This window comes from Ammospiza caudacuta, chromosome 2 (genome assembly GCF_027887145.1).
Source record: "Ammospiza caudacuta isolate bAmmCau1 chromosome 2, bAmmCau1.pri, whole genome shotgun sequence".
NCBI lineage: Eukaryota > Metazoa > Chordata > Aves > Passeriformes > Passerellidae > Ammospiza > Ammospiza caudacuta.
The window spans coordinates 26,044,231-26,116,319 of record NC_080594.1 but is presented as its reverse complement, the minus strand read 5'-3'; the positions used below and the strand labels follow the sequence as shown (position 1 = coordinate 26,116,319).

General features: G+C 41.0%; 1 protein-coding gene across 1 annotated transcript; it reads left to right on the top strand.

The window, feature by feature from the left end:
• The first annotated feature begins 12,020 nt into the window (after window positions 1-12,020).
• DPT (dermatopontin) lies at window positions 12,021-39,983 on the top strand. The gene is made up of 4 exons (XM_058825324.1): window positions 12,021-12,339; window positions 23,182-23,307; window positions 32,939-33,046; window positions 38,613-39,983. Exons 1-4 carry the CDS (start codon window positions 12,041-12,043, stop codon window positions 38,677-38,679), a joined length of 600 nt encoding a protein of 199 aa, XP_058681307.1. The 5' UTR covers window positions 12,021-12,040; the 3' UTR covers window positions 38,680-39,983.
• The last annotated feature ends 32,106 nt before the right edge of the window (window positions 39,984-72,089 follow it).

The following is a 72,089-nucleotide window of genomic DNA, read 5'->3' as shown; positions in this document are numbered from 1 at the left end:
TGTGATAGTGATTGATGAAGGAAGATCAAGATCTCATTGCGTTCAGCACTGTGGGCACCTAATAACCTTACTTGAGAGCCTCGAATTCAGACTGGAAGGAAAAGACAGGAAAGGATGGAGTAAGCTGGTAAGAGATGTAGATACAGCAATGAAATTGCTTTTTCTGGTTGGGTTTCATCTTGGTGAAGAGATAAGTGATCTCATCATCCTGGTCTCATGTTCATAGGAATCTGGATCTGTGTGTTGTGTATGAAAGCAGCCAGCAGTGCTCTGGTGTGGAGGGCAGAGGCCATATCAGGGAATTCGATGAGCAGTAACTATATGCAAATTATTACCTCTGCAGTGGATGACAGCAAAGTAATTTTGGCAACATTCTCTCCAGGATTTTTTTCTTCCTCAGGGAATCTTCTGACTAACTGAAGGGCACTTATGAGTTACATTATTTCATTATTTCTGCAGCTTGGGCACTCTTTTGCCTGCAGTGCTGCAGGGATCTTGCATGCTGTTTCGGATTTTGCCAGTCAGCTCACTGGAGTACTGAAGCAAAGCAATGAAGCCAATGCAGCAAAAATGCTGATTGTACTACAGTCTGGGAGAAATTCTTTTCGTATTCAACTCACGGCAAAGCCTGTTACAATGTCATAAATCCTCTGTAGCAGGGAGAGAGGGAGAAGAGAGAGAAGCCTGCTGTCTCTGCTTTTCCTGCACTGTCTATTCTCAGCACTGTGCGTCACGCTCTCCTTCATTATTCTCCATCACTTCTGCACAGCTCAGGAAGATACTGACATCTGGGTCTGCAGCGTTAGGAGTTAGCAAAAGCCTTTTCCACCACAATCCAAAGATCACAAAAGCCAGAGAGAGAGTTTCTTGCTGTCACACCACATGTTTTTGCTCTGAGTAAACTTGACAGAATAAATAGAGACCCCCATAGTGCCAATATTAAAAACAATTTTCAGAGTACAACAGCACTTTAAATGGGGAAAAATGACACAGGGCTCTTGGAAGAAATAAAAGCAAATGTAAATGTCAAATTCAGTTAATGTCAGGAAACTGTATATTAGGAGAGATTGGTTCATAGCAGTTATTATAACCACTGGCTAAGAAATAGCTTTTTGTTTTCTGCTGAATACTTGGTAGTTTTTTTCCCCATCTTCTCCCACAATAGCACAAAACTGTGAGTTCACCTGTGAAAAGACAGAGAGCAAGAAGCAAGCAATAATAGTTAATAGCTGGAGAACATGGGTATTTGCTTGGAGTTGCAAGACATCAATTGTCAAATCCATAACGAGACAGTAACTTAACAACTGAGTTTAGAGCATTAGGCCAGAAATACCAAAAATGAGCAGAAGGCCAAACAGGAATATGAAGAGACAAAGTAATTTGTTTAAGGATTCAGAACACTAGAGTGGCAGAGCTATCTTGAGCTATGAATAAACCCCATGTGTCAAGATTTATTAACCCAGGATTCCAGGATTTACTAAACAGCAACTCCGGCTGAACTGTTGATATTCTGAAGACTAGGCTTAAATACACAATAATATTGTTGGAAGGGTGATACAAAAAGGGTTTTAGGCAATTCACACAGTTCTTTTACTGGGTGCAAGGTTGCCATCTGGAGAGCTTGAGCACAACTGGGCTAGGGACACGGATCGTTTCAAAGGCAATTAGTCTAACCCATTCCTGACATAAAAGAACACTGGTGCACTCCTTTTAATTGATGAGTTTTGGATTCATCATAAAAATAATGCGGTGAGAGCTGGGAAATGTGCCTAATATAGGCTGAGAAACAGCCTGACTTTCATTGCATGTGTGGCATGCATCTGCATCCATGTTGCTAAGCATTCTAATGGCACAGAGACAGGACATGCCTCCTAAAGTGAAAAATACACTTTTTTCAATATCATGCTTTGAAGGGTGGAGTGATAAAGAGAGCTACAGAGCAAGGAGTGCTCAAGTAGCAGAGTAACAGCAGCTTTGATTCTGTTACCAGGTTCCTCTGGTCAGAAAGATATTACATTACACTTGTATAACTCATGCTTTCTGTCTGCAGGTGGAAAATTGACAAGGTGTGCATTCTCCATCCCTGAAGATATTCAAGACTGGATAAAGCAATCTGGTCAGATCTTCAGCCAACCCTGATTTGAACAAGGAGTTGCTCCAGAAACCTCCAGAGGTGTCTTCCAACCTGAAGTATGCTGTACCCATTGCAACTTAAGGATGGTGTGGTGTTGCCTCCCATGCTTAGCAGAATAGCAACTTCTGGCCTTTATTTCCTGGCCAGAGCCAAGTATCTGATCTCTGCTGAAGAAAACATTTCCATTTTTCATGCTTCACCAGAAAGAGTCGTTGGGTATCGCTACAGAAGCAGCTCAATCCCATAGGGCAAGACTTATCCACAAGCATTTCCAGTTAGCTTAAATCGTGAGCTCCTAAACCAATGAGTGCTGACACTTCACATTGTGCTGTGTGGACATAAAATGTAGTGCAGTATTTAAGTGATGAGCAGAAATTTCTCTTAATCTTGTCATATTCCCTTGAAGGCAGTCATGAAGTACAACACAAACTATTCCCTACTGCCTGTCATGCCTTACCTTATGAATAACCCAAACATACAACTTTGCTTCCAGAGATTTTTAGAGTTCTGCTGCTTCTTTTTTGTTCTTTCCATGTCTATCTTTCCATTTACTGGCAAGTATTTTCTCTTCATTTATGCATATAAACCACATAACACCAAGGTTATGCACCCTCAAGGCTCCTCCTCCACGCAATTTTTTCTCATGATAAACAGCAGTTGTAAATGTACTAAAGCTGAGAAGAGACACAGGGAACATGCTGCCCTAATACATTTGCTGGAGCTCTCAATGCAATAAATAAACTAGAATGTAGCACAAAGAAAAGGATGTATTATTCTGTGTATGTAGTTGGCAAATCATGGGAATTTGATGTTATTAGAAAAGCTTAAGGCAGTAACAGCTTTGTGGGCACTTTCCTGCTTCTCGGTGAGCACAGTTACTGCTGGTATCTAGTGTGGTGTCAGACACAACAAAAAAATACAAGAATGCTCACACAAACATGTCCTATCATGTGGGTTGGCATAAAGCTCAGTAAACTGTGTGGTGCAAAGCCAAATGTTTGAAGGTTGAGAGCAGGCTCAGAAACTTCATCGCTCACACAAATATAACCTAGATAGCAAAATCATGTTTCAGGGGCTCTCAGTTATGCTTCTTGTGTCAATGAGCAGAAGCTGTTCTGGCCCAGTCTCCCAGAGAGGTTAAATTAATAGTAGACAACTACTTGCAAGAGCAAGGTGATGGAGCAAAGTACACCGTGGATGAGGATTGATCATGGCAGTGCAGAACTACTGCAAAAAAAAGGGGCATCACCTTATTCTTAAGGACTAGGGGGGCCAACTTTTGTGAACACCAGAGTAAAAAAAAAGCTGTGTCTTGCCAGAATGGTGCAGAATAGGTTAAGCAATTACATTTTTGATTATATGCAAACTCTATCAGAATGGTATCTGAGCCTGGGCCATGTCAAACCTGCCTGTCACACTTACTGACAGTTCATCACCCAGTTGAACTGCAGGACTATCAGGACCTTTATTACCTGACTCTGTTCTATTTGTTTGAATGGATAGAATGACCACAGAGACTGGGCATCAGATATTGTCACACTCTCCATATCTCAATTTTTTATCTGCAACCCCAGATATTTCCCAGGGGAAGACAACCTTCCAGTGAGCTGTCAGTGCTGTCACCTCTGTACAGTAGCAGAGCAGGAGCTGCACCTAATTAGCTGAAGAAAGTAACAACAAGGGTGACCTCCAGCCACCCCCTGCTTAAAAGACGATGAAGCAAGATCTGTAAATGCCATGTAAAGAGGGCCTGGCAACAGCAGCTGCCAATCACACTTGGAGAACGTTTATAAGTGAAGGTGAGGAACTTGTAGCATGAGAAGGCAGATCTGACCTAGCTTTCATCCACCTGGCTGAGATACCACCAGCAACAAAGACAGGGAGTCGTAGCAGCACAAAACAAAGGCCACTCAAACAGACAGGGACCCTGGTGGCTCTCTACTTGGGAGTGCTGGCACAGGGGGATAAGCCCCAAAAGGAGGGTAAAAACAGAGACAGAACAGCAGGGTCTTTTCTGAGGCTGAGCAGACAGTCCTCAATTGGCACAACTACAGAAAGCTGAATTTATCATCCACCCACAGACTGGGATTGCCAGCCTGAGCACCCTCATTGGTAGCTTCAGTTCTCATAGGCAGCAAAGAGGGGTGGCACGTAGGAAGGAAGAAGGGTGAAGCAGCCTAGGAGCTGGGAGGGCACAAGGACAACAAAGCAGGGGGAGTCAAGGAACTGGATACCATCACAGGACCACGCTATTATCTCAGCAATTGCCAATAAGCTACTTCTGGAGCAGAGCAATCTGTCTTGTAATGACAGGGTTAAGTTTAAATTGGTAGAGAGCTTCTGGGACTTTTTCACTTCCACTGTCAAATCTCTGGGGCTGGCAGTTGCTAATTACAATAATATGAGGTGACAGTCACATGAGGAGTGATGGATGGCTGAGCAGGGCTGAAAATCCAGACGGTCAGATCACAATGAATTATAGTGGTAGGGTGCAGAAGCCCCTTCTTCAGATTTTCTCTTCCTCTCTCCTCACTTCTTCCCCCCACCATCTCCAGCATCTCAAAAGCAAAACAGTAAAGAGAAATCATTCTCATGAATAGAATGCAAAATAAATGGATGGTGCTGGGAGCTGGGTTTCAGTGTCACTCCAGCTATCCAAATTCACAAAGCACACAGCCAAAAGGAACCAAATAGGCATCTCATTTCATTTTCCACATAACATGGGCTGCCAGACAGCACCTGACTTCAGTGACTGTTACAGCAAAATCATTATGAACTCTTAAGATTTTATTTTGACACAAAGAAGCCTACACAAAGAAAGTATAAAACTGAAATAAAACACCATGAGCTCTGAGTATTCCTACTCAGCATTCACTTTGCATGGGCCTGAAAGATCACGCAGAGATAGGGTCCTTTGCATGTAAAACTGAGATACTTCTAAGTCACATTGTCAGCTCTTTTCCCCCTTACCTACCTCAGAAAAAAACTGGCTTTGGTTCAGCCCATTCCCATGACCAGCAAGTGAATTACAGCTACTGCCATTCTCACATAAAAGATCAGTTCAGTCCTGACCTCAAACTTACCCCATGGGTCTGTGCAGAGTTATTATTAGTTCAGATTTTCCCCTCCAGCATTTCATGGTGCTGCTATGAGCTGCTGGTCACAGACTATGGGAAAAAGGCATGTGAGAATTTTCTAAATATACCAAAATTCTCTGAAGGTGAAACCCACTCTCCATCCACAACAGATGGCTTGCATGACAAGCATCACAGCTGATCTCTTAACACTGCTCAGTCGGACACTGACAGTCACACCCCTGGAAAACATCACCCATATTAAGCCCCAGGTCAGTAGTCCATGGATTTTGAAAATGCTACATCTGTCTGCTGTGGCCATTCCTAAAAGGTGTCCCATGAATTAAATTGAAACAGAAGTAACCGATCCTTACATGGAAACAAGCATTGTGTTGGACTTTCAAAATTTAAAAAAAAATGGGGCTGGTGCCTCTGTTGTATCTCTTCTCAGATTATGAAGAGTACCTCAATAATACTTTGATTGCTTTTTGTAACTTCTACTTCTAAATGTAACATTTTTCCTCCCTGTTTTATCTCAACAGATTTTCTCAATGCTTCAAGAATCAGCTGAAGCTACACATTCTGAGGCCAAACTTAAAACAAGTTGAAAGACAGAAAGGGCAATTTATCATATACAAAATTCCTTACGTATTAAGTTTAGTAGCAATTGCACTCAAATGTTTAATGAGACCACTGGAGAAAAAAGTCATAAAGTTTTAGAACATTTCTGTCTGTGCTGATCTGGTGATGACTGCTCTTCCAAGAAAGGTCTCCTGCTGTATCAAGTGGGAAACAACAAAAGCACAGAGATAGACAAGTGTGAATTCAGCTCAAAGACTAAATATAACTGCTATATTATTATTTAATATAAATTTTTATATTAAAGTCCACAGACACATGTGTGTGCAAGAAGGCTAAATGATGAAAAGAGGATTACTCAGCTCAATTTATAAAAAGGTTGTGGCAAAATGCTGCCTGTAAATCTACAAAGAGGTTCAGCACTGATTCAGCCTGAAGCATCTGGCTCTTTCCTGAATCAATGCCCACTGAATTTCCTGTATCCTCAAGGCTTTTTAAATTTCTTTTGCCAGCTTCACCTTCAGACTCTGTACTCTGACTGTCTAGGCTTAATACAGGACTGGACCTAAGATTTGGTATGGATCTCAAGCTTATCTGCTAAAAGAGATAGTGGTTACAGCAATAAGAACAGATTTTGTTGGCAAGAAGTGCTCAGAAAAATCTCCTTGCTTTTAGCAGTAACATGACTTGAAAGGTACCATGCTCTGTCTTGTCATGTGAAACTGTAATGGCAAACACTTCTCAACTTGGCTTTTCCTTATTGTAAGGATCCTGGAAGGGTCACTGTAATCACAGCTTCGGGGATTGAGTATTTTAACATAAATGGTAAGAGGTACTACGACAGGGCAGCATTTACAGTATGTGGAACAGGCTAGGGAGGAGCAGTTACACCTCTGCTCTGACGAAAGCCTGATTTCGATTAGGATTAAACCATAGAGGGGGTTGTTCAGTTTTAGTGGGTCTGAAGAACAACAATGAAAAAAGCATCAATTTCTGTTCATAAATTGTGCATGACTTCTTACAATATGTATATAATAGTCAGGTTACCAGGCTCCTCATGCCCATATTTGACAAATGCCTGTACCAGAACTGGTTAAATGACCCTTAGCAAATCTATGTGAAATTATTTCTGTGGAGAGATCTGTGGAAGTCTGTAATGATGGCAATTGGTTCTTGGGTTATTTAACACCAGAATATTCTGGGTAGCCATTCTAGGATGTTTGTACAAACTCTACTGTTGATGAAGATGCCTTCCATTGCAAAACTCAGCTCTTTTCCAGTATCCAACTTTTCCCTACTCAAAGGGAAGATGGGGAAGGTTTGTCAAAAAGGTCTGTCACTGTTGCTTTTGAGCAGTTTTTGGGGGTTATTTGATCTAGCAATGATGATTAATCTATGATGCAGTTGTTTGCTGATTAGCTGAAAATTAAGTTTTCAAAATAATAGATCTCAGACTCACAGAAGGAAAATAGTTATCATGGCATCCAGATAGTTTCCCAAACTGAAAAAATTTGTTTCAGTTGTTTCTTTACTAATGTTTCGGTGCAGCTTTCTTATCATTTTCTCAGAGACTTTGTGATTTAAGTTTTGCTTTTCCTGTTTGCTTCTATTTTTTAATCCATAATTTAATAATACATATGCTGGAAGGAAGCTATTACAAAAGCAATTCAAAGGCTTATGTTAACTTGGAAAAATAGCACTGCAGCAAGCACTTTTTTTCTCCACAGCAACATTCCAGGTGGTATCATATCAGAATTTTCTACAGCTATTTCCGAAGAGAACACAGCTCTGCAATATCCTCCAGTATCACAATATCTTAAGTAGTGGCTTCCCTTTCACACAAAAGGAGCTACACAAAGTAGAAGCTGAACCAACATCTCTGTAGGGAAGGAGCAGGAAGAAAAAGTTGGGAAAATGTGTGCTTTCCCAGGACTGGAGTAGGATTTTAAATTCCAGCCCAGATGCTGAAGTTTAAAATCTCTTTCTAGCCCTGAAGTACTGGTGAACATTGAGCAGATCACTGGACCCACTGTGGAAAGGGTTTTAATCTTTCCTGTTTTTCAAAAAGATGATTCAAAAGGCTTAATCAAAATATTTTGAGAACATCAAGTGAATGGAGCTACACAAAATATCATTAATAGCTGGAAAATGTAACAAATTAACTCCAGCCTTCACCATATACATTATTCTGAAAGAAGGTAGTATCTCTGAGCTAAAAAGTTGACTAGGATATATCTTTACCCCTTATGAAGCAGTCTTTCAGCAGCTTTGTCCTCCACAATACGAAGATCTCTGTAATCTCATTTCAAAAATATAATACAAGCACCTCAAATCCTCAAACTTTTATGATAACTGACAATGTAGGAAACTTACTTTTATGTATATATATATATATATATATATATATATATATATATATAATTTCCTGCATTTCAAAGTTTGAGGATATGGGGTGCCTTTGTTGTGTTTCTGAACATATATATATAAATATATAAGCCATGCTACAAAGATGACAGGAAAAGTAATCTGTAATTGAATTCAATTTACAACTCCTAGATCATTCAGCCTCCCTGACTCATCCAAGCCACTCTGCTTTATCAGAACTGCCAGCATCACACTGAGACAGCATGCAATAAAATATGGAAAATATGTTCACAGTGCGTGACCTCAGGGATGATATGAGCTGTCATGAAAACCACTTTCTTCTTATGGTGAAATGCCACAATGCAGTTCATTAGCTTGGAAGCAGACATATATTGCTGCTGCTAGTGGTACTGCTTCTGCCATACCTGTTTTGTGTACAGAGGATTTCAGGGATCAGCATTACACGCTCAGCCTCCTTCACCAGCCCAAAATGCAAAGCTTCACTTCTGGCCATAGTCCTGAGTAATAAATATGAGATGAAATCTCTCCTATGCATCTAAATGGTGAAGTGCTGTGAGATAACACCCTCATACGCTCCTTCTGCCCTCAAAGTGGGGTAAAAACTGGCTGCCCTTGAGCCAGTCCTTTGCAGACACAGGAACTTAAACAGCACAGATATTCCAATAAAACCACATGATACTACTTTCATGCAACTCAGTTTTGTAGACACAGATTTAGTTGTACCTGTCACTGACCCAGCCTGAACCCTCACTTTTCTCATTTCAGCTCTAGCATCTTTATGTATGCCAAATAACAAATAGAGCTTTACCATTCTTTCTCCTATTTTAGTATAGAGCTTGGGCTGGCTACTGTTATGCATTCAAATAATACTTCTGCATCTGTGATTTTAGTTCAAAGCACTGAAATCTTTCTGCATTTCATGCCTGTGTCATGGCATGGCAAGAAAATCATGCAGCATTTCTTCTAATGCTCCAAAGCACTAATAACACCTGCATCACTGGAGTAATGGTGCATCTACTACCCTTAGCAGGAGAGAAACACAGAATAATTCAAGTTGGAAAGAAGATTCTTCTTTAGTCCAAGCTGTGTTAAAAATTGAGCTAACTCCAAAGTTAGGCCAGGGAGGCAGGGTATCAAGAATAATCCTTTTTATCTGTCACCAGTGGGCAGGACAGAAATTAATTTTTTTATGTGATTTAAATGCAACGTTTCTTAGAGCTGATGGGGAAAACAATTACCATACAATATAGATTCTACAGCAAGGAACTAATAATGAAAGATTGATCTTAGCACCTCATATTTACTACTTCATTGACACTTTCTGCTATTCCAAACATTGGATATGAAAGGCTGATATTTTTAAAGTCAAATTAAAGGGTAGGTAATTTCTGAGAGGGACTGATTTTTAAATATCAGGGTTTTTTTGCAGTGCAAACTGTAGCAGAAGACAGATTCAAAAGTACTGCTGCAGATTCAAAAGTACTGGCTCTTGAACTGTTGTGCTTGATTCAGTGGCCAGAACAGAATAAGGCTTGCCATGTCTAAACTGCCACAACTGCTACAGGGAGTTGTTGTTCCACAGCTGCTGTGTTCACTGTCTTCCCTGCGTAGCAGCCAAGCCACTTCTTGATCACAGTGCAGCATGGAAGTGCTGCTCTGCCCACTAACTGGGATCAGGCAGGGTAGACTGTATGTCAGAGGGGAAAACAGACACCTCAAACTTCACATGCATGTCAAAGGTAGGCAAAGACTGCCTACTCTCCATAGATCCTTCCTTCCACCTTCTCTTTCCCTCTTGCCTGTAATCTTGTGGGTTGTGTAAGAACTTTGTTACCAGCAATGGTGCTTATAAAGGGTTATGTGAGGTGAGGATCATATGTATATGAGAATGTGGTTCTTCCTGCTAAAATTTCTTCCAGAATGCCTCTTAGGCATCTACAGCAGTGTGCAGCATTCCCTGATGTGACTGTGTGTTTAAGGAAGTAAGAGGGGGAAAAATACACTATTGAGTTATCTGAAAAACTCATGTGAGATTGTGCAGCTCATGCACTCTAGTGCTCATCACATAACTACAAGGGGTTTTAATCTTAAAATCTTAAATTTCCACTCTCTTAAGACATTGGGTACTCATGTCCCCCACTGGTACCTAGGATCTAGAGGAGGGCAGCTGAAGGAAAGGGCTCTTCTCTGCTGTCGCCATAGTCCCCTTCCCCAGACATCTAGGGATGCTGCAGCTGGAAGTGAGGCACTGAGCCACACCAGCAGCTCTCACCATGCCTTGTGCATGTGGATCTGCACTGGCTGTAAGCACAGACAACCGAGATGTTGCTGCACTGCTCAGGAAAAGAGCCAACCACCGCCTACAGTTTTGGTGAACAAGGATCTACTACAAGAAAAGCTATTAGCTAAAGACACAAAAGCATCTGGCCGATGAGGCAGTTCTGAGACCTGAGGTTTGTTAGTAAATGTATCTGCCTCCTGCGATGCTTATAGTCCTGCAAAAAAATGACCAGGCAGCAGGATGGATTTGGAGATCCCTAGAGAGGAACAAGTCCAGTTACTATCACAGGCCTTTCTGTCAGTACCAGCAACAGAATAAAAGCTCATAATTTTTTTTTTTTTTGTTTCTTTTCCTTTTTTCTGTGCATGGTCCAAATGTGGAAGAGAGGTAGTAAAAAGATTTGAGAAGAACCTTACTGCAAGAAACAGCCTTTGGATTTCACTAAAAGAGACAGAACCTGAATCTGGAACTGTTCCAAGGGTTATACATTTTATTAGTAACACAGCAGAGGCAACATAGGCATGGACTGTCTTATTAAAAAATGCTCAAGTTCCAGAGTTTTCTATGGGTCAAGTACACAGTTAAGTAATGAACACTATCCCAGACTTCTCTGAAAAGAGTAGGTTCCTGATAAAGAAATCGCCTAAGGATGTTGCGTATAAACACTTTCCAAGTGGCAAGTCTGTTTTTGAATTTGCAACACAGCAGTTCCTCAGCAAAAGCCTTGTGTTCCTAGCCCATGATAAAATCAAGGTAGCTTTAAGGCCCTCGCTCAAAGATTTCAGTAGGCTCTGATCACGCATGAAGTTTTTCTCATTGTAACTTGCTTATGTGCTTTATTCTCAAATTAAAATATCTGCTGAGTCCACAGTTTCCCAGAGCTCACATACAGTCATAGCAAAATCAGTTCTGCTTGGAGGAAGCCAATGCCCTACTTCTCAGGGTGGGCTGTTTCCATGCCAAGACAGATTCTCAAGTAATTTGTGCTCCACCTTGCCTCCAACCAAACCAGCTCAAAATTTCTAAAGGAGTTTTTTCAACAGGAACATTGAATTCCCTCACCTTGCCCAATTCCCTTCTTTCTAGGCACTGGCAGAATTATGACACACACATTTAGGAAAAGGATGATGGCCACACACATTTAGGAAAAGGATGATGGCCACACACACAGAGGATCACATTTGATTGCATGTTGGAAATGATGGAAAATGGCAGATTCAAATAGAGCTTTAATTTCAAATAAAGTAGTTTCCAAATGTAACCGCTGTCTGGAGGATGAAAGTGGCATGTCTGTGACAGTTGTACTGTGACATGTAGCTTGCTGAGCTCAGTAGCTCTGCAGTGAAGGATCACAGATGGTTTGCAGTGCTGGGAAGACCCTGCTCTTAGGGACTGAAGTCTTACTGTACTTGCAGAATTCCACCTTAAAAGTAATTGGACATCTCTGTAGCTCAGAGGTTTGCTAAGCAATGACACACTGCACTTGGATTTGGAAACATAACATCTGGAAGCCAAATGTTAGAGGCAATATAAAAGGGCCAGCCCCACAAACCAGAGGGGCACTTCTAAGCCAGGAACATCTTCAGGATGGACATTTTCCTTCTCTGTGTGTTCCTGCCTCTGGTGACTGTGGCATGGGGCCAGTACAGTGACTATTATTATGGTCCCTATAATTATGGAGATAATGATGAATGGGTCAATGTGTACCGGCAAGGTTTCAACTTTCAGTGCCCGCATGGGCAGGTGATCGTGGCCGTCAGAAGTGTCTTCAGCAAGAAGGAAGGCTCTGACAGACTGTGGAACTATGCCTGCATGCCAGCATCCCAGAGCCTCGGTGAGCCGACAGAGTGCTGGTGGGAAGAGATCAACAGGGCGGGAACCGAATGGTAGGATAACCCCAGCCATCCCTGAGGGGCACAGCCCTGACAACCCCTGTCGAATGTGGGTCCTAATACTGTGGTCAGAGCAATGCAAATGCATATGAATGCCATGATAACCTGCAGGTTTTGCTGCCTTAAGACTCTTTAATCACATGCATTGGAGCTGATCAGCATCACATTTGTCTTCTCGGTAGCAGTTTCTTGCTGGAGGGTGTCAGTGTCCTTCGGTCACTCACAACCTCAGCTGTGAAGTGGTTTGGTGTTGCTATTGTTTCAATGATGAGGAAAATGAGGCAAGCACCTACGGTGAGGAGAGCATAAAGTCCCTCTTGAAAAGACACATTGAATCAGTGACTAAACTGGGAAACAAATTGCAAAACTCCTCACTTCATCCTCACGCTCTGATCACTCTGATTAGGAAAAATAATCTCTGTATTGCACTGGCTCTTTGCTTTGTGTTTTTGTTGCTAAGCTTTTTGGCTTAAGCATAAACAAATGCTGTTTTCTAGTTGTGCTATTATTACAGGAGCCAAAAATCCACACTAACAAGTGATGACGGTGGCACATATATCTGCCTGGTGATCGCAGAAGATCATGTTAATTCCCCAATAGCATCAGTTTGCTTAGCTAGATGTTACATTTTCCATTAACCTTGGAGGCACAGGTGATCACATTATGTGGAGACAATAATTTCTGGAAATATGTATAGCATTTCATATTTTTCATATTTGGGCAGAATACCCAGTATTTAATTATTTTCTGGGGTTTTTAATGAAATGGGAAACAGAGTATTGGACAATTCTGGGATTGAAATATTCTTTGGACAGAATGAAATGCATGCAGTAATGAGTATTTTCAAATACTTGATATGGTTTTGTCCTAAAAATTGCAATGTGATTTTTGATTTTTTTTTTACATGGGAATACGTTAGCTATGAAATGTGAAGTTTCTGCTTTTTAAATGATTCAAAATTTTGTTCTGAATTAATCATATTCTTTCATTTACCATGTGACACATGCCTATGGCTGATGCAATTGCTAAGGGAAAAAACAATTGACTCTATGTTTAACTTTGGAATAAGAACTGAAAAAAAGGGGGAGAGCTGCAAAACAGGCAGAAAGAATACATTGTGATAATCCTGGACAACTTCTTCATTTTTCATATACTTATGCAATTTCTATGTATTGCATAATAATTTTGAATTAGACATTTCTTTTTGTTCAAAATAAACTTATTTTTTCACTCTCTAGAACTCCGTGGCAGCAATTGCTCAAGTTCACTTCTCACAAACAGGATAGTGTATAAGTCTATACAGAACATTTTCTTCTGCTATGTATCCATTCATCACTGTGCTCGGTATGTCAGCATGACTACATCCACAGTGTATTATCTGAATCTGGTTTCCTTCATCTCTTAAAAAAATATCTTTTCACTTTGTCCTCTTTGTTGCCTACTTTTTTCCTATAGCAAACCCTTTATTTTCTCTCTTTCATAAAAAAACCTTATTTCTTTTTCAACCCCTTTTTAATTGTTTATCTCAGTTTCTCTCCCTTTACTAGTTTTTGGAGTTATTTTAGTAATTCTTCACTAGCTTACCTTTGCAGTCCAGCAGTCCAACATCCTTACATCTCTCTGCCTACTCTGCATAGACCTTCCTTCCTTCCTTCCTTCCTTCCTTCCTTCCTTCCTTCCTTCCTTCCTTCCTTCCTTCCTTCCTTCCTTCCTTCCTTCCTTCCTTCCTTCCTTCCTTCCTTCCTTCCTTCCTTCCTTCCTTCCTTCCTTCCTTCCTTCCTTCCTTCCTTCCTTCCTTCCTTCCTTCCTTCCTTCCTTCCTTCCTTCCTTCCTTCCTTCCTTCCTTCCTTCCTTCCTTCCTTCCTTCCTTCCTTCCTTCCTTCCTTCCTTCCTTCCTTCCTTTTGCACCCCCAGGGCTGAGCTAGTTCTCTCAACAGTGCTTCATGGAGAGAGGCTTGCAGCATGCAAGCACACCCCTGGTAATGCCAACACTGCTGCCCAAGAGCCCAGTGACTGGAGTGAAAGTGTAGGCCAGTGTAGCCTCAAATTAATGTGGTGGCACAGATATATCCTGGGGAAGCTTTGAGAATCCTGCCTTCTCTCTTGGCATTCTTACTTCTCATAGGTGCCCCTCTTCTCTCTCTCTTCCCCATCCACCTCAGTGCTATTTGGAGCCATCCCCAATTCTAAAAAGATTCATGCAATAATCAAGTGGGACCTCAAATATGAGTCACCATATGTACCAATGGCTCCTGTTTGGCCAACTCTCTTCCCTGCTATCTCCCAACAAACCAATCTGTTGGTGAGCAATATGTCATTCTCAGGTCAGCTGACACAGCACTCTGCTGGACTTGCTAGTACATTTTCCCATCCTTGTAGGATGGACTAAAATATTCCTTCTTCAGCTCTGTCTCACAGAGTATTTTGTGTCACCTTGCACACCACATCCAGTGATGCTCAACTGCTTGTACCACCAGTAACTACAAGTCTGCCAAGCTTTTGCTAAAATTTTGCAGAATCAATTAGGTCTGAAAAGACTTGAAATCATTGAGTCCAACCTATGACTGAATACTACCAGGTCAACTGAGTGTCACATCTGGTCTGTCCTTATACACTTCCAGGGATGGGTGAACTCCACCATCCATCCAAGCTGTGGGCTGCCAGCTTTTGCAGGAGTACGCTGTGGGAGCCAGTGTCAAAGGCTGCTACTCCGCTGCAATTGAGGCTTTTTATTCTTTTCCCTACCTTCACTGAGCAATGAGAACAAGCTTGCTGAATCTTTTGTAAAATCCTTTTTACTTAATAATAGGTAGCAGCTATGCCTTTCCCTCACCCACACACCTTCATCCATGCTTTTGCTTTCAGGCTGAATATGTCTCCGTTCTTCTAGTTCTCCTCTGGAGGTTTTGTATTCCAACAGTCCTAAGCAAGCACTGATCATACCTGCAGCTCTTCTCTGAGTTCCCTCTGGTTTTTCACCCAGAACCCTAATCAGGAAATCTAGTCTGACAGAAACACCAAATTTAAATAACCTTTGACATATTGTGCTTATGGCATTTCAAATTTCAAATGGTGATTTTCAAATTACCATTCCTGACTGCTGCAAAGCTGCACAATAGAGACAAACTCAAGAGAGGTTTCTTTAGAAAATGCAGTAAACAAAAACAAGCTTAGGAGAGAAAATGAAGAGGGAATATAAAAGAGAAGAAAGAGTTTCCCACTCATTATTTTCTTTGGCCTTCAGTATTTGGGACAAAATGACAGAAAGGGATGGTGGGACCATAAGGATAAGAGAGTTGGGGGGAAGAGGGAACCACTGGCAGAGCTTCCTGGTACATTTATTTCTTTCACTAACACTAGGGATTATACAGATTTAGATAATCAAAACATAAAACTTACAATCTTTCAGATATGAAAAAACAATCCAACAGAAAGAGGACAATGGCACAGATCCACATTAGGCATCTAATGCCTAATAATGCTTAGCTTATGGCCTTTGCCTCCTTCCAGGGTCAATGGAGAGAACAGGTACTCTAAAAACTACTCTCTGGACACCCCATCTCTTTCACAAGCAGACTCATGAAGACCAATCCCTTCTAACCACTACCTAGAATTACCTAGTGGCTTTTCAGAATATATCTACCTACGGTGCTTCACTGCATCCCTGAAGTTAATCATAAATATTCATGCCCTTCTGAAGAGATTATGTGCATTTATGCTTTGCTGAAAGGACATAAGAAGTCTGTGAACCTGTTAGAAGACTCAAAGGGGAAATTGTGACAATAAATTGGATCAGATGATCAGGAATGCCTTCTCAGCCTCATTAATCTTTGAATATTTTTAAAGTTAAGTACATGTGCAAAGACTTTGTTGAATCTGTTTCAACACCTTACTTCTTCAGACTAAGGTTAACTGTCTGCTAACCAAGTTGATATTCAAAAGAGAGACAGCAACTGGGAGCAAGAACCAGTTCTTGGATAATTTGGAAATCCTCATGTCTGGAGTAGGGAAAAGTCTCAGAGCATGCCCTGATTCTGCAGTCTTTCTACTGCAGAAGTCCTCGAGTCCTTCTACTCCTTCTAATTTTTAATGCTGCAGCTTCTCAAAGAATCCTATCTTTTCAGGGTGCACAAATTTTATGTTCTTATCTCCATTTGTACTGTAGAAATTTTGACCTTGTTTAAATATTTCACCACCTAAGGTCTGAATGATTGAGGGTGAGACTGTTCTTCACTGCTTTGTTGAATACTACAGAGTTGTCTCTACGGACAAGTCTCTGAGCAAGGGTTTTAATAAAAGCTATTTTTCTTGCCGAAAACTATCATACCAAAAGACAGGGTTCACACAAACAAAGGAACAAAACCTTGCAAGTGAAGACAAACAGCTCTTCCTTCCAGTAAAATAAGTTTGGTTTACACCACATGATACAAATGAAACCATGCCATATCCTCATACTCCCAGTCATCTGTAAGGCAAAAAGGAGAAGGATTTCCAGCCAAGAGCTATTTACTCCACGTTTATTGCCTCTTTTCCTTGTTTAGATATCTGAGAAAGTGTTTAGATGGGACTTGGAAAAACCAGATATATAGATTCTCCCTCTCCACTCCCTTTCTCTCCTTCCTTTGCCCACAAACTAGGTGCAAAGACAGACTACTGAGCAAAGGATCCTCCTGTTCAGGTTCTGGCAGCACACCTTGGTATATCAGTAGGAACTATTTTTGTTCCCAATCTGCAACCAGTCCCCAATTTCAGATCTGAGGCTGTATGATATCACCCAAACCCAATAATCCAGCTGCTCTTTGAAAATGTTCCCATTTGTGCTATCTACACAAGCAAGTTAATTTTCTTCAGAGCCCTAAGTTTATGTTAAAGGACTAGTGCTACCAGTCCATTTAGCACAGCTGCAATGGACTGAGTCCAGAGGGAGCATCTGAGGAGAAGAGGAATGTTTCTGTAGAAAAGGAGGCCTCATCAGCTACTGTCAAGAAGAAATCACCAGAGTGAAAAGGGCCTTGCCTTCTATTGGAATTAAATACATCACACTGCCTTCCCTTGGTCAGGGAGAAAACAATCAGTCATAAATGCCCCTGGAATGAAAAAAAATATTGCTGAAGATATTATTACAGAGGCTGCCTTTGGCATGTGGCATAACAACATGTCTCAGCACCCCACAACAGATAGGGAACACTCCTTGAAAAATTGGCTTTTGGAGACTGATGTGGCCTAATCAAACACACAAAAGTTGTTCCCTCTGTCTGGGTGCCAGAGTTGCAGGTGTCCTGAGCTTGCCCTCAACCTCTTATGTCTGCCCATTCACCTGTAGCAGACTGACCATTGAATTAGCTCTCATTACACAATTAATCCAATTACACAGAGGGAGGACATACCACAAAGATAACTCAGGAGAGCAGTATAGGGCCTCTCCTCCACAGGGACATGGAATGGCACTCTCATGTTACCCTGTTAATAGGAACAAATCACCCTCAATGCTGCACGACCTGGTGCCCACTGAGCTGTTTGTCAGCCCCTGCATGGCTCTAGAGAGCTTCAGGGAGCATAATCCCAGTCAGTGCAGCAGGAATTCAGTGCATTCTCTAACAGCACTACTCCCTGCAGCCTAACGTGGGCTTCCCTGAGCAGATTTGTAATGAACAGCCTTCCTCTTTGGGTTCTCATCCTCAGGATATGATGTATCTGAGGAACAGGGGGCCTCAGAGGGAGGTTTCCCACACAGCACCAGCATTAGGTGGGGCACAACACTCTGGGGCTTTACTTAGAAAAGAGCAAAATTAATGTGCAGGCATAAGTCTGAAGTGTCACCAAAACTGATTCCATTGCTCAAAACAATTCTATTGTTGCAAGCAAGGTTTGTATTCAGTCTGGCAGACACCTGTTGAGCAATGAGGAACACCTGTTGAGCAATGAGGAACACGCTTGGCTGCCGAGGTTATTACTGATGTTCACAAAAAATGTGGCACAGTTTAAGAGGAACTATAGGGTAAAACAGGTCATGCACAGATCCAAAATTCACATATGCATTTTGGGTGGGTTTGTTTCACACCAGCTCTTTTTTGGTCTCACAGATGAAAGCTCACTAGTGAAGAACAAAAGCAGTTCTGACCTGAACTAAATCTGTAACATGGATGCATGCTTTGACTGCATGCCATGACAGAGCTCAGCTGTACAACACTCATTAACCAGTTCAGAAGAAAATTTGGCAGAGGAGAGGTTTTTCACAGGAATCACAGCAGGCCAGGAAGGTCTCAGATACCATATCCCTGTTGCTACACAGAAGTCCTTCCAGAATAAGACTTTCTATGGAACACTGCAGTCATTTCCCACACCTGTACCCAAGGCAAGGGCAACTTCCCATCCAAGAGCACCTGATCTTCACCACCAATCTTCTCACTCCCCCCACCAACCAGTTTGCCGCTTCTTCTCCCAGTATCAGATCCAAAAGACAACTCTTCACACTTGGCAACTTGAGCCAGCTAGAAAAAGAAAACCTACCCACTGCCAAGTTTAATCCCACACAGTCCCAGCCAGTTTCTCACGTTCTTCTGCATTCACCTTGTAAGAGGCATTTTCCTCTCTTCTTAGCAATGTCAGGATTTCAGGAGTGAGGAGAACCTGGTAACATTAATATGAATACTAAACTAGCCTTTATAGTAAAAGTGCTGAAGAGTGGGTCTTGTGAAAAAAATATTGTTTTGACGTGGCTATAAATCCAAGTTCCTGAATCACTAGTTTTTACTCACCATACTTACTTCAGGATTTGCTGTGATTCAAGAGTAGTGAATTCAACAGAGAAGGAAAAAATCTGATATATTAAGTGTTGTTTTCAGATTAGTGCATAGAGCAACTGACTGAAAAGGCGTGTGAGGAAGGTTGTTTGTTTCCCTTGAAGAATTACTTTCTGCTTGTAGGAAAGTGGTCAGCTGGGAAAAAGAAAGGGAAGGAAATATTTTATATGACCTCACAAATAAGCACTCCAAGTTCTGAGAGCATCTCTTCATTTTTGAAGGAGTGTCTGGATTTTACTTGAAAACTAGAAAGATTACAGCAAATAATCTTACATTATCTCAAAGCTAAAGAAAAGTACTTCAACATCACTATTATTTTTGTTTTTGCTAAACCAAATACTGAGCTTGAATAAAAGATTACAGGACCTTGTGTATGAGACAGAAGCAAAGAGAAAGAATTGAACATGGCCTTTAATACGTATTTCAAATTTTACTTTGAATTACACTAAAACAAAAATGCAATTTAATTATAAAACATTACTTACATCCAGGTACACTTTCTATCTAAGAAATTAATTTTTAAGGCAACACCAATTATATTTTTTAATCAAACTTATTATGAGAAGACAGAATCAGAATAAAAAATAACCACACTTCCTAAAATCCGGTACTCAAATGTGAGTGCATGTAATCATATGAGTGTTTTGCTAGCTAGGTTTGTTTCTCAATTTACTATAGAGAGAAGTGTCCATGAGTGACATCTCTTTCAAAATGAATGTTTCCATCACAACCGAACTATATTAGTAGAAAATAATGTGTCCTGTGAGAAACAACTGCTCACTTCGAAAATTTAAAAAGGTTTATTAAATGTTAACAAAAATACAACAAAGGACTACAGAAGGAAAAAGCTGCAGCACTGGGAACTGCCATCATAGACACCACATGGCCAGCGCATCTTCAAGATGGCTGCTCAGTGTTTTATACCCCTGGGGGTTGCATCAGCCAGCCCTGGCCCCTCCCAAAGTCTGTCAGTCAGTTCTTCTTTGCCATTTATCGGTGGAGACTGCTGTCTTGTGACTCGATTGGAGGTGAGGTGTTGCCATGCTGCCCCCTAAGCGCCAAGCTTTTCCATTCCCAGCTGCCCATGCAAGGGGCACATGGCACAGCTTCTGTCCTAGACAGCCCTGGCTGTCTGATGGTCACAACACGGGGGGGGGCGGGGGAAAGGGAACCGTGCGGAGAAGAGAGGACATCTAAACTATAAAAACATAACTGTACATCACTAAAGCTTTTCTTAATATTCACACAATAGTTATCTTTTAATTATGAGAGACAATCATCTTATTATCCATCTATAATGAGAAAAACCGGGCAGGAGATCTTTTCTCTTTTTTAGTGTCTTTATTAAAAGAGATCAGCTCTTGGTTGGGAGGTTCAACGGGGCTGCAGTCTCGCCGTCATCGCCTCCCAGGAGTGGCTCGCAGGAGGAGGACAGTGCAGCTTTGTCCCCTGGGGAGCAGAGCTGGAGGTCCCGTCCTCCCCAGAGCAGTGCGGGGGAACCCCGAGTCACAACTTTACGGTTGCCTCCCAGGGTCTTGCCTCTAGCTGGGGTCCTTCTGTGGCTAGGGCGAGGGGCAAAAAAAGGTCTCAGCATCTCTGCAGGCTCTGTACTTTGTTCCTCATATCCAGACATCACTTTGATCTCTTAATTCTGTGTTGGCTCGTTGTTTTTGGGGTCTTTTGGTAAATTTGTTGGGAGTCCTCTCTCGTTGCATTCTGGGTCTGAGGTTATCTGCATGGACTCCGATGTCTCTTCTTGCACTGTCCGAGAAGGGCCATCAACCTGGCTTTAGGCAGGGCGGTACTGATACAAAAGGAGTAGTTAACGAAAATGACTGGTGATTACAATAACAAACAGTTAGAACTCCACCCTGGCAGCAACTGGTCCAACCTGTTCACTCTGCAACCTTTTTTAAAAAAATTGGCAGCTTTTTCTACTTATAACATATAACATGTCAGGAAAATAAAAACTGTAGTAGGACAAAGGCAAAGAGGACAGGGCTTCCCAGACTGAATGTCAACAGGTGGGAAGAGAAAAGAAGGAAGAACCTCCCACAAAGACAAGTGAGCAGGAACATGAGACGTTGATCTGATCAGTGAGGATGGAAAGTTGCAGGGCAGTGTTGAGCTTCGGAGAGGAAAGGCCAAGGAAACGGAGAAATAAAGGGCTCCCAATATTGCACCTATGCAAAAGAGCTAGAAAATCTCCCAGGGGCATGAGGACTTGAGCAGTGCAAACACAGATAGGAAGGGAGAGAGATGGAGGATGAGGCACAAATTTGTTGCTATTTTACACAGCTCATCGTGCAACAGGTAGAACCAATCCCTATCCTGCTGTGTATCAACCATTCTTCCATCAGGATAACACCAATCATCTGCAGCTATCCACTGTGTTTACTCAGAGTCTTAGCCATATGTTCCTATGGCCTATGAGCCAAAAATCAGAACAACTTCCTATCAAAGCCCTGCTGAAATCCTCTGAGTGAAAGCCAGACTGCCATACTTGGTGTGATACCATGGCAACTCAGAGTCCCCATCACAACTGGATTCTGAAGGTCCTTCAAAGAGTCTCACAAAGCACAACAAGTACTGTGGCCCCATCACCTTGGGAGATACAGGGACAAAAACAAATGTAAATACTTTTGTCTGAACAACAGAACGAAGGGGAAGAGACAGAAAACAGACCCTTCGGTTCAAAAATGGACGCTGAAAACTAAGCAGGGAAATTCATCACTGCACTGGTCAAAATTGATCAGTTTTTCAGCTTTTGCATAATTCAGCCTCACGCTGTCTTTGCAAGCGCTAACACTCCTGTGCACAAGTGAATGACTTTCCAAACACCAAACTCCACTAGATGATGTGTGTTCTCTTCTGGGTACTTCAGGTCTTTAGAATAAATTATGAGGTAATTGAATGAAACTAAAGGAGATTTTTGGTAATTGTTATACATACAGTTACTTCTGAAAGTGTCTTTCAGATAGATCATTGTAATTGATTTTATGAAATCGCAGAGAATGTTTGCTACAGGTTTTCCTTGATGAAAGGAAAAGAAAGAAAAGGAAAAGTGATGGAAGAAACAGCATTCCTATAATTTTCAGGATAGGGAAACAGTGAGGCCAGGAGGGTGCTTGAGAGAATGAGCACCGGATAGCTGAACCAATGACCTATCTGTTTTCATGGGCTCCTTGTCTTGAGTCTCCAAGAAGCAAGGTATTCAAACTGATTGCCACTTGAATGACTTTGGGTATCAGTGTTAAAGTGTTGAAGGGTGTGCAGACAGAGGCATGCATGCTTTGAGACCATGTCTATTCTGCCTGGAGGCAGTGATTCACAGGTATGCTAGAATTATCGAGCACACAGAAAACACGGAGCAGCCGATTTTAAAAATCCAGTCACAAACTTTATGTGACTCTTAAAATTACATAACATCCGAATCACAGTTTTCCTTATGTGATTGCTATCAAATAATGATTTCATCATAAGCCTAAATGCTTTTAATAAAGAATCCCTTCTCCTCGAAACACATAGTTATGAGAGCAAGCAATTAAAAAAGTTAATGAACTTCTTTTAAAAAATAGCTTCTCGAGCTTTTTTTTTTTTTATTGTGGTAGAGAAGTAGTTGAAAAGATTAGTTCAATAAAGCCCAAATCCTCAAATACCAACAGTCATAGACAAAAATATTAATGGACTATTTTGAACTCAGTCTTATGATTTGTAAACAGTTGAGAATAATAACACCAGAACAATCTTCTTTCGTGGTAAGCATACTAGAATGATTAAATACTTTAGCCTGATTAAATAGTTTTAAGTGCAACATAAATGCTAAGACATTGGTTAACTACTGCTGGTTTCTTATAGAAAATTGTTACTCTATACACAGCAAGTGCAAACAGTGCTTCTCAGCACAAAGTCAAACCCTCAACTTGCACTCTATATCAAAAATGCTGATGCTGTTTTGAGAAATGCTTGAAACTATCAAGGAATCTAATACCATGTTTTCCTTGTGTGTTCTCCTCTTTACCCTCATTATTAGGTATCAAACCTGCTCAAACAATGGGCTGGTGGCTGGTTTCCAGAGTCAGTATTTTCCTTCGGTGCTGGACCGTGAATGGCAATTTTACTGCTGCCGCTATAGCCGGAGGTGCCCATATTCCTGCTGGTGAGTTCAAGCAGACACCAAACCCGTGATCTTCATTCTCCCAACAATCCCTATCAATGTCTTTGGCTGCTTGACCTGTCAGAAATCTTGTCTGAAAAAGAGTTAACTGTGTTTTATAGAGCTAAGCATGTTATTTCCAGTCTGCCGCAGGATTATTAAGGATCCAAGGCTAAGGGAAAGAATAAGGGTGCAGTTACACTGAACAGCACAACACAGTAGCTGGCCTTCAGTGAAAGGTCTAGGGATCAGCATCAGCCTAGCTGTGCTGGAAACCATGACAGAAGTCTCCAAAGTGGAGTGATATTTTCCTACTATAAATCCAGCATATTTTCTGGAGTAGGAGCATCTCTGTGCTACACATTTGTGCAACAATGACTTACAAGACTGAACTTTTACCACTTACCTCAGAAAAAATATTAGTAGTGCATATGACTATGCTTTTTCTCTCAAAACTGTTTAAAGATCAAAGTCAAAATGAGCTACTGATCATAAACCCAGAAGAAAAATGTGGTCTCAGCAGAGTATCACAACTAGTGCTGGCGACTTATTGGAGACTGTGAAAAAATGAGCTGCAAATCCCAAGCTTCCCAGTTTCTCTAAAATGCACCACAGGTGTGGTTTCTCTAAATTAAAACCAAAGACAGCCGCAGATTTTGTAGAGGCAGCTTGTATTTTTCCTGTCCATTCTGTTCAAGAGAAGTCATCATTTTATGCTCCAGGGTTACATTCAGCTTAAATTTAGCTATTTTCAGTGATACAAAGAATAACCTGCCTGCATTTAAGAAAAAAGTAAACCTGTGCTTGAACCCTTTTTCCACACCTCAGTTTTGAAGGAGGCTTCCCACTGAGATGCATACAAACTGTTTATGTGCCTGTTGGTCTTACTTGGCTGGCTGGCTACTGGCCAAACACAACAGCACTGCCTTGCTTTTCATCCTTCAGTCTCCTTCCAGCCAGGTGGAAAATAAATGTTTTTATTATTATTATTTTTAATGCCTTTAAATTACAGGAACTGTGTAACAAAGTCTTTTAACATTCTTCTGAACATTCTTCTGACTCCCTTCCAGCAGACATATTGCCTGTGTATGTTCGGGTTTATTTACATACCTGCCCACGCTCTTCCCTCTGAGGGAAACTCAGACTTTTAAGCAGTTCTTCCAATCTCTTGTACTCCTCTAATATTGCATACATTTTGAGAGAGACAACAGAAATCTCATATTTTTGTTATTGTTGACAGTTCTACTTCCCTCAGATGTTGTCTTGACAACTGGGAACAGCTTTGTCTCTGCTTTGCAAGTTGGCATTCAGAGTAAGGCAAATCCTAATGTAAATGTTTGAGGTTACTGGAGTCTTTAGTTTTCATCTCAGCTGTATACAGACTCCTATACTGCCCTTCTATTTCCAACAGTGGCAACACTCCATTTTTGTGCTTAGAAAGAAAGCCTTATGTAGTTCACCTGCAGTTCCATGCAGAAAAGGCAGCATTTCAAAAGCAGGTGAAGTGTTTTTCCCTCTAAGGAGGGTAGAAATCCCAGATACTCACATTCTTCTGGGAAGGGAGAGCTGTAAAACTGGTAGGAAACTGTGTCACTGGCTGATGGCAAACTGTGTCACTGGCTTGTGAAAAGCTTCTGGTGCATAGTTTGTGATTATGGGTTCATTAAAAAAACATTCTGCCTCTGTAGTTAGCAAGGCGTATGTATATAAGCTATTTCCACATACAGTTATCCAAATTAGGATGTTAGGGTCTGGAAGGACAGACAACTGGATGGGTTAAAATATAACGGTTTAACAGGCTCAGAGGTCAGTGGTTAAAGGTTGATACCCTGCCTGGGTGCCTGTCCTGCTTAATATCTCTATCAATGATCTTGAGGAGGCAACAGAGCACATGCTGGCCAAGTTTGCATATGACACCAAACTTGGGGGGTGCAGCTGACATGCTTAAGGCCAGGACTGCCAGTTCAGTGGGATGTAAAGTAAACTGCTTCTTCTATAAGGATAGATTGCCTATTGAGGCTCCTTGGAGGCTTTCAAGACTGAACCAAATAAAAGCTGAGCAGCCTGGTCTGACCCTGTGATTGACCCTGTTTGGAGCAGAGGGCTGTCGCAGAGACTTTTTGAAGTCCTTTTCCACCAGAGCTATCCTGCAGTCCCACACAGAAGGACTTTTTTACTGGAGGACCCTCCCCACACAGGTAAAGTCTCTCCTCCAAAACAGCAGTCTCTTTTCTGTCATCTGCTAGGAATGGTTTCTTTTCTGGTTTACTCTCTTTCCCTGCCTAGATGGTGTAGTAGTACTCCGGGCAAGTACTGGTTGTTATAGTAACATACAGCCAACACAAACTTCACCAGGGTAGTGTGAAACCCCATACTTTGGACTCACTTTTACTCATAAAGTCACAGATGTGACTTGTCTGAGTTATTAAATTTCAGTGTACCAAAACCAAACTTCCTGTCCCCTAAGCTCAGGAGATCTCATTCACAACATAACTTTCATTGGCATTTCTAAGTTTTTGTCACAAGACTTTGTTCACACATCACACTTCTGGTCTGTATCTTGCACTAGTTAACATGCACTTGACAGGAAGAATATGTTTTCCAAACAAACTGCAAATTAGTTCTGGGCTACCATGAGTAAGACCTCACATTGTATATGCATGTGAGACACAACAAAGATGTGTGTGTATAGTGTATCATTATTTATTGCAGCTTCTGCCCCACACGATAATAGTATTTGTTCTGTTCCAGGAACTAGTTGTAAATAAAGTAACGGTGGAGAACTGGCAATCAACATGCTGCTGACTCCTATTTTTTGGTTGGAGAGGCTTATTTTCATGCAAAGGCATGAAACACACTACTTTATTATATATACTTCATTAGTATATGACTATTACTCGAAAAGTAGTACCAGGAAAGTATGCAATGATGGTGGTACTTTGTGGATCATTACACAGGAAAATCTATATTCAAAGAAAATCCACGCTGCAGAATTTCTCAGCAGCCTTGACTTTTAATGTGTAATGTACCCTTAAGTATGAAACCAGATGTGGACAGAAATGCATTTTAAAGAAAACTGACAATATTGAGGTGTGACAAAACTGTTTCAAATTATCTCTCACCTTGAGTATTTGATTCCTTCCTCTTCCATTTGTCTCCATACAGGCCTCTCTGGCACATATAAAAGCAGTAAACCAGCTGATTCTTATGTATGGTTTCTCTTGTCTCTTCTGCTTCAGGACTACATTCTGCCTGAAGTGAGATGACCCTGCATTGAATAAAGACAGGTTTTCCTTATGTGCATGAGCCATGCAACAGATTTGTTAGAATTTGCCCTATTTTTCACACCTAGAATATCCCTGTGTTTTTTGACAACTGCTAGTATTTGTTGGAATACAAATCTATAACATCATCATGCTGACTGAAACCAACGCTTTGCCTTCACTTTGCTTAATAAAATGACTGAAGTCAAATACATGCGGAAGGACTTTATTTGTTAGCATTTATATTCTTACTCTTTGAACCCACTAGTTCTGTTTCAGCTAGTCCTCTCACCATTAATTCCCAGCTTTCCTCTGCAGTAAGCTCATATTGAAAATAAATTTACTAATCTTTTCCAGTCTCATAGTTTTGCACTTGCTTTGTAATTTTTTTTGCAAGTACTTAGTTTCCCTCTTCATTATGCCAAGACTTGCAATTCTGCACATTTTTAACATACTGAAAATAATTAACATTCCTCACAGGAGGCAGAAAAACTCCCTTTACTTTACCTGGCTAGGGAATGCTACCACAGTAAAATAAACTATGTGCTGATTTGCACCATAAAGGAAGCAAATCTATCACAGATTCAGAGACAGTGGCACTAAGTGGTCCCATTAGAGCTCTGATTTTACTTTTTGCCAGGAAATGAAAGCTTGACTCCATACTCTGAAAAGCAAACACATGTCACACACAGAGCACCTCAAGTCTGCAGAGTGTTTATGACTGTTTCCCTTCTTGCAACAGTGAGCAGTTTAAACGCCAGAAGGTCTGTCTGGAGCTGTGGCTGTTCTCTGTCATGGTGACACTGTCCAGGCAACAATTACATTTTCCAAGAGTTACGGTGTTTAAAGCACTTATTTGTTTTCCTGACTCAACCTGCCACACAAGACACATTGAAAATGATGTGATCCTATGCAGGTTTCTCAAAGATAGCCAGTAGCAGAGGTACAAATCCAAGAGGTGAACTCAGAATAGATGTCATGGAAACATGCAGTTCTGGACAACCCAATTCCCCACTCCTCCTTTTCCATTGTTAAAAAGGTATTTTACTGCTGGGGGAGGTTGATCTTTTTTTTAATTATTATTATTTTTTAAAACTATTACCCGTCAAATAGAACCTTGCTGTTCAATTAGCAGGACCATCTTCCAGAGACATTTTAGGAGAAACACATTTGATCTGACATTGGAAATCCGGGCAAGTTATTTTGGTCATATATTTCTTGAGGAGCAAGCACAAGTTGCCTTGAGCTCTCTGCTGCTGCTTGTACCTGCATTGCACAAACTCGTGCAGGCCTGGAAGAGCTCTGGTACCTCTGTGCCAGCCTCCAGCTTTGTGGCTTCTCAGCCCTGGAAGGGCGTGTGGCTTTCAGTGCAACACAGTGGGAACACAGCAGCAGTGATGTGTCTGTGTGAATCTATGGGCTCAGAGCCTGGAGCCTGAGCTCAATCCCAAAACACATGACATGGCCACACAAGAGAACCTCTCATCTCTAGAGGAGCTCCAGGACACCTCTAGTTCCCCAGCAGCTTGGCAATCTGGGATCTGTACTCAGAGCAGTTGCTGGAATTTCTGGTGACAGCTTACTAAGACCTTCTTTGGCTTTTCAGCTTAGGATGCATATTTTAAAGCAGATGACCTCTGTCTTCCACCTAGAGGAAGAGTTGAAATTGATTAAAGAGGCATATAATTCCCATGTTCATTGAATATAACTTGCAGGTTTGTGGCTCTTGAACAAAATTTTTCCTTTAGGAAAGACATACTCTTGAAGCACTTGTAAACAACATATGAATGTAAGCCCATAAAGTAAGGAGTGTCAGGAGACACTCCTTGTCCTCAAATGTCAGACAGTTAATGTTAAAGCTTATGTCTTCCTCTTAAAATGAAACAGCTCTTTCTTTTGGCTGTGGTATTGCTTGAGGAAGAGTTCAGCCACAAAGAGGGGAATGAAGGTTAAAGAGAAGCCATTCATCTTGTTAGCATTGTAGTTGCACAAGAAGTGAACGGCGTAATACATTCCAAAATCATGTACTTATGATCAGGGAATAAGTATATTCCACAATATACTTATATATATATTGAGTATATATATTTATAACAATATACTTATATATATAAAAGTATATATTATATATATACTTATAAGTATATTCCACAATATACAATATACAGACAGAAACTGTTCTACCACCGACTATCTCTCATACTTTAAAAGACTCATTTCTTTTGTCTGCTTGGCATCTGAAAGCAAGGCATACCCATGGTTCGCATTTATTTCTTTAATCAGCAGGTTGTACATATTAAGGCTACCAGTGTGACTTGATCTTCTTATTGGTAAATAATGGACTCATGATAACTATTTCTGAAGTCAATTGTGAGAAGAGTGCAAATGATCACTGTAGATTAGTACAAAACATTCTTCTCAGTGCTAAATGAGTAACTCTGTGTTTTCTATTAATCTCTACCATAGCAATTCTTCAACATGGAAAATAAACAACACAGCTGTTTTCAGATTAAAATAAAAACAACAGTAACCCTGGTAAAGAATTAATCCCTTTTTTGAGAACATATCCTAACCTGAGCAAGATTTATATGATTATAGTGAAATACATTAGGAAAATGTGGGGATGGTTGGAGCAATGTAAACCACTGAAAAGATAAACCATTCCACATCAACCCTATTCTAGGTAAAAATGCCATTATGAAAATACCTTTTTCTGTCAACTTTTCCCGCTCACAGACCAAACTACATACACCCCTTATCATAAGATTTCCTTACCCAGTCCTGAACACTGAATTCCCTTCTTTCTCCTCTTTCAACAATGTCACTGGTGCTTCAAGTCTCTTGTGCCCAAACATCATACACCTGGTACTATCCAGAAGTAGATTTGAAAAGCTGAACCAGAGTTCCTGTTTTCTGTATTTTCTTGCAAACAGATCATACAGACTGGAAAGACTACCACTTATAAAGGTCTCACATTACTCTTTTCTCCCCACAAGTCCTTCCCCAAACTTAACACCTATGTGTGTATCTAGGTTTGACAAACAATTCCACTAGATGCACCCTGCTGGCCCTTACCCCTCAGCCTTACAAATTACTCAGTGCCTAGAGCCCACAATTGCTATAACACACATCTTCTCACAGCTGCTTTGCCAGCCTCTTTCCAAGGGCCCCCTGTCACCTACCGCCTCAGGAACCACAGGCATCCTGGCTTGGTCATACAACACCCCAAACAGCAGCAGCAACTTTGTGCACTTGGCAATTCCCAGGTTTCTCACTTCTCCTCTAGCCCAGTTCTGTTTGCTATGAGTTCAATGCCAGAAGTGCTTACAGGGCACTGTAAAGGTCACTATGGATGGCTATTCCCACCTGAAAAGCCCATGGGCAGGCAAATCCTCACTAACTAAGGGAAAAAGTGTCTCACACTCGTTTTGTGACTCCTCTTGAGTACAAACCATACATTGCCACACGTGGCTCACAAATGCTACCATGTCAGAAAATAAATTATGTGTCTGTAGGACCATGGTAGGCTGCTCACAAGTTGATATATACTTTGTATTCATTGGTGAGTAAAACATTTAATATTTTCAGTGAAGTACTTGATAATAAGGGTACAGACCAAGCTACAACAAAACCTGACAGAACCACTGTCCTGTGTCAGGCAGACCACTTTGGGAAGGCCCTCAATAGGTTCTTAAATGATCTTTCTCCCCTTCATGATGAGAAAACCACATACTGACTATCCCTATGCATTAAATACAAGGGCATCTCTAAGTGCAGACACATTTTGTGTAAATTACCCTCAGGATTCTAAAAATAGAGAGATAATAGAAAAGGGACACACCACAGAGCCCTGCTACATGGACGATCAATTGCATTTCCTTCTAAAGAACACAGTGCAAGCCAGACAACCTTGAAATGCAGGGGCTTAGGGGAACGGTTTCAGAAATGAGTACAGCAATCATCAAAGAGAAATGAATTAGACAGACCACACAGACTCATGTGAACTTGAACGATGCTGTCATAGCACTATTTATAATTCTTCTCTCCAGAACAAAAGTAGCCCCTAGGCACCTGCCTATGAAACAAGACACACTTCAGAGCAGCTCAAGTCCCCAAATAATTTATTTTTGGTGATTGCATAGATTTGCTTTTTGAACATTTCTTAGTGGAGGAGCCTTAAGAGGCTGCATGGTAACGTGGAGAAGTTAATACAGAGGGAGGGGAAGATGACAGCAGTCAGAAAGAAAAAGACAGGGAAGCTAAATGAAGACTCCCACTGCACTTCAGAATAACACTGCATGCCTCTGCAAAACGTCTGTGAGACCACAGCAATTCAGAAGTTTGCCATCAGATTTATTTTTTCAACTGAGAGGCCCATGAAAGAAGTTTAAAGAACTGACTCTCAGTTCTGTTTCTGAGTAGAGAAAAAAGCAGCTTTTTAACATTGTGTGGTGCACAGTCTCATCTGCCCAGCACATACCACTGGTCAAGACTACAGAACATTTTCCTTGCTAAGTGCCAAAAACAGATGTTCTGAAACACATTTGGTAGAACATATATAAACACATGTCTTAGTGGTTTCTCATAATAATAGCTAAACAAAGTGTCAAAACCTGGAGTTGATGGGAGAATGCAAAATTAAATGCTGGTCCATAGCTGGTCTTCATTTTTAAAACCTTCTATAACCCTGGATTTTCTGAACATGCACAATCAGACACTCAGGCTTCAAATTAGTAAACTAAATATGGGCACTCTCCTTTGGCTGAGTGGGCAGTGTTCATGGTTTCTTCTCTTTCTCCTAGTCTGCATGACCTGTGAAATACTGGTGTCATTTCTTAGCAATGGCAGAGCACCGCAAGGGCTTTGCACATCCGTGTGTCCTTGGTCAGAACTCAGAGAACAGACACTGTGACCACGCCTGACTTTCTGCTTTCCAAACACACTCTGAGATGGGTGTCCTTGTACTTTAAGTCAGAATCTGTGTGATGATTTTCATGACCAAAGGAAAGGAAGCATGAGAACAAGATACATTCAAAGAAGTTGAGTGATTAGACTTGAGGCTCTTTTAAGGTCATGCTTGAGTTTCATATGCAGACACATTTTTCATTTGTTAAGGAAAAATTATTTGTTAGAATGATGTTCTAACTGAATGATCTTTCCCATTCAAAAGCTGAGTATGACTTGGAAAGCAACCTAATAGCCCAGAGTACCTCAGTTTTCAGGTAAACTTTCTGCTTCTGAGTTCTCCAGCTGTTATAAGTTTGAGCTCCAAATACACCCAAAGCACCTCATAAAAGGTCAAACCCATCCCAAAAACTATATTTCTAGTGAGTAAAGTATTTAAGCCTGGGCTTAGACTTCACTGATTTAACAAAATGTAAACATGCATGAGTGCTGGCTGGAATGGGCTTCAATCATGTTCAAGCATCATTCAAGTACTGCAGCTGGGCTGGATTAAGTCAGAAAAAGGTTGCCAGGATTTCTGTAAATGTGTCTTAACCCTGCTAGTCTCAACAGGAGCTGGGCAGTGTACTTCCACAGGTTCAGCATCTCCCTCATGGGGAGCCTGATGCTTCTCTTTGCTGTTTCACAGTGAGGCTGACAACTCCAGTAGGAGCACCCATGTAAAATGGTGTAATACAAGGAGCGCCAGGCTTCCATTCAGACTTCAAATATAATGTTGACAGGAAGTACTGGTCAAGCTTCCAGCCCCTTCCAGAATCTGCTCATTATTTGTAAAATGAATTGCAGTATTACTTGCCTATTTCCCGGGGAAGCAGCAATCATAATTTGGTTAATAACTGAAGAAGCACTTTGAGGTCCTCAGGTCAAATACACTGCACAAATACTGTTCAGGCCCATATTTTTACATTATAAATTGGGCAGAGAGAGGAAAGAACAAAGAGTAATGGATTAATTGTTACATTCACTGAATACAATTCATACATGGATAAATGCTTAGTGTTGTCTTACTTGGCAACATTTACTGTGGTCTACAGCTACAAACCAAAGAGTTTCACAAGAGGAAAATTTGCTGGAGCAAATCCCTGCAATAAAGACATAAGTAGTAGACAAATTTTATCTTCTTGTTCAGATTGCTTTTATCCCAGAGCTGCAGATGTATATACATATATTTCAATACTGCAGTTTGCTCTTAACTGTTGTAAAGTTGCTGAATTTTATTCAAATAGCTACCTGAATTAGTTGCATAGAGGAGAAAGGCAGTCTTGTGAGACTGCATCTTGTAGTGCTGTTAAGAAACGAGAACTTTCAAAGACGCAGGAGAAATCTACTAATTGAGTTGTAGTCATTCAACTGGACACTTCTATAAGATGGCAAATTATATTATCTTCTTTTTCTTTAATGTAAAGGTTAACAACAGAATATCCAGGACACTATGGAGAAGATATGGACATGATGATGTACACTTATGACTATTACATCCGTGGGGCAACCACAACTTTCTCTGCTGTGCACAGGTTTGCTTTTCACATGTTTCATTAGAAACTTTAAAATGCCTGTCTTTTCTATTTCCCCCCAACAGAGCATGGCTACACACCATCTGCTGTGGTACTTAGCAAAGCACTAGGAATTCTGAGGACCAAAGTTCACAGTCCATATGATTCATTGTCCAGAGTCGTGCATCAGGAGCAGAGCATGCTAATGGGGATCATTTGCCATGTCCATCTGAGCAGTGAAAAATACAGCAGTGGTAGCTTGGGCTGAATCTGACCTTTACCAAATGCAACAGATCTTCTGTATGCTTTCTCACCTACCTCTAGTTGGAGCATATTTCATTGAGCTCAGTAAAAACACCCTGTGCCTTCAGGGAATCAGGGACCTATTTTGGTCCACTTTCCTGTGCAGAGAAGCAGGAAATCTGCCAGCATGCAAAGTTAATACCATATAAAATGCAATGTGAATGCTTTAAACTGCCCGATCTATTTCAACACAATTCTAACAGATTCAAGCCACTCCAGGAATTCAGGCAGTGCCATGCACCTTGATCCCTTTCCAGAAAATGAGTTAACTACGTTTTATTGATCAGTTCTGGTCATTTCTTGGCATTTGCTAGTCCTCTTGGGAGAGGCCCTATGGCTAGTGAAGTTTTAGTCATGCAAATGGATTCACAATTTTTCTGTTCAGTTAAAAAGGAATGTTTCTCCCTTTTTTACTATGCACAACTGCAAAGTTTTAAACTTTGGGCTTAACATAAATCCCACACTGTAGTCTGCCTAGGGCTACAGAGATCCTAACAGAGCAGGTTTAAGAAGGGTATAAGCAGTCACTGAAACCTGATTGTGGGAGAGGGATCTTAATTCTTTTAAGCTGCCCTCTAATACATCAATAGTGAGCTATTTCTTTGCTGATGTCTTTTGTTAGGCACCTCAGCCCAATATATTAAAGCATTTGTTATCAAGCAAAATACAGACAGCAAGGCAAGGAGTGCTGCAATGCTCTGCCAAGATGGGCTACATGAGAAGGGGGGGAGAAGAGAGAAGTGGGAGTTTAATGACATCAATGTTTCAAGCACTCTCTAATAACACTCAAAGCAGCCAAAGTGCTTTTGTCACTGTAATGTTCTCAGCTTGCCAAAGTTCACCATAGGGATCCCTCAACCTAAAATAAGGAGGCTTTTCCAGAATGACAACATGTTTTAAGACCGCTACAGGTCCATAACTATAATTTCCTGGCTAAAATACATTATCCTGTTTATTACCAAATGGAAGCCATGTCTGCAAATTCTTCCTGCAAGTGGAAAAATAACTCATAGATACTTGACTCAAGGGTATCTGTTTATCGCTTTAGATTAAAGAAATTACAAGGTCATAAGGGACAGCCCCATTCTGGGCTTTTCATCTTAAATATTTCCCAGTGCTATCCTTAATCCTTGTTCCTCATGGTTGTGGCAGAGAGTAGGGGAAATAATGCAGACAGTGCATTCTTCTGCAGCTGGAATCCGGACTCCATCGCATGTGGATGTCTGGAATCCACAAGGACAGGCCTGGAAAGCAAAGCAGCCAAGGTAGCCTATGCCTCTAAGCAGATTGCTATCTCTGGCTGCTAAAGGCAGCCTTCAGAAGAGGGTGGCAGTGGGGTGACTGGAGCAAAGGCAGCATCATGGAAATGTACATTGGGAGTACAGGTCCTCACAGGACCACAGTGCCTGGAAGAGGAAGAAGCCACCAGCACACTTTTGTCCTATCTCTGCTCTGGCGGCGGTCATACACCTGCAACAGTAGCAGGTTGAAACTACAGAGAAAATATTTCACAAATTTCAAACTAGAAAAGATTTCTGTACCAATGAACTTTCTGGTCCTCAGCTTTCAGAACAACCAGAAACCATTTGTGTTGCCAAGAGAATGAAGTGAAAAAAAAAAAAAAATCTTGCTATACCACTTCAGAATTCAGATTCAGGCCTGTAACACTCCTGAGCAGGATGAATCACAAAAGTCAGCAAATTTGTCATCCTTAATGATTCTTTACAGCTCATGAAGCAGAATAGGAGCAAGAAAAGGTCTTCTGATCTCAGCCTGCCTGGAGCATGCACATTTCCACTTACTTCTGTGAACATTTTGTAATTCCTCTTTTCAAGCACATTAAACTTGTGTCCCTAGTATTTAGTTCATATGGACAATGTTCTTGAGCTAACAAGAGTCAAGAAAAAGCCTCTGAAGGTATTTCAGTTAAAACTTTCCCAATCACTTCAAACAGGTAGGTATTTTTAGACTTCTTCAATAAACTTGCAGAAATCATATCTTCCCTTCCTACTCTCTAAGACATTGCATCAGTGAGGCCACTGTTTATACAAGGATATTTGAGACAGCATGTGATGCTTGTGGCAAAGGACATAGAAAGTTTATAATGATGCTATCCCCACCAACACTTCTGTAACCACTGCCTGTGAGTTTCCATGCCTGTGTAGCAGGAGAGAGAATGAAAGAGTTATTTTTGTAGTTATTATCAAAAGTTTTAACTGCTTGTTTGGGAAGAACAGACTTCAGAACTGGTTACTATTTACATTTTCCAGTCTCATTTTAAATAGGTCAAAAGGAGAAAACAACTGTCTATAAAGCAAGACAAAAGCAGCTGGAAAGAATTAGAAAAGGCCTGAAGTATCTCCGGGAGCCCATTCAGGAGTGTGGTGATAACGTTGATGCAGACAGGATGACCTAAAGACATAAATAAGGGAAAATTTGCAGGAAAGGGCAGTATCTGTATCAGACAGACTGATACAGTCAAATTTCAGAGAAGGACATGGGCTATCTGAAGAAGGCTGTAAACAACTGAAGTTGCCCACAAACACATGCACATTGCAAACCCTTGGCAAAATAGCTTCCAAAATTAAACCCACAAACTGAACAACGTAATACCTTCAGCCTGAGCTCTGAAACATGCTAAGTGATGATGGTATGACTTTCTGGTGGGGCATTGTTAGGTGGCTGTCATCTGGTTGGAACAGTCTCCTGGTCCAGAGAGCACTACTGGAACACTCACAACCCAACCTGCAGCAAGTACGTTGGACAGGGAGGTGGGAATTACCAGGTGTTCTTGGAAAGAGCCACAGCTTGTCCTTTGCTTCGTAGTATTAAAATAGCACATGAAGGCTGTCATAAGCTCATTTCTTCTACAAAAGAAGAAATGTTCTCTGCTCCATTTGTTTGGGTCATCTGGATAGCCAGTTACTTAACTGCTTGGACATCATCACCGAAAAATAAATCGACAGCCAGATACCCCAACAGTAAAGTATGTTTGAAATGCCCAGACTAGCTGGACATCCACCAAGCTCAGCTGAGCTAAATTATAGGGTATTTAAGGTCCCTAATATGTTTCATATGACCAATGAAAGAGGATTTTGTCAAACTCAATCTGAATAGGAATTCACAGAATGTTTTAACTTGATTGGAAACAGATTATTCAAAAATATTTGGAGATAAAAGAAATTTCTCTATACATCAAAAATCCAAATCTGACAGGACATGACAGTTGGAAAGCAAAAGAGACAGTTCAATATTGATTCCCAATGCCAAGGAAAATGCATTAATTTAGCAACTGGGAGGGGATGACACCTACTAACTGGTGTCAAGATCTGCAAAGGTGAGTTCAGATATATTCTAGTGTACGCCTCATAAGGCAATTCCTGATGGCATCTGCATCCCCACTGGTAAACTTTTAAGAGATAAACAAATTGAAACAGGCTGATAACTACTGAATTAAGCACACAACAGCAATAGTACAAAGTAATTGCCTGCATCCTGAGAAGCTGGGCATGTATGCTTGAGTTCAAACACAAGTAACCGTGGAAAAAATGTACATATATGCTAGTGTCAGCAAATCCAAGCTGAAATGACAGCTTCAGAAATAATTCTGTTCCAGTATTTTAAAGCATAATATTAATTCAGGTGACTAAAATACATTTCTTTTAAAGAGCTTGACTTTTAATTTCATGTCCTATTTTAGAAAACCTACTTGATCTAAGATTTTGGGCTAAAAGTCTCTCTGACAATGGGTGCTATCTTAGCAGACCTAAACTTTGACCGATTTAATTGTTTTCCACAAAGATATCCTCTTTATTTTTTTATCTCTCTTGGTAACTTAGTGACCAAAAGAGTAATAACTGTCCTTGAAAAGCATGCACATTGACCAAATAATTTTAGGGTTTATTCTTAAAATAAACCTAAAAATGAATCTTGCATTTCATTAATCTTTGGTAACAATTTTACAAGGAAATTACAATTTAAAACACCTAGGAAAAATCTAAAGAAAACCAAAGCCAAACTATATAACTGTTACATAATACTTGCTGATGAGCATGACACAGACCCAGTTCCAAATGACACTCAGGATAAACTTGTAGCTTAGCAGCACAGTAAATTTCCATTTAAAAAACCTCAGTTTAAAAAAGTTGCAATGAGACATACCTGCAGGGTAGACACAAAATGTATACCTACAGGGCTTAATAGTCAAATTAGTCTTATTCCAGGACAGAGTCACCCACTCAATGACACCATTTAAGCACAGTTAATACCAAAATCTGGGCTCAGGGGGTCTCAGCACATTCCCAAGAGGCAGCAGTCTGGCACCAGTTGGTGGAGGGGTCTTAAGATGCAAGTGCCTATTAAATCACCCATTACCAACATTACCCATCCTATGCCTCATCTTTAGGACATCACTATTAGCAGAATTCAAGCTTTCAGAAACCTCTTGGTTATATTTATCAATATAAATGACAACTGTCATCTGCAAGGATTGTAGTTTGGATCTAAATTCAAGTTAGCCAGTATCAAGCAGCCTAAATTCAACATTCTCTTCACAGCAGGACTGTATTTGATCCTCTGATCTCATGCCTATCTGTCAAAGGAAAATTTAACACACAATAAGCTACAGAGGAAATTAAATTTGTAGCCTGTTGTGACTATTGGACACTAAATCACTGGCCTCCACTGCTGAATCCCACTGCTCCAAGTCAGGCTTCCTACTAACAGTTGTTAGGTTTCCTATCGCTCTCTTGAGAGAGAATACCAATCACAAACTGAGAAGAGCATAAACTCTCCTTACATTCATAAATGTTACTCTTCCTCACATGTGATTTGATCAAGGATGAGAAATCAATATTTGCTGTGTGGATAACTCCCCTCTTAGACATAGCTTAAAATCACCCAAGTACTATTCACCTTTTACACATTACTGAACAATATATGACATGACAATAACTTTTGACAGAATTATCCTTTTCTTCTTGGTCACTGATTAAAAGCCAATTCAGGACTGATCACCATCAGGATTCATTGTCTTCAGAGACCTACTTATTCAGAGAGTAGATTTTCTTATTTTGTAAAGAAGTGTAAGGGAGTTGTAACTATCACACATATTTAATGTTCTTTTGGCTCTTGAAAACACAGAGCACTCAGATGAAGGTCAGTTAATGGCAGACAGATGTTTTTCTTGCCATACCAGTACCTGGTATAAAGTTACACTTACTTGTATAGCATCTTCTGCAGTTCTGGCTCACTAACACCTCTCTTTTGTCTCTCTTTCATGCAGGGATCGTCAGTGGAAATTTATTGTCTGCAGGATGACAGACTATGACTGCCCATTTCAGAATGTTTAAAAGATTGAGTGCACTCCATTTGGAAATCTTGGGGACAGGCAGGGTGGGATAGAATTAGTGATTACAGGAGAAGATCTATTAGGCTCACAGAAATGTACCAAGACTCATCACCTGTCTGCTAAACACATAATTCTTTCCCTCTGGAGCTAATACGTAAATTGCCAACCCACATACTTGCAACAGTGAATTCAGAGGATTCTTTAAAGCTGCACTGACAGTTGTATCCCCCAATTAAATTTGCTTATGACATACATGTTTATGATACACAAATCTATGGCATATGCAGTTACCTTTCTTATATATACATGTAGCTATTCTAAACACATACAACTTCCTTTCACAAAGCAGCTCTATAGAAATGGCTTCCCAGCACTATAGCCCCTCTGAATGAGTGGAAACATACTACATGCTTCCCAACATGCAATAGACTTTCCTGTCTTCTACTTTGTACTTGGAACCAATCCAGTGACCCCAACCAGCTTCTCAGAGCTGGAAGTGTGCAGAAAATGTAACTGGGAGGTGTCTGATGGGCTGCACCTGGCATTACCTGTTACAGCCCTCAGCATAAGTCCACTGCAACAAAGGTCTGCCCACACAGGAGAATTCCAGGTATTTACAACTGGAAAACATCAGTATCTGACAAAAATGAGAGTAGATCCATCAATAAAAACAGAAGATTAGCCCAGCTTTACTAAGAGTCTCTTCTATATTGTTTTAAAAATCTCTGATGATGAAACTAACCAAGAACTCTGGTCTGGGCAAACCCAGGAGAAGGTCAGGCCATTCGTGCTCAGTAAATATGGATTTGACATTCTTCAAGAGTCTGATTTTCAGGTGAATTTGGTTTCCACTGTGGGTGCCTGTATGACATCCATCTTCCCTTGGTAATACAATTTTGGTTTAGAAGAGACAAAGTTAGTGATTTAGGTAACCTTAGTTCCTCCAGTTTGCAGAACATATTGCCTATAAAGTATAAACTGACCATGTTTCAACACTGCACAACACTTGTGCAGCTGCAGTCCAACAAGAAAGAATATTGATCTGTTTCAGAAAGATCAGAGGTAGGATTTTTCACTCTTGAACAAGTCAGAATTTAGGGCTCAGTTTCTTTGTTGATTAATTCAATGGTGAACTTAGCAATGGCTTTGGTGCTGCTGGCTCAAGGGCTCTGATGACTCCATGTGCCAATTTAAGGCTGCAAAGCTTCATAGGAAACAGTGGTGTCTGCCAATGAGTTTCCATATTCCAAGCATTTTTAGCATGTTTAGAAGCATACCCTCTTGTCCAATAAAGGAATTATAGGATTTGCTTTGCTGTAGCCTTGTTCTTTATTGATTTTCCTTACACCAGCATATTAATTTGCACACAAACAAACCCTCTGTCACTCTCAGAGACCATAAAGGTGATCAGGGAGTTCTGTGAGAGCCAGTTGCTGAGATATGTAGATTACAGTGAGAAAGAGACTTTGATTAGCTTAGGGAAGCTGGAGAAGCTTGATCACTGACTCTGGTAGACAGGCAAAGGAAGCCAAAGAACTCCAAACAGTAGAGCACCAGAAGAGAAAGCACTCATGCCAGGGAATCAGTGGAAAAGGCTGTGCACTAAAATTAGGCACAAGAAGATCATCCCTGAGAATACTTGCTCTAGATGGAAGCCCATCTCCCACACAACTTTGTCTTGACTACTTAGGCTGCTCTTCATTCTGTGTGTACACCACAGGCTTATGAAGGCCTCTGATGAGACAGAAAAATATAATTTTAAACTGGAAAAGAGCAGTTCTGGTCTCTTGTCCTGAAGCTGCAGTGTCATATTGTCCCATATCATAGAATCATTAAGGTTGGAAAAGACCTCCAAGATCATTGAGACCAACATGTGATGGAATGCTGTCATGAGAACAACACCATAGCACTAAGTGCCATGTCCAGTCACTTTGTGAACATGTCCAGGGACGATGCCTTCACCACCTTGCTGGGCAGCCCACTCCAATGTCTAATCACTCTTTCAGTGAAAAAAGTCTTGCTGATGTCCAGCCTAAACCTCCCCTGGCACAGCGTGGAAGAGGAGCCTGACCTTCACCTTGCTACACTCTTCTTTCAGATAGTTGTAGAGTGATAAGGTCACCCTTGTGCCTCCCCTTCTCCCAGCTTGGGCAACTCTAATTCCTTCAGCTGCTCCTCATAGGACTTGTACTCCAGACACATCACCAGCTCCATTGCCCTTCTCTGGACTGACTCCACAATCTCAACATATTTCTTCTCAAGAGGGGCCCAGAACTGGACACAGAATCTGAGGTGCAACTTCACCAGTGTCAAGTACTAAGGGGCAGTCTCTTCCCTAGTACTGCTTGACACAATATTTTTTATACAGACCAGGATGCCATTGGTCTTTTTGGCCACCTGGGCACACTGCTGGCTCATGCCTCTGTTCTCCCTCATCCCTGTCCCAGTCCCTAGTTTCCACCCTTGCTCTATTCCCAGCTCCACCCTAGCAGTGCATCTGTGTAGGATACATTTCACAGAACTCCTCTTCAGAAAGTTAAGTAATTCTCAGATGAGGAAAGGTGTGGGTGGGAAACAGAATGTATCTTGAGGGAAGGCAGAAATGGGATATGGACCAGAAAAAAATCCAAAAATCAGAACAGAGGCAGAGAAAGAATGGTTCCCATGAAGTCCTAGGACAACTAGTTAGCAAAACTAGGAACAGAACTTAGCCCTTATCTAAGTTTTTATCTAAAAACTTATACTTGCAGTATCCACTTCTAATGTTGACTTAACCCTTCCATATGGGAAAACGCTGCTCTTAAGATTCCAGCCCAAATTCCTTAGCAGAGTGAGGTGATGATGAGCCTGTCTCACAAAGTTTGTCTGCTTCAAAACCTCATCAAGTTTGCTTTAACTTTCCTAAAGCCATTCTGGTAAAGTGAGCCTTTCAACCTGCTTAGGACACCTTAGGACCCCAAACCTGAGCCACCTTTCACTCCTGCTGGCACAAATCAGATGCCATTGCAGGGAAATGAAGAGTTGTGCCCAGTCAGACCAAGTACAGCCCAGAACAGATGCCCAGTGCAGGGAGCCCACTGCACTTCTTCATTCTCCTGTGCTCCAAGGCACAGAAGCATCACACCTGCACTTGTACTATATGGAGTAAAATTCTTCCCTGACCTGAGAGCAAACACAAAGCCTAACATTTAAAATAAATTCTTAGTCTTTAATAAATAAGACATCAGGAAATAAAGTTTTATTTATTTAATAAATAACAACAGTATGGATTGAATTCAAACATTTGAGAGAAAAATACTGAGCATTGACCCAGCCATGCTACAAGGGCTGCAGATGACACCCTTGCCAGCAATTTATTTTTTTATAAACTAGGGCAGGAAAATCTTTTATTCAGAAAGGGAAACACAGCAAACTTCAAGAAACAGATAGAACCTTTTGAGCTTTTCTAAATGGAAATAAGTAAGGTGGCTTAGCTGTAGAAGAGAAACACCAATAGGCACCAGACTCTCTTTGTGAGTCTCCTTTAACTTGAAAATCAGTAAAGGCAGGTGCTAAGACAAACCCACGTCCTCCATTCGATCCAGTCAGCTTGAGGAGAGGTCTGAATAACAGAACAGTGTAAGTAATTTGGGAAAACAGACAGTCAAAGAGAAGGACTCGGCTGCTCTTGTTCCTAAATCTCAACAGTAACTTAAAAACCATGGGGCTTCTGTTAAAAAAAAAAATAATGAGCTTTATTTTTAAAGATATTCTGATTTCTCAATTTGCAGAGTATATAAGCACTTCCAGTATTTTTCACTTTCAGTAATTTTCAAGTGTTCAAGTGTTTCAAGTGTTTCCAATTACTTCTCAACAATGCTGAGCCTTGAAATGTCTTTCTAAGGTGAAGGCTGAGATTCTTGTTTAACCACTTGAAAATGAGAGCTGGGACATTAGCACTTTGGTTTTATATTTTAGGTCCTGTTTTTCAGGACATCAAATATTATGGAACTCATGATAAATACACCTTGGCAACACAGCACTGATGAAAAAAGAAATAACAAACTTGTAGCCATGTTGAAATAAGGCTTCTTTCCTGTAAGGTCAAGAGAGACCTTTTAACCTCGTCCAGCCCAGTATTAAGGATTTTGTAATATGAGACAAACCTGGCGAAGAGTCATGGTATTACTTAAGCAGAGAGATGTCAACAAAGCTGAAGGGAAACCAGTCTGTGGGTGAACTAGAAGATATGGCAGAAGACCAGATGGCTCTTTGGAAAACTTACCTAGGTTGGACCCTTAACACCCAGACACTGATTTTTTTCTATTTTAAAACTTGATTTCAAGTCCATATTTATTGCATTAGCAACAGGTGCTGGCCTGCATCCTTAAGGCTACAGTAATGTTTGCAATCAGAGAGTATGAATGTCACTGGTAGTGGCACTTTGTGCCAGAGTTGTTGGCGTGAACCGTAGGCAGGAGTTCTGCTAATAACACATTATCAAACATAAACAGTGCTTGCACTTAGATTTACTTTTCAAGACAGAGTAGTTACACAGGGGACTGCTACTTTATTTCTCACATTACAGGGTTCTGGTATGTGTTCCGCTGATGCCCTGAATAGTAAGCTGGACCTATGTTTTGAGAAGTTTATTAAAGGCACAGGACTGCCCACATGCTGCAAATAAAAGACTAAAAAAAGTGCCTGTAGATCAGAGACAACAGGCTTGGCTTTGTCTTTCTGAACTCCATACCTGAACAACATCCATTTCAGTCTCACCAGCTTGTGAAGCTTGACCAAATTCAACTGAATTCAGCCTTAAGAGTCATGCATGTAAATATTTTTCAGGATCTCAGCTGATATATCTCTGCAAGGAATACTGGATAAACTGGAACTCAAATTAGAGGGAATCAATCAAAGAGCGTGCCAACAGACATGTGAATGGCCAAGGCAGCACATATTCTGTACATACTTTCTTAAGACATAAAAGCCCGGAACTGGTTAGGCCATTGGACTGGACGGTCACTGTAGGTCACTTCCAATTGAAACAGTGTATTCCCTTCCATCCTACTTGAAAAATCTGATTTAACCTCATGAAGACCATGACTCACTTTGCCTCAGGTTATCTTTAAATCATTTGAGAAGAGTAAAAGCAGTTTTGCTAAGCTTAGCATTAAAGCCTTGTCATAGATAAATCTCAGTACACAAAACAAGGTCTCAGTTATATTTTTGTAGAACGAGCGTTTTAATTTACCTGCAGGTTCAGATTCTCAAGTCTTGCCCAAACAAGACAAATCATCACACTGCAGAACCTGATCCCAAAGAGATCATCCCAAATCATGAAGAACATAGAAAATCATCTCAAATAATGGAGAACACATGAAAGTGCAGAAGAGATGGTTCTATCTCAGAGAAGAATAAGGCAAATGACAAGAACCAGAGTGAAAATAGTGAAAGAGACATGAAGCCACCTGAAGAATATGCCATTATGTAATTTCTTAAAATAAATGCATCTCCTCTATCTTAGGAGATGAGATGACTAGGATAATTTAATACCAGCAAAGAATTTGGAGAAAGCTCCCCAAATAACTTTGAAAAGAAAAAAACCAGCACAGTACATCAGATATCATCCTTGAAAAGCAGAGGAGTTGCCAATTGAAGCAGAACCAACCGATAATGTTGATATAAATGTTTTAATCTGTGTTTAGAGCTCTTAACCCTTGACCAAAGAAAACAGAGAAATGAGAACTGAAAAAACAAGCTAACAATGAAGCGTTAGTGGAAGGAGGAGATGTGATCACAAATTTACAAAGTGGCAAGAAAAGAACAAAAGCAAACAAATTCTCAACAAACTAATGAAAATGGGCCTTTGGTACGACCTGTGGCCTCTGAACTGAAATTCCATTTTTCCATGGTTGTGTGAGGCTGCATATAGGGCTTTGCTTCAGTTAATATAAACATATTGCTCAAATTATTTTAAAGGTTGAAGTTACTTAAGACTCTGGCTTGCGTTCAGGCCCCTGTTAAAGTGAACAAGCTTTGGCTTGGAAACGGATATATTCATCACCAAAAGAAGATCCTGATAGAATAAATAAATAAATTCAGACATGATCTTACATGGAAAGTAAGATGTAATAATAATTCCTCCTTTATTTATTTTACTTATTCAGAGTGAATTTGACACTGATGGAGAATATGAGGTGGCCTTGAAGAAACACTTTTCTATATAACAAAGTGCTTTTCTGTCTCATATTTCTGCCTTCCCCTGGGTCCTAGGGGACCTCCTTAGGGTCTAGGAGAACTGCTGAGTGTCTGTGGCTTATTCAACAAGAGCTGTATTGCTGAGGCAAGCAATGAAGGGCATAAGTAACTCCAGCTGCTGCCACTTCTCTTCTAGAAACTGACTGATGACCATAAATGTAATTCAAAATCAGCAATGAAATAGTAATTGAATTGTAACAGACTTGCAGTTGTTACACTGAACTGTAGCATCATCAAGAAGAATTTTTTCCCCAAGGATTTTATTTGCTGAATGTGCCACACTGGTTTGGGAAAAGTCACCCACTCCAAAATATTTAATTACAATTCAGAAAGAGAATTAGATGAGACAAGAGTGTCATAAACATCCTTCCATACTGCTTAGAAATGTTAAACCTAAACCTTTATAGCATCAAAACCTGCAGTTTGCTCTTTCGTTGGTTCAACATTACCTGCTTTCCAGCTGCCTCTGACATTTAGCTTTTCTGCAGATGTGAACTACAGTACACACATCACAGACTCTGCACTTAACACTGCAGCACAGCAAATACTGCACTCTCAGCCCAATAACCTGAGCCATCATTTGCTGTTACTTTCTGGATTATTTAACAAAGCAGACAAGAGGAAAAGGCTTTGAGTAATTAAGTGCTGTTTGGCAGGCACAGTAAATATGTAGATCTCCATGACATTAATTTTAAATGATGACTGAGAGTACTTTGGTGCTTTGTGCCCACTTCATACACACACAGCACAGTCTCAGGATCACCAGCAAGAAAGGCATATCATGGGTTCAGGTCATTACTTTTCTCTGTTAAACCCAACCAGCCCCCTAGTGCCCTGTCTGATACAAATGGACAGAGTTCCTCAGCAATAGGGGAGCACCTCCGCCTTGGTGTGAACTGAGCACATGTGCTTGCTCAGGGCCTAGCTGTGTCACTGCCACCATTCCATCCAGCCTCTGAGGTACTCTGCCCAAACCCAATGGAATGAGTTTGACCAGGCTCATGTCAAGCCCCCCAAGATGTCATTCACCCACTTTCCCCTCACTCATATCACAGTAACAACTAAAAAGACTAAACATTATTAATGTAAAAGCATTAGTACCAACAGTGAAATCTCCTAATTTATATACTCATCCCTCCATTCCAGCATGCAGAATCCAGCATTTCAACTTATTAAATTTCATCCAATCACAGTCCAATGCTCCAGTCTATTTAGATCCCTCGACAAGTCTCTTGTCCCTGAAGAGAGTGAACAGCACGTCCCAGTTTGGTATTGTTGGCGAACTTGCTAATTGTACATTTAACTTCTGCATGCAGACCATTGTTAAAAATGTTGAACAGCACTGACCCTAAGGACTGAATCTGAGGTACACTGCTGGTGCCTGGTCTCCAGCCAGATGTAACCCAATTCACTATAACCCCCTGAGCTCTTCTTTTCAGCCAGTCCACCACTCAGCACACCATGAATCCATTCATCCCACAGATGGGCAACTTGCCCAAAAAGATGTTGTGGAGGGCAGAGCCAAAAGCCTTATTAAAATCCAGAAAAATACACCTAACACCTTCCCATCACCCACCATGCAGGTGACCTTTTCATTGAAGGATATCAACCTACTTGAACAGTACATGTGTGCACTTGTTCTCTGTTTGTTGTGCCCGTTGACCTCATTATTTGTATTAGATTTAAACAACTGCAAAGTCAGATATATTCACTTGTACCACAACACTCAAATTCTATCTACGTATTCAATAACGTTAATAACATATTTCCACCATGTGCTCTATGAATATCTGGAAAGATCATGAGCTGCTGTTACACGTTTGTGAGCTGAAAATTTACAGCATGAATGCATTAATGAATTAAGCCTTTTGATCAAGCAAAAAGAAAGAAAGAGCAACAGACTGATATGTATTATTCTCCTGCTTGTTGTATTAAAAAATTGATTCAGTCTTTGGTCTGTTTCTTGGAAGACCATACCAAATAAACAAAGAGGGTAATAAAGCAGTGTGGGATGAGCAGAAGTAAATATCAAAATATAAATGTGTCCACAGAGCCAAACACCCTGGTAAAAAGGATGAGCTATGCAAGACATACCTGATTTCCCGTGCTGGAATTTTCCTTCATCTCCTTTTGTCAACAAAGGTCTTAGGCCTAACAGAGAGCAGACTGCAGTATGGTGCTGACACACTGGAGCATCTCGAAATGAACTTGTGAGAGTAGTCTAATTCCAGTCGGCCAGAGCATAACACCAAGGATTTGGTCGTGATTCTCCTGTTAACTTAATTAAAAATTACAAAAACCACCTAGTGCTTCAGAAAAAGCTGTCATCAGAAAACAGACTATTTTCTACTCTTGGGTCTCCCTTTCTGTTGAGACCTAGATCTTCCTGATAGAAAGCGAAATGCTGTTTGACACTGTTCTAGAGGAGAAGGAATTAGCTCATTCTACCATGATCAGGTACATTTCTGTATCCCAGATAGCTTGCTCAGCATTTACTTGCATGTTGATAGGTGTTGCTCTATGGTGCACCATGCATGGTACAATGCAGAAAAAGCTCCAGTGTTCTTCACTCCTCACCCCTCATGTGATACTGTACTTTCTTGACTTCTGCATAGACAGTGAAAGAAACTGATAGAAATTGAGATTGATAGAGAATGGGAGAGGATAAGAAGATGACATCTGCCTCATTATAAGCATCAGTTTAGTGCAATAGACCTGGTCCCCCATTCAGGCATATATTTGAAAGCCTGAGTCAGTCTGAAATAGAATAAGCCCTCACAGGGAGAATGAGAGAACAGAGGTATGTACTTTAAACCCATGTGCAGCCAACCTGACAGTAGGAAGAGAGCTGATGTTTTCTTTAAATTATGTTATGAGCATACTGATGATGTAGGAACACTCCAATTAAAAACAAATCAAGAGGGAATATTCATCATGAGGCTTTGCTAGAGAAGCAGTTAATTGTCTGAAATCTTAAAAATTAAAGAGTGCATGTGTGGGTACATGATAAAAAATCTGAAGATAATTCCAGAAAATAATTAAAACCACCTTCTCCTTAGGAAGTTGTTAGGCTGAAAGTACAGTGCAGAAATATCCATGTCATCTACCAGGCTTCACCTAGGCAGAGGCCTTTAACTGATTCTTGCTTACTCCTTCAACTGAGGGAACAAACCCATTATTCTGTTTAGAGAATCATGCTCCAACAAGCTGTTCAAGCTGCAGTTTGCTTCTTGGATGCTGTGCAAGGCAAAAACAAAATGTCTCTGAGTCATGGCAGAGACTGTTTCGCAGCAAAAAGAAAGAGGGGAAAAGCTTGGGTGTAAGAAAGAAACCTTCACAAAATAAGGGAACCTAGTGAAATAAGCAGGACTGAGAAGTAATTAGCCCCACAAAAAACCCTTTTATAAGCCACCATGAACAGTGCCCCTATGAATAGTCTTTATGGAACGAATGCCCAGTGGCTAAAGTGCTACCCAGGAGCTTGAGCAGTTCCTGATTGTCCATACACCTTTCATATGAGGAGAGGAGGGTCACTTATGTCAGTTATGCTCTTGTGACACATTGCAGAATAGGACTGAAGGTCAATTCTAAGAACTTTAAGCAGGACGATATTCTTAAAAGCCACACACAGAGATGCTAACAGACATTTTCAAAGCAATACTTTCATTGTGCCCACGTTGCTAATTAATCCAAGTACATACTTCAGCTAACACAGCTTGCCTGATTTCAGGATAGCTCAGTAAACACTGTGCTTTGTTTCACATGTAATTTGGACATGTGAAACATGCCCTGTGTCTCTCTGAATCTCATCTCTCCTTCCATAAGTCAGGGATAGAAATCGTCATTGGCATCATGAACAAAAAATGTAATGACAACAGTGAGGCTCTATGATATTATGACAAGGAGAAGGCTGGAAGACCTCTATAAATATGACAGATCAGATGAATCTCAGTGTGAGTGTGCTGGTTCTACATTCTGGCATTTTGTACTTGTCCAGAGTGCTGATACCAAGGGCACCCTGCCTGGCTCCTCAGGGCTCTGCACGGGTCCCTCCAGAGCCAACCCAGCAGCATGGCATTTTCCCAATTAACACAGCCACCACAATCCACCAAACAGCCCTAAGTTCCCTGTTCAGGTGACCAGTTCTCACCTATCAAAGATGGATTTGTCTTCTAGGAGTCAAAGCACATTGCAACTCATGTGTCCAGCACACCCACCATGACTTTTGTTGCCAGGTCAGATACCACATGCAGATGGTGTCAATGAGCCAGGTGGAAAAACGACTTAGCTATCTACAGTCTTCTGGGCATGTGCTGAAGACATAAGCTACACTGGTGGTCTAGGCAAGTGTAAATGGCTGAGTCTCTCCCGGGGCTGTTCGGATCCGATCCAGCTAGCTCTGGACCCTCGGCCCCTCGCAGCCTTTACAAGGACAAAAGTAAAAGATGTGAGGCGTTCTTCTCCTTTGGGCTAAAAAATCCCACAGCTTTATTGTGGAATTACTCCAGGGGATCTGCAACGGGGAATAGAGCAGTGTCCCAGTGTCCCCACAGCCAATGGGATACAAGTGAGGAAGGGGCAAAGGGAGGAGTAAACCTGGGACAAACCATTACCACCGGGGCTTTTGGGGGGAAAAACCGTGTGATCAGTGCAAAAACAACAAAATAAACTATTTCGTGCAATACAACAGGCAAGCACCACTTTTTTCAGTAGTTCCAGTTACAAATTTTCTAGAATGGCAAGGATCTTTCAGGACAGAGGGGTGGAGCTACTCTGCTGTCCCTAAGTTACTAGGGCTGCATTTTGCATCCATGGAATACCAACTGCTAAAGTATTGCAAGCAACACACTTGGTACAAAAGACACCTTCCTCAGCTACCACTGCACCCCCCATCCACTACTGCAAGGAGGGAAAATGTTCCTGAAGGATCAAAGCGTGACTTGGATTAAAATACTTTATAGACAGTGATCTAGGGAGCTGCCAGACATATCACCTGTGACCAGACTAACAACAGCACTCAGACCCCAAAGACAGAGAAAGCAGCTTGACAATTCACATTTTCAACAGTAAAAAGCAATTTGCTTTGACAAAGATCAAGTTTTTCATGTGGAGGAGATGGGCTTCAGCAAAATGAGCAATGGAGACTGGAAGTGGAAAAGTGGAAGGCAAATTCTTAGTAAATCAGGCTGTGGAAGTCTGGAATCTGGCTCTTAATCCTAACCACTGCTGTCTGGTACACAGCCTGAACCAGACCACTGGCCTTGGGAGCACCTGTAAAACCAAGTCCTGCAGGTAAAGATGCCTGAGAACCTTGTTGAGTTTTAAGGTTGGAGCCAACAGCAACTGAACATGTGAGTTTGTGTCTAGCAGCAGAAATTAGTCTGGATTTTCATGGAAAGTTCATACACATACAGAAATCAGGTATGTCTGACTGAAACAGCTGCTTGGTGGAGTTTGAAGGGATGTGCCAAGGCACTTAACTGGGCACTTGGACTTAGTGGTTCTTTTAACAAACAGTGCATTTGTATGTGCATTTTCTATAGTAGCCCAAACAAAAGAGACCAGACTCTGGCTCTAAACTCCTGATACTGTTCATTTGAAAAACATCCGTCTGGAAAGTCCCAGGTTAGATGCTGAAGGTCAAGGCTAGATGTAACTTGAAGATGTTGACGTAATGGCTTGATATGGTAGCCAAGAAAATGTGAACTCTTTTTAGCTCCCTGTTCTCAATACTTGTCTACATAGATAGCTAGTGACATATGGACATAGTCACTGTTCTAGTTAGCACAGCTTCTCAAAGGGCTTTGAGAAACTTCTGAGTGGGGAGTACTGTGACCTCAGACCCACGTGCTGGGACTGGCACTGACTAGTGGATTAGGCTAAATGCTCACAAACCAAGTCATAGTGCTCCATAGCTAATGATTTCTCATTAACCACTCTGTGGTTTAAAAGTTAAAAGGGTAACTCAGTAATGATAATAATAAAAGCATAAGAACATGGTAAAGGCACTGCATTTTTATAAGGCTAAACTATAAAGATATTTATAACAGTCAGTACCCTTATAATCTCCAAAACATAACCACAAACAACCATGAAATTAATATGCTTAGGCAACTGCTGAGCTTAATCCAGGGCAAGTTTAAATCAATGGAGGGACATCAGGGACACTGGACTGTGTCCAGAAGTGAGCGAATGAAAAGTACAGGACAGAGGGTAGTGCTCCAGACAGCATTCATACAGTAGGCTAAGAATGTCAGATACTGGCAGACCTTGCACAGGAATTATCAATGGAAAATCCTCAGTAAGGCAGAAATTGGCTCATTTTTGAGCTATTCTTGGCATATTTTTCAATACCAAATCTATGGTCCTAAACCCATTACTAAAGCTTTCCATAGGGCTTAGTGCGTTTACCGTGAGTCAGGTTTAGTATAGCATAATTCCCTTCTTTGTGAATCCTGTTAAATTGTTTCCACTTTCTCACCACTCTCTTTCCAGTAAAGGTGGGTTAGGCACAGACTAAAGGAAGCAAAAAACCAGAATTCAGTTGCCTGGCAGTAAAACATATGGATAACTTATGCAAACAGCTTAGATGTTTTGACTGCTTGAGTACTGAAGGCCTGCCCATGGGCTGTTTCAAACAGGACCAAACAAGAGAAAACCTTCACAATTCTTTGTTTGCCAGTGATTCTCAGTGGAGTGTGTCTCCTGAATTTCTCTACTTCCAAGGATATTTTCAGTCGTTGTTGCATAAACATCTACCCCTGGATCTCCTAAGGATGTCAAAAACACTTTTCTCTCTTTCTCTGCCTCAGTCCTTGCATGTACTCCCTGCTTGTGGCTAGCTGGGAGACGCTCCTCCTGCATAGCTACATGCTTCTGACATGCTCTTCTCCTGACTCTTCCCTGGATAATAAAGGCTATTCCAGCTTGACAAACCAACTCTCAAGGAATCCAGGAGGCTTTAGACCTGTGTCCATATGAGGACAGAATATGAAGCTGATAATTTAAGGGAGTTGCCATGATTGTGACACATGCATAGAGCATAAGATGAGTTCCTGCCTGCATTGGAGAGGCAGTGGGATGACGCACTTGCAGACACTCATAGAAAGCAAGACCTCCTGTTCACTGTGACTTCAACATCAGAGCACCACTGCTTCTTTCACTTTGTCTGTCTTTCTCTAAAAGATAAGTAACATCCAGGTAGACAGTAAATGAGACACTCACTACACAGGGAGAACCCAAGCAAGAAGAAAATCTGTCAAAAGATGCTGATTTAATGAACACAATAATGATAAATATTATGTGCACAGAGGGAAATGGCCCAGCGTAGTGGTGAAGTGCTGTGCAGATACAAAACAATTTGGTTGCCAACTGAGAAATGTGGCAAATATATTAGCTGTAAGAGTTATATGCCTTCCAACATAGTCTTAACATAAACTATTAATTTTCTATTCTTTCCCTCTAACCTGGTTAATAAGGCTGATAAAATATTTATTAGGTAACATGAAATATGCACAACATCACTTTTAACTGGGTGCTTGTCAGAGAAAACATATATTAAAAAAAAGAAACTGCTTATGAAACTGCTAAAACACACTAATCTGAACTCAAGCAATGTTATTGCCTGTGTATATATTTCCCCCAAGAAAGTGCAACTAGTTATTCAATATTCTTATTAATGATAACTATAGTAAAGCCCCAGTAAATCTGGAGAAATATATTTTTTAAAAGATCAGGTTGAGTGTACTAGATACAACAGTATGCTGTCCATAAATGTGAAAATTGTAAGATGTCTGCCAGAATTTATAGTATGCACAAACTCAGTAAATTGTTGGTCTTGAACAACTATAAATGTTCTTTTTTTTTGATGATTGGAACTAGATGGATGAGCTCTATTTTTACACAGGTTCACTGAAGGAGAAAAGCTGTTGACTATCAGCTGATGCGCACACTCATCAGGGACTAAGTAAGTGCAGGTAGGGCACATTTCCCTGGTCTGCAGTCAGTGCTTTACAGGCTGCTAGCTAAGGAGAAGTCTGTAGTAGAGACAATGAAGGCAGACAGCTCTTCCTTTGGGAACAATACAGCCTCTCTTATATTGCTCACATATAAGAAGCTCAGGCATCATAACTTGAACAGAAACCAAATAAAGATTCACACACAGACCACAGATCCTGGGACCATGCCACAAGACATGAAATCAACCACCCTCTCTCCTCTCTGAATCTCTGAGTAGGCTCCAAGCCTTGGTTCTCTGGCTTCAGCTTTACATGTTTTCTTCATTATAATCAGCTTGACAATGCAGGGGGAAATGGCAGGGGGATTTGTTTTCACTGTACATGGACTCTCTCCTCACCTGTTACATGATTAGGCTGTTACATAAATGACCCAAGATGTCACATTCCTCACCCGGGCACTGACCCTTGAAATAAAACAGGCAACATGACTCTGAGTAGCTGGAGGGTCTATTTGTGAGAGGATTTGCTGAGCAGAGCTGCATTATAGAATGTTCTTTCCATCTACATGACTGTGTTCATCAGTGGATCATCATTTGCAGACAGAGACATTCAGACAGCTATGGGGCTGAGAGTTTCCATGTTCTGTTCCAAAACTGGATGCACATCAATGGGATACCAGTAATGTTTCCTTCATCTTTATTTTTCCAAGTAAAAGGAAAAAGGGCAATCAATCACAAGTGCACCAACTTGGTTCCTTGTTTAAAAACAAGTAGATGACCTTGAATAAGATTTTCTCTCCCATCCCTCTCTTCACACTCGCTATCTGATCCAGAGCCCATGGAAATATGTGAAAATTTTAACCCAGACTTCAAAGGGCTCACAATCAGCCCTTTTTCATCTACCCTTTTCAAACATACCCAGCATTTTATGCAGCACGGTGTATTCAACATATCTGGTGCCATTCGCCTACAAACCACAAAGCATTTTGCAGTCATTAACAGCACACGATAACAGCAAATGTTATTAAGCGAATATTATTCAATGGCTGATTCTATGGCTCCTGAAAATGAATGTGAGGGGAAAGGATTTATTCAGAATCACACTGAGTTAGTGCCGTGACTGCAAAAGAACTCTTGCTCCCTCTACTCTAAGGAATGTTTCGTCCCCTTGGATACTGGATTAATTTTGAAAAGATTGTGAAGGCAACAGGTAGCTAACATTTTATTATGGCACCTTCCTGAGGGTGATTCTCACATGTTGTCCTCTAACACACTATCAGAGCGTAGTGTCCAATTCTCAGAAAGGGCACAGCACCTGAGCAAGGCTGATGGTAATGCCAGTAGACCATCCAGTGATCCCCCAAGGGGTATTTGGTTCGGTGCTATAGGTTGTTAAAGCATAACTGTCCACTAATTCACACAACCAGGAGTAGCACTGGCTTAGATATTATGTATTCCACAAATGTTATCCTGTGCACTGCAGGCTTGCAGACCTCCACAAGTAAAATTCACTCACTTGGTCTTGGCCACCGAAAAAAAAGCTTTTCTTCCTTTTTTTTTTTTTTTTTTGGGGGGTCATTTTCAGCAAATATAATTAAATTATTACAAATGTAGACCAAAGTGAAAGCTAATGTACATTGTTACTTATCCTTATTAGGATAAAATTTCCAATATCTCCTAATCAATGATAAAGATCTGACCTGCAATTAGAATTTATTCCCTGTCTCTACAGAAGGTGAGTTTATATGAAATTGCATTACACATCAATTTGCAATGTGCTCCAGTTTCTCATCAGATATTGGATCTAACTGGTCTATTATATATTTTCCAGAAAAGGATTGACAGAAAGGGAAGGGCAGGCATTGGGTTATCTGGGGGGATCTCTTAGAGAAGCCGTGTGACATGATATCTTTCAGCTGTTTCAATGGATGGTCTCTCTTGCACTTTTCAAAGACAAATGATACACCAAACAGTCAAACTAGAATAGAGCAGCACTCTATTCTAGTTTACAGGAACTCTGGGATTTAGGGAAAGGCAGGACATAGGGGATTTGAAAGTTGGCTGCAACTCCTGTACTTAAATTTCAGTTCCAAGCCCATCTAGAACCAATGCAAAGCTCTGGAGAAATGCAAGTTCTCGTTCTGATTAAACTAACAGAGCTGTATGGCTGTACCAGAGTCTCGACCTTCTGTATTCATTCATATGTGAATGCTATGAGCTCTCTAGCACAAGTACATTTTCAACATTCGTGTCTTTCATTTATTTACTTGTTCTTAAACCAATACATGACCAATTCCTCTTGAGGCAGCAAGGGTGACCTCAGTTCATTTAAAAACAACTCGCATATATTCCAGCTTAGCTAATTTGGTAGCTTCATATTCAGTTGGAAGGATTATTTATCTTCCAAATGTAACATTTAACATTGATACTAGTTCCTTGAAAGGATGAAAGAATAAAAAGTATATAGGAAATAATACATAAACTCAATGTAAACTCCTATAAACACAGCTACTTCACTTTATCACATATTCCCAGCCCATGAGGCTTTTGGATGTTCTAAATCAGGGTTCCCTAATTTTCACAGGCCTGAACAAGTAAGCAAAATGCTAATAGTTAAAAATAAGTCCACCATACAGGTGAAAAAGAGAGCTGTTTTCCTTGCTTTCCTTAATACTGAAAGACAAAAACTGGCTCTCAGTTGAACCTGAGCTCACAGATCAGTAGATTGACAGTGCAATCATCAGTGGACAATGACAGTACAGTTATCTGGTTTAGTTAACAACAGCCAGAGCAGATCATGCAGCTGGCAACAGGAAGAATAATTTTCTTCTTATCATGTATCCCTTTCTTAATCTAATTACCTACAGAACAACTTACTTATTTCTTTCAGCTCAAAGTAGCTTTTTAAATAAAAAGAAATGAGAACAGTAAACACAAGATTCTTACAATGCAGAAATGGCAGGGTACTTTGGATCTGTTACCTCCTTTCCTGAATCTTGCAGCACTTTTACTTCAGATACAAAAAATGTAGCCAACAGAGAAGGTATTTGTACAAATTTTTCATCAGTGGGGATCTCCAAGACAGTATTAAGTCAGTCATATGGCAGTGAGTGTCAAGAAAATCCTTTCTTCTTCCTTTCTGCTGTGACCAAGAAAGCTATCTTAGCTACATATGTTGATAAAAAAAGATAGAGAATGTGTAGCTTTCTGATATATTCTTATTTTTACATGTTGAACTCCCATATTTTGCCAACCCAGCAATTTAATTTGTAAAAACACCTTCCCATAATGCTTCAGCCTAATTATACTGGGAAAGTCACTGTCTGGAAAAGATGTATTGCAACCATATGGCCTCTCAAAACCATATAGATTTTTAAAATGCCTTGTTCTATGAGGTCTAGGAAGCTGTCCCTAGCCTTCAGCTGTTAGGAAAATCAATTACTCCTACCTCAGGTACTGCTACAGGCCAAGCAGGTCATTAAAAATAGCTAATGGCTTAGTCAGCCACCAAACTTGTGACTTGCCCCATGCATCCTATTACATTCTCTCAGCACATGAGAATTAAATGTAATTAGCTTATGACAGTCAATCACTTTTTTTTCATCAAGGAAGAAAAATAGGCAAGTCATTGGGTAAAAGATGATCTATACAGCCCTTTCTGACACAGGAGCAAAGAATAGTTTTTATGTCATAACAACATCAAATCTTTTCAATATAACCTAAAGTTCTGCCAAGCCATAATTCTCACTTGGACTTTTCTCACATTATTATAGGTTAAAAAAAGGAAGAAATAAATTATAAAAGTGTATGGATGTGTGTAGATACACAAGGGAATAGTCACTCAGTTTGTTTCCTAGACCAAATAAATCTTTGTATAAAATGGTAGGGTGGAATGATTTGCAGTTAGGAATTGATCTCATGAAACTGGAAACTGTTGTTAGCAAAATTACCCTTGGACCATAATTTTGCTGGTACCTGTGGACTCCTTTTTGTCCTTTCTATTTTCTATTTTACTGTTAAAGTGCCAACCTTCTTGATCATTTTATAATGACAAAAAAAATCTATAGCAGAAGTGAAGAAACAAAAGATGGCATGAAAACTAAATTGCACAGAAATTAGTAAGTGTTACTATTACTGCACAAACTAAAATTAAACTGAGGGAAAGCACTTGCAAAGCATGCAATGAGGAGAGAATAGGGAGTTAACCTGTCTGTGGGAATGAGGGATTTATCATGGCTGTAACATTCCAGGTCCACATGGCCATTCTAAATCTGGCCCAGTTTACAGTGATCAAAAGCTGGTACAATCTAGTGTGATGTTTGTTGGCTGTAGAAATCAGCTGATGGTTTAAATCTAATTCTTCTCAAAGGGCAGTAGTTGGTAGTGTAAGGATGCTGCCCAGGAAGCTCAGAAGACATGTTGTTATCTGCCCAAGCTGGACCTTTCTTGCTTATTTGTTCTCATCACAGCTTAAGGGGAACCCTGACCAAACAGATCACTGCAGAGTCACATTTGACTATTATTTGTGTACTGAAACTGTAGTACCACATCTCTCTTCCCCATTAGGCAATAAGAATACAAATAAAGAGAATAAATATACAAAATTTCTAATCAACTCAGAGGCCATTTTTTCTATCCCTGAGAGGAAATTCACTAAATATGGTACTTTCTCATACAACATTTATTGCCTTTCATTAACACCAGATGAAACACAAAGTCTCTAAAACCAGAATAATATTTCCTTCATTCCCCAAATGCTGGGTTTGCAAACTCAAGCACACATTTAGCAGCAAATTAAGTCTTTCTTCTGGTACCAGTCAGTGCAGTCTGCAGTCCTTCATGATGTGACACAGTCACAGATCCCTCTCTCTTTAGATGAGGGTCATGTCATGGCTGTCTGTAAACCTCTGAATCTGATAGACGGCCATCACAGGGTTAAATCCCAGTTCATATCTTGCTGACTGCATGGGAAGCACATAATATTCAGTTCCCTCTCTAATGAAGAAGTCTATTTGGAGAGCTAGAAGGAAGCACAATTTGTAAATATTTATACTGTTTGCCAAAACTACAATGCACATGGGACTCAGAATGCATCCCACGAGCCAGCCTGCACACTTCAGTAGCTCCATGTTCCCTTGCCAGAGAAGAATGGCTCCCTCACACCCCTGCACCACTTAGCCAGAACCTGCTGAAGAAGCCAGTCACAGAAGCAGCCTTACTATCCAGCAACTGTGAGTAAGGAAAGGTTCTATCAGGCATTTCACCTGAAAATCACCTGCTCTGGCATTCATATTCAGGACCTTTCAACAGTGTCCTGATTTATGCTACCATGGCTAATACACCCAGTGTAGACAGCCAGTTCAGTAACATAATTGTACCCTCCACATAACAAAACTGAAATGAAAAGCAACCACATCTCTTACTTCATACTTTAGTACCCATCCTGCCTCAAACAGGGAGAGCCAAAGGAAAAAAAGACAGAAGTGAAAAATATACTTTGCATACGACACTGGATCAGTGATGAAAACTTCAGCCCATGGAAAGCTAGAAGCATGGTAAAAATTTTTTTCTCTAGTTATCAATTTGGTAAAATTGTATATTGGAGTTTTAGAAGGGAATGCACACAAAAGCAGCTGCTAACAACATGCTGGCAAAGTGCTGTGAGGTGCAAATCAGCCACTGCCACCGCTGTGGACTGCTACTTCTAGACATTCCTCTTATAGTGCTGTGAGGCTACATAAAGGGTAGTCAGCAGCATGAAAGAAAAGACATATTGAAGTGGACATTTGCTGCAAGGATGGAAGAAAGCTCCATGTTTCTACAGCCTGCTGATATTGCTAACATTTGTCATTCAGATTGATCTTCTACTGAGAAACTAATGTTAAAACTTGCTGTTGTAACCAATTTACATTGGAAGTAGAATAAAACAATGAAGTCTTATAATACTTAATGAAAGTAGCTCCACTCTATGTAATTTTGCACCTTCTTTGCTTCTCAGATCTTTCATACCCCTCCTTATGATCCATTCTAAATTATTCTCATCAAGAATAAAATTAAGGAAGTTTTTATGGAACAAGCACAGGAGCACAGATTGTTCTTCATAGGTTTCCAAGCTTCTTGGCAAGCTCATATTTGCAGGCTGGCTGCTGCTCCCTAAATATTTGTAGGTGCCTTAATCTAGAAAAGCAGTGGACTGTGCTCCAGAACAGAAGTTTCCAGGGCAAAAGCTGGACAGAACAGTGAGGACCATGCTTGTGGCACAAAGGGGAACCCCATAACCTTCATGTATGAAGGCTGAGTGCTCAGCACTTGCTGCCTACCATTCTCTGCTTTCAGTCATATTTCTGTGTGTCTCCCCAGCTTTTCCATGAGTCTCCTCCAAAAGCTGAAGCAGCAGTAAGACATGCAGATACTGCTATGCCCTGTGTGAAGTGCAGCTGGCTTGACTGGGATCAACTGGCTTTCTGCTAGTTAGCCAAAGAGCATTTGCATTTTCAAGCTGTCACCCGCAGTGACTTCACGGAAAGAACAAGTATTATCCAGCACTGTTCAATAGCATTAATCATAATACAAATCCTGTTCTTGGGCTCATTCGCTTCATTCCAGGCTTGTCCTGGTGCCTGACTCATACTTAACCACAAATTCCCACTCTTCTTTTCCACTGAATTGTAATTTGATGGACACTGGGGTTACTACCAGCAGGACAGCCTTTCAATCCAGTTGGCATGTCAAGAGCTACTTATTTAATTATTGCCTCTAGCAACTTAGAAAAGGCAGTTTCTAGGGTTTTGTAACAGGAATGCAGCTCCCAGAGCTGCTGCTACCCTGGCTGCCTTGTAGCGTTCTTGGAACCAATTCTGGGGCTGAAGGATGGCAAAATGACACCAGGCACAGCTCCAGCAGAAAAAGAGGCTACAGAGGTTTGCCCCCACGCTGCAGGCAGGCAGGCATATGAGTTACCTGCAGAACCTACCGCCCTGTATCTTACAAGTAAAGCGAATTGCCTGCTTGGTTTCCTGGAAACTTTACTTTGTTTCTTTCCTAAACACTCTTCTGAGATCAGATGAGAGCTAATTCTACTGGGTAATACATAGTTCAAACTAACACTCAAATGTATCCAAGAAGAAAAACAAGTCCCTACTTGCAAGTTTGACATTTTCTGATGGCAACAGCTTGCTCACTGCTTTTTGAGTTACAGCTGTACACAGCTGTCCATGATCAAGTGCTGCCGAAACACCCAGCAACCAGCCAGCTCTTCCCATGCCTATTCTGTGCTTTGCAGTTATTTTGTTCCTTGCTAGGCTGCTCTTACGGCCCAGATGTTGCTATATATACAAGTAATCCACCCTGGAGGCTTGGTGGATGTTGCACAGGTAAATATAAGATGGTTTGGCACTGGGGGACAATATAAATAATGGGAACACATCCAAACTTGACCTACAAACTTAAGGGACACTTCACAATCATATTCCTTCTATCAAATAGGATTTATATGTTTGCATAACGTCATCATGCCAGAGAGGGACAGCAACAAGCATTTCAACTTAACCTCACAGCAGAACTAAAACTTAAATATACATCTCTCAGTATGATCTACACTTGCAATATGGAAAACCTTGGTTGGAGGCAAGAGAATGAAAACCCCTCAAATCATGAACTCAGAACAAAACAAATGCAATGCAAGAAGAGCCTTTAAACAAGCATGACAATACCATATTTTGATTTAAATTATGCAGAACAAATGGGATAATAGCTAGAAAACTCAGACAGATGGATTTTCTTTCCTTCTTCTCCTTTGGTCAAACCAAACTAGCATGCAGATTAAGAACTAGAACAAGTGTTTTTTCAGCACCCTAAGATGTTTGTTTTTCTCTTCTTTAAATGCACACTAACAGTGCAATTGTTGAATCAATGTTGGGTTGTACTTCTTTTGATCCAGTACTGTAGATTGTCAGCAGAAATTTTTACCAGATTTCCTCCTTGCCTTCAGTAACTGAATGCATTTCATATCATGCTTACATAAAGAAAACTTCCTCTAATACTGATCGTTGCCTAAAAAAATTGATGTTTTTTCCTCTGGTGTCAGTGTAACTCATATTCTTTCCAATTCCTTTCACTAAATTTCATATCTAAGGGGCGGTTAGGACCTACCAATCTGACCTAGCAATAGGTGTAAATTTTGTGGCTAAGCCCTCAGGGCTGAACCAAGGTCTAAAAATATAGTTCTCCACCTGTGATTAAGCCAACCTAAAAAAAAGGAAAAGAAAGGAAGAAGGCAAAAAAAGGAAGAGGAAATAAAAAGGAGAAGAAGAAGGAAGAGAAAAAACCCAATAAAATAGAAATCAGAAGAGAAAAGAATACAACTGCTTGGTTAACAATTTGATTGTATAGATATGCATTTCAATCTGAGCAGTGTGCAACGTACTTGGTTTGTTTGATTTGTCACCTCTGTTAAAGGTGAGATTTCATTTTTGCTTAGCCTACATAATATTTATAATAAGAAGCGTGATTAGGCAATCACTGGGAAACTAAATCTCTTTGGAAGAGAAGGATAATTCTTTTGAAAGCACAGTAGGCTCCATGAGATAAGTAATTCCTGATTCAGAATAATTAACAGTTTACATATAACTTTTACAATACCCTGTAATTATTAATGACTTTTATGTGAGAACTAGATGGTAGGGAGAAAACAACCTTTATGAATTCCTTTAAAACAGATATAGTCAATTTTAGAATAACCCTGTGGCATGCACAGGGTTATTCTAAAATATATATACTGTGTGACAGGTATAAATATAGCAAAAATTATAGTAAAATTTGTGACCACAGTTACAAATTAGTCAGGAAATAAACATAAATTGCAACATATCTGACCTTGCAGCAATAGCTTATTTAAAAACATTAAGGATCTAAAATGCAAATAAGGCAATGAAAACTACTTCACTTATTGCTCTTAAGTTGAATGTGAAGACACTTTTGCAAATGCCATGAAGCACTTCTGGGCATTCTTAGGGATCTATTTGTGTTTAGAAACATGACATCTGTCAATTAAGAAGCAAGTTCTGTAAGCAAGCTGCTGGGATTATGATGTTGCCAGTGTATCAGTCTGTACACAGCCATGTCATGACCCAACAAGCATGTAAATTACAGCTTCCCACTCATTCCCTATGTTTACATCATTCTTCAGTCTCACTAAATCCCAGTTTCTAAACTGGAATAATCTTCAATTCAAGACAATAGCAGCAGTTTGGGATGAAAAAATGAGCCCCAGACACCGCCAAGTGGCATTTTACTCTTTTGGATTGCAACACTGCATCTCAGAACACCACTTCTTGGATCATCAACAACATCTTCCCAGTGGAAAACCTCTGCCCTTGGTGCAGTGCTGAGATGCAGACTGCTGGGGTGCCTCCACCCCCTCCTCCTGCCCTCACCTCAGGGCTCAGAGTGTTTATCACACTTCTTTCCCTCACTCCTCCTGCAGGACAGCATTTAGTCCTTTATCCCACAGCCTCTCCCTGTGGCTGCCGGGCTCAGCTGTGTCCTGAGGTTGTTGTTTGGAGCTGTCTGGAACCGGCTGTGCCTAGCAAGGGGCACCTCTGTCCTCTCCTCACAGGGACCACCCTGCAATCCCTGCTGTCAAAACCCTGACACCAGCAATAAATACAGTCAGTCTTGTCAATAAATTTTCACTGGGGACTGGTGCATGACTGAAAGCTAAGGGTGTGAGCCTGATGTGTTGGAGGGAAAATGATCAGCTCCCACCATGACCGGGTCTAAGGCATGGGACATGTGCACACTAATAAGGAAAAGATACAAACAACCTATATTAACATTACTCACTATTTATTTCCATGGCGGACCCTCTGCTGGCCTTCCTCACCACCAGGCAGGTATATTCACAGAACCCTCTCAGGGACAAGGCAAGGCAATTATTCACTGCTTCAGCAAAGTGAGAGATGACTTGAGCCAGTAGGTTCAGGGCTAAATCACTGCATTTTAGTTGCCATCATATCTCCTGGTGTTTGAAGTCAATCTTCAATCTGAAGTATTTGTTCTTTAATCACAAACCTTCGCATTTGGAAAAAAAGAAAAAAATCAACAAATTACCATTCGGAAGTGAGAAACTTTTAAATGTTCACTCTGTACCTATGAAACGGGTTGACAACTGTGTAGAGCTGTGCTGCTACAGTAACACTACCATCATCTACTAAGTGGTGTGCCTCCATGAAAGACAGCGCACTGAGCAAATTTCTACCTACTCATCTGCATCCACCATTAACATGGGTGTGCAAATATCTGCTTCTACCATCACCACATACAGCTTTCCCTGCAGTTATACTGGATATTGGAAATGCAGCAATATCTCATTTTGGTGTCTCTCTGTATTTTCATGCCAGTCATTTAGGAACTCATCATGTGGGAAGAAAAATGAAGAATCCTTCTTTAAGAAAGGCCACAGTGTCTTAGAGATGGCAGACCTCTGTTTTTCCACTCATCATATAGGCTTCCATCACTTCACAATGAGCTTTTAGCCTAGCTACATACTCAGGGAAGTTTCATGTCCCCACTTGCCCTGATACTTCCTTGTTATGATAATAAAAATAACCCCAATCCCAGAGCATTAGCTATGCAGAAACTCTTCACCAGAAATCCAATTGCAGCCCTCCTCGTGCCCACCACAGAGTACATTAGAAAGCTCTTAGAGGCAGGAACCTTGGAGACAAAATGGATAAATACCATTAGGCACAGGTGAAAAGTTTCCTCCATTGCATGTCCCTGAAGCAGCTTTTCCTCAGTCATTTCCACTCTCACCAGGTAAGCAAGCAGAGTAGCATGAGAGCAGAACAGCATTCTGGCACTACTGCAGCTTGTACCAATGTTAGCTCTAAGCTTGAGCTGAAATTTCATACTAGAAACAGTTATTAAGACCTCTAACAAATGTAAATCATAGGCAAAACAGCCATTTCAGTGGGGTGTTTATGTGCATTTGAACAGCTGTTCTAAAGTAACAGCTCTTTCATCCACACAGATATTTCTTGTGTCTTGAAGCTGGGATGAAGATTTGGGAATCTGCATGGAAGAGCAGCACTACTTGGTAATTAAGCACATTGTGATTCACAACACCAGAGGAATGCCAGCAAGGCAGGATTGTCCTCTGATTAGGATACAAAAAAAGGTTTCAGAAAACAAACCAGGTTTCTCTGTGGTATTCTTGTGAGACTCTTTAAGGCTCTATTCTCTGCCCACAAAACAGGAAGAACAGTGCTCCCTTGTGAGACAGAGAAATTGATCTCATTTGTAGTGTCCAGACTCTGCTCTATATTATTACATGCTACTAATAAAGCTGAGTTTATTGTGGTGGCAGGTGCAATCAGTGTCATCATGACATCCCAATAATGTTGTGGAAAACAGAAGAAAAAGTAAAACCTGTAAGTGAATAGATATCTATGCTGATTTTGGCTAAGACAGGGTTAATTTTCTTCATAGTTGCTAGTATGGGGCTGTGTTTTGAATTTGTGCTGGAAACAGTGTTGATATCACAGGGATGTTTTGAGCAGGGCTTGCACAGAGCCAAGGTCTTTTCTGCCTTTCACACCACCAGTGAGTGGGCTGGGAATGTACAAGAAGTTGAAAAGGGACACAGCTGGGACAGCTGACCCCAACTGGTCACAGGGATATTCCAGACCATGTTGCATCATGCCCAGCATATAAAGGTAGTAGAAGAAGAAGGAAGAGGGGACATATATTACACATGATGGAGCCCTGCTTTCCCAGAGATGGTTGAACACCTGCCTGCTCATGGGAAGTGATGAATGAAGGAATAAATGAATTCCATGTTTTGATTTACTTGCACACATTGCTTTTACTTTACTTATTAAACTATATTTATCTCAACCACAAATTTTCTCCCTTTTGCTCTTCAGATTCTCTCCCTCATCCCACTGGAGGGGGAATGAGTGAGAGGCTGTGTGGTGCTTAGTTGCCAGCAGTGGTTAAACCAGAATAAGATCTCTGAGAAAAACATGCTTTGCACAAATGTTTGAATACTTCATGGACCATTTGTGATAAATGGGCTGTGGATTCTGCAAAAAAGAGTCAGGTAAAATTAACTGGCCAAATAGAAGGAGTACCCTGTCAAATAGCACAACAGAAAGTGCCATGGCAAATATTTTCATGGCACATAGAACTAACCTTTCTCTCCTACATCAAGTCTTGACCCAAAAGGAAAGAATGGGGTGTAAAAATAGGGTGCAAAAAAAGCTATTTAGCTTTACAAAGATGGAAGTGAAACAATGACTCTGAGGAAGAGTATCTGAAACATACTAGCAAAACAAGCTAAAAAAAGTGCTTTTAGCCAGGGCCCCTGTGCTGCAAACTTTGAAGGGTCACTTCAGTGAATCAGAAGAGCATACAAGAAGCAGCCAAAAGGCTTAATAAACTGAAGCACCCTGAGCAATCTGGGGAATTAGGAATTGTTTTATGTGGGTATTTTTTCTGGAGTTCACCACCTTGTCTGCAGGAAGAAATAAATGAAAAGTGATTTTAGTGGTTATGGGCTGGTGAGGTGTGAAATGTGCCATGTGCAGCTGCCTGCTCAGCTACTGCTTTCACTAACACACAATACCACCTAGGCAGCTGCTGCCTTCAGTTGTGCTCCTAGTGTAGCATACAACCCTTTTTTCTAAAGGTACTAAAATGCCACTGACCTAACACTGTAGTTGGAAAAACCCTCAGTTGTCTTGTTGGATTATATTTCTCTTCAAATACAAGAATGTGCAGATGTGGAGCTTTGGGTCTTTTCCAAGCTAAATGGTCCTAAGATTCTATGAAATTATGCAAACACTTCTGCAAAAAATAACATACCAAACTTTTCAGTTAAGGATAAACTAAAACATTTTAAATGAGACCCCGAGTCTTTAGATAATGGAAATCTGTGAAAACACAGCTTAACATCCATTTTTGCTTTTCAGTAGACCATGTTGCTCTGTCCTGACTGGATCAGAAGTGATTAAAACTGTACCATCAACAGAATATCCAGCTCACTGTGTGGAGTGTGCAGAGTTCATGGGTGTTTGAAATATGGCTGGCATTTCAATAGGACTAGGAAACAGCAAAGACATTGAAGGCCTGTTAAAAATTCATGTGGCCAGTTGCCACATGAATTTACAGGGTGGTCCTGAACAGAGGAAGGATATGAACTTTTCCACTGCTCAAACTGTAATGAATTGTCATTTACTTTATGTGGTGCTATTTTCTGTGGCCCACGATCTTTATTTATTCCTTGCATTTTCCCTATAAATAACCCTGGCTGACACCTTCAAAGGCTAGATTAAGCAGAGGAACTGCACAGCAACATTGTTAAGGTAGCCACTCTGGACAATTGGTTAGCAAAGCTTATTAAAGTAAAGGTTTCAGTGTGGGGCTTGTGATCACACCAGGATAAGTTTCATCTTCTCAGTTTGAGATCTGGTTCTCAAAAAGAGCAGTCCCAGACTGTGGTCATGCTCTGTGTTGACAAAACAAAATGGAGGGGAAGTTGACCTTGCCTGCTGAGAGGACCAAAGGGCAGACTCCCGAAGTCCCCTGGCACACCATGCCTGTTGTTTACAGCTTTCTTTCCAAATTTGGAAACAGAGCCTTTTCTCATCTCACTTGTTCCTGGCTGTAGGAAGGGCTCCAGCTATTTATATATGTTGCAGAGGTGCCAAAAGACACACAACACGGCTGGCAGCTTCCAGGGGGCTTGGCTCCACCAAGATGGCAATTATCAAGAGTTTTTTGGAAGCTATTTTATTCCAGCAAATCTTTTGTTCTGGGAGCACTTTGATCTGGGAATTTCTATGTAAATGCACTGTCTAGGCTGGTATCCTTGAGATTTTATAACTAGAAGAAAGGGGACAGAGCAGTTTCACATTCTTGATAGCCTTTTAGCAGCTCATTTATTTATTATCCATGAATGAGCTTGTTCAGATGCAATACAAGTTTTTTAACCTTCCACATAAAATATGACATTCACTGCAATTTGGTAAATGGTGTAGTTTCTATGATTTCTTTACGTAGCCTGCACCTTTAAATCTATTGAAGAAAAGATGTATCCAGAGACCATGAGCCAATAGTCTATTATACCAAGTACAGTGTGGTTTGTAGTTTCAATGCACATTGGTTTGGTTTGCTTCTCCAACAAACAAAAAAACTTTGACTTTCTTTAAAAATTAATATTGTGAAGGAAGTTTGTAGTGAGATTCAAAATTTAACTTCTGCTTAGGACTCTTGACTCAGAGCCCTAAACTAAGTTAGTTTTCATTTCCCTCTCTCCCTTTCAAGCTGAGAAAAGAAAACAGGGAAACATAACAGATCAAACCATAAGCGGTTCATATAACTCTTACCTGTATTTTTTTTACTTAAAAAGTATGTAAATCAAAGAGAAGCTGAAAAGACTGAGAACAACTTAATTTGGCTTTCCATTTTTTCCCATGATACAGCTTAGGTTTCCTATAAACTCTCCCATAATTAGGACTCAGTGATGGTGAAACACTTTTGTCCCTGCTGTTTCTAGGTAACCTCAATTAAAAGCCATGCAGAGTGACAACAAAATACTGCCAACATATCAGTCATGCACTGTACGATAAAAATAAATTCTTTTTGTGTGTGTGCTTATTTTTGAACATAAGAATATTTGTCAGTTCAAAGAAGCTGGGAAGGATTACTTCGATTACTTATTTGTTAGACTTTAATGCTGTCCTCTTTTCCAGTTCTCCCAGCATATTGCTCCTCTCATATGCCCTTCTCATTCAGATCCCCTCCCAGTATCACCACTGGCTTACACATCAAGAAGAATTCTTCCTACAGCTTCTAATGAACAACCTCATTGCTGTGTGGCTAACCTCCTAACTTGCCATTGCTCCCTGAGAACCCATTTGCGCTACTTCTGGGTGCTGTAATCTGATGTGAAGGTGAACCTCAAACAAGAAGTGACAAGTAATGCTTGGGCCTAGCAGCTGTTTCAGCCACTCACCATGGGTCATATGCAAACCTTAACTTGCGATTGGATGGGTATTTTAAGATCCACAGATGCACAGCTGGAAAGTCACCCGTTTAACCTGTGGTTAAAATCATGGAGCAGATCTTCCTGGAAACTATACTAAAGTACATGGAAAATAAGGAGCGGATTGGTGACAGCCATCATTGCTTCACTAAGGGCAAATTGTTCCTGAAAAAACTCATGGCCTTCCATGGTGGGTGAGGGCATTGGTGGATGAAGAAAGAGTAACCGATGTAATCCTCCTGGCCTTGTACAAGCAAAGCACATGACACTGTCCCACACAACATCCCCATCTCTGAAGTGCAGAGGCCCAGCCCACACCACAGTGGAGAAAGATTTGGCTGGATGGTCACACTCAGTGCAGCCCCTGGCTCAATGTCCCAGTGGAAACCAGCGTTGAGTGCCATTCCTCAGGGGCTGGGGCTGGGACAGAGGCAGTTTAACACTTTTGTTGGCTACAGGGGCAGTGGGACTGAGCTCACCCTCAGTGAGTTTGCCCACAACACCAAGCTGTGAGGTGAAGTCAGCATGCTGGAGGGAAGGGATGCCATCCAGAGGGACCTGGACAGGCCTGAGGGCTGGGCCTGCACAGGCCTCATGAAGTTCAACAAGGCCAAGCACCTGGACCAGGGCAATCCCAAGCACAAACACAGGCTGGGTGGAGAACAGGCTGAGAGCAGTCCTAAGGAGAAGGACTTGACAGGTGTTGGTGAACAAGAAGCTCAACGTGACCTGACCCTGAGGGCAGGGCACACAGCCCAAAAAGCCAGACACATCTTGGGCTGCATCAAAAGCAGCATGGCCAGTAGGTCAGGGGAAATGATTTTGTTCTACTCTGGGTCAAAGTGGAAATGCTTTTTTTCTTTTCTGCTCTGGTAAGACCCCACTTGGAGTTCTGCATCCAATTCTGAGGTCTCCAACATAAGAAAATGAGGACCTGCTGGAGCAGGTCCAGATGAGGGCCAGGAAGATGGTCAGAGAGGGATGGAGCACCTCTCCTATGGCAACAGGCTGAGAGAGTTAAGGTTGTTGAGCATGGAGAAGAGAGGGCTCCAGGTAGACGTTAGAACAGCCTTTCAATATCTGAAAAAGGGGAAAGGGGCTTGTTACAAGAACCTGTGGATTAGATATAAAGAAGACATTCTTCATTATGAGAGCAGTGAGACACTGGTTGCCCAGAGATGTTGTGGATGTCCTATCCTTGGTGGTATTCAAGGCCAGGCTGGATGGCACCCTGAGCAACCTGGTTTAGTGGAAGGAGTCCCTGCCCATGGCAGGGCCCTTGGAGCTGAATGATCTAAGGTCTCTTTCAACCCAAAGCATTCTAGGATTTTGTGCGGATGCCAGCTGCAAGGGGTGGCATACATCAACATGTACAGCTTAGCAACTTAGCTTTGAAAATAATGTAGTGTTTCTTAGCATAAACTCAAGCACACTGCCACAGGCTGTCCAAGCCATGATATAGCAGCATCTCACACAGACAGCAAATATGAGTGGGCTCTCTCCAAGCAGCAAAAGCATACAGGATGTTAGAGGGAAACATTAGCATATATGAAACAGGCAGATTCAGTCTGGAACTGGAAAGCTCAAAGTGGATTGTGGGGGTAGGGAAAACCTACTGGCAAGAGAGAAAACAATGAAATGGAGAGAAAAAACAACTGAGGGCTAGAAATCATAGGTAGGAAAATCCATGCACAAACCCTGCATTGAGCTTCTGGGCATGAAAGATTGAGCAGAGCCTTGAGAAACCCTCAGCACACTGACTCTTCTGACTGAAAATATGAGTCATCAGCCTCTAGGATGACTCATGGCAGCTCTCCTCCATCCTGAGTGGCAAATGAAAATATAGATGAAGAGGAAGGTCGGGCTGAGGACAGTATTACAAGCCAGGGAATTTCTCAGCCTCTCACTATGTGAACACTCATGTCATGAATCCTTTCACATTCAGCAGTTGGTGACTGAGGAGGAGACAGCACTGACCATCTGGGGAAGGAGAGTGGTGCCATCCTCCCTCATGTTGCCTGCTAGGGAGGGAGACATTTTGGCAACAGAAGAAAGCACCTGAGAAACAGGAAAAGGCCAACTGGTATGTGTATCTATTTAGCAAATGAGCTAGAAACAAGAAGGGGAAAATCACAAAGAGTTCTGCATGCCTTGGTTAATTGAGTTACAGCTGTGAGGACAGCATTGCTGAATAGCTTGCCAGGCTGAAATCCTGGCCTCAGAATCATTGGAGATCTGGCAACAGATGTGAGCAAATTTGGTTTCCAACACATCTTTAATGACATGTGATACTGAGAAACAACCAAGACGCAAGGTCCAGGCAAAGGCTGAGCTGCATTACTGGCTACATGGGTGCAGCCAGGCCAGATGTCCCCAAGCACCTCTGCTCCAATGGTGCCCAGTGCTGGGCAGAGAGGCTTCATGCCCGGTCGTGCCTGGGTCCTGCAGCTGAGGCAAATCAATGTGCTGACAGGGATATGCGGGCTCTGGGAGATGAACTTCTAGACATCACCTTGACAATTGCCACACAGCCAGCCCATAAGGAGTTGCCTGCAGTCACTCTGCTCCTGGACTCTGCTAGAGTGTCATCTGTATTTTATTAAATTCCCATCACCTTTCTTTTAGTCTGGACTAACTCTGAGGAGGGGATAAAGTTGTTTGTGAGCCATTAATGCTCGCTGGACTGGCACATTCCCACATCAGATCATGCAGCTCTTGCTTCTTATCTCCCTTGTTTTTCCCTTACATCTGTTAAGACTACAAGTTACTGGAGCAGTGACTCCATCTCTTGGGCATTGTTTATCCAACAAGGCCTCCATTTCCTTTAACTCCTGGATCTACCAGGAGATAATAATAAAACATTTACATGTTGTCTTGTCACAGCACAGGATTGGCTTTCTTTGTAATGAGTTTTTCCTAAAGTCTTTTGGGCATGGGTTGGATGATATTCTGTTCCCACAACAAAGTGAGTTGGGTCATTCAGTAGCATGTAAGAAAATTATTAACACAAATCTGAGCAGCAACATTTCAGCTTCTTTTCCCAGACCAGTGAAATTCAGCATTAACTCTGCGCAGTGAAGCATTCACTTTACTTAAGTACTTAATCTTCTTTAATCATCTTCAGCATGGAATGCCCCTCCCTTTCCATTCTTTTCAAGCCGCTTTTGGTCTCCAGCTAAAAGAAGGCCCTTTCACTCCTCTTTTTTATCAAAGCATTGCCCTGATCACAGACCAAAGAATATCAAGATAGATATACTTTTGCAGATACACTTAATGCTTGTGTAAATGAGTGAATGCTCAGGAGAGAGCATGCTTTATGAGCAACAGACAAGTTAATAGGAACTTGAGAGGCTTGGCATTGTCCTACTCTTTGTGCCTGTCATTCCTGCCTTAGGACAGTTCAGAGTTTGTAATTCCATAGTCTGCAGTGGTCATTGACTGACTCAGCCATAAGCTTTGTGACACAGACTGAGCACTGCATGGACTCAACCTTGTCCTTCGGAGATGCTTCCCTCTTCTCATTTCTATGAGAACAGAGTCAGTTTTCACTGCCTGCCAGGTCCATGCTGCTGGCACAAAGCTGAAAGGAGTGGTCAAAAGTACTGGAATCGTCTGCCAAGTACTGGAATGGTTTCCCCAGGGAGGTAGTGGAGTCATCATCTCTGGATGTGTTTAAAAAAAGATTGCATATGGCACTCAGTGCCATGGTTTAGTTGAGGTGTTATGGCATGGGTTGTACTCAATGATCTTAAAGATCTCTTCCAACATAGTGATTCTGTGAAAAGCAATCACTGGCAACTCATTACATGCATGGAAGCTCAGCCAGGAGACAAGACAAAAGGAGCAGAGGTCTCACTGCAGTCTGGGATACTGTGGCAAAGCTAGAAAGGTTTTCCAGTTTCCAAGAAACAGCCCATAAGGGAGAGGATACTAATATGTGAATGCTGTCCTGAATGTTTTTAATATGCTCCTGAATCTCACAGAAAATTCAGGAAAATTTGAAACGTTTTGAAGGCTCTGCTCTATTTTCTCTGCTGTTGATGCTTTTTTTTTCAATTTTTCTGAGATCATGTTCCTTGGTTTATACCATTATGATTTTCTCTATGCAACTAAGCTGTTCTACATTTAAAAATTAGAAATCAAAGGCAAATAGCTCATCTAAACC

Bases quoted from the DNA above. Each gene is read 5' to 3' on its own strand.
- DPT (XM_058825324.1), top strand. From the start codon at position 12,041: ATGGACATTTTCCTTCTCTGTGTGTTCCTGCCTCTGGTGACTGTGGCA. The intron at 12,340-23,181 runs GTAGGATAACCC...CCTCATTATTAG, and splicing joins AACAGGGCGGGAACCGAATG to GTATCAAACCTGCTCAAACA. The intron at 23,308-32,938 runs GTGAGTTCAAGC...TTTAATGTAAAG, and splicing joins AGGTGCCCATATTCCTGCTG to GTTAACAACAGAATATCCAG.